Source organism: Gracilinanus agilis, chromosome 4 (assembly GCF_016433145.1).
Source record: "Gracilinanus agilis isolate LMUSP501 chromosome 4, AgileGrace, whole genome shotgun sequence".
NCBI lineage: Eukaryota > Metazoa > Chordata > Mammalia > Didelphimorphia > Didelphidae > Gracilinanus > Gracilinanus agilis.
In genome coordinates this window covers 168,889,176-168,961,264 of record NC_058133.1, presented here as the reverse complement: position 1 = coordinate 168,961,264, position 72,089 = coordinate 168,889,176, and the positions used below count along the sequence as shown (strand labels likewise).

The 72,089-nt window shown below is 38.6% G+C and overlaps 2 protein-coding genes across 2 annotated transcripts in view; one reads left to right on the top strand and one right to left on the bottom strand.

The window, feature by feature from the left end:
- Window positions 1-15,982: 15,982 nt before the first annotated feature.
- SHE (Src homology 2 domain containing E) lies at window positions 15,983-35,719 on the bottom strand. The gene is made up of 6 exons (XM_044672409.1): window positions 35,057-35,719; window positions 32,510-32,636; window positions 23,830-24,159; window positions 21,695-21,851; window positions 19,840-19,959; window positions 15,983-17,573 (listed from the first exon to the last, which is right to left on the bottom strand). Exons 1-6 carry the CDS (start codon window positions 35,717-35,719, stop codon window positions 17,387-17,389), a joined length of 1,584 nt encoding a protein of 527 aa, XP_044528344.1. The 3' UTR covers window positions 15,983-17,386.
- Window positions 35,720-58,553: 22,834 nt separating this feature from the next.
- Window positions 58,554-72,089, top strand: part of TDRD10 (tudor domain containing 10) — a 23,447-nt gene continuing 9,911 nt past the window's right edge. Inside the window, exons 1-3 of the mRNA XM_044673822.1 lie at window positions 58,554-58,631; window positions 68,725-68,795; window positions 71,897-72,053. Coding sequence (XP_044529757.1) covers window positions 58,599-58,631; window positions 68,725-68,795; window positions 71,897-72,053 — 261 coding nt within the window. The 5' untranslated portion in view covers window positions 58,554-58,598. The remainder of the gene's footprint in view (window positions 58,632-68,724; window positions 68,796-71,896; window positions 72,054-72,089) is intronic.

The following is a 72,089-nucleotide window of genomic DNA, read 5'->3' as shown; positions in this document are numbered from 1 at the left end:
AAACACCTCCTTCTAGCTTGGTAAAGATCTGAGCAGAAAGTGCAAATGACAGTTAATTGCCAGTACAACTCCCACAATCCCTCTCTCCTTCTCAGAATCCTCTCCGAGGGCTTGTATCCAAGTTCCCTTCTTTTCTTTTTAAAGCTAATCCCTGAAATTAACTCTGTCCCTTAATTTACTTCCTACACCCCTCAATTTCCATGAATGTATATATTTTATAGTAAATAATATCAATTCATTTATACCCTCCGGAGAGGAAGAGTATCTCTATGCAGATACAAGATTCTAAGCAAACATATCCTTAAGCAAACCCTAAAGAAAATATTAGAAACCATAAAGCAGGGAGTATGAAATGGATCACAGTTTAGAATTTAACAGGTCCTACCAGCTGAATGTGGCTTTAGAGGTCATCTAGTCCAGCCCCTTTGCTCTGTTTGTTTTTGTTTTGTTTTTGTTTTTAATCTTCTGTCTTAGAATCAATACTAAGTATCAAAGAATGGCAAGGACTCAGCAATCGCAATCAGGATTAATCAATTTGCCCAGGGTCACATACCCAGGAAAAATGTCCGAGGTCAAATTTGAACCCAAATCCTCCTGACTCCTGGCCCCATACTCTATCCACTGGGCTACCTAACTGCCTGTCAGCCCCTTTGTTTTACTGATGAAGACTCTCAGGTCCAGAGACATAATAAATAGATACATACATACATACATACATACATAAACAAATAAATAAATAAATAACGATCTAAATAACTAACTACTGAACTACCTAAATAAATGGATAAAGGAAAAAGGAAAGGAAGGAAGGAAGGAAGGAAGGAAGGAAGGAAGGAAGGAAGGAAGGAAGGAAGGAAGGAAGGAAGGAAAAACTTGCCCAGATTCCTTGGCTCCAGAGCCAGCACTCTTTCCCCTATGTTAGGACTTTGCCCCTATGTTAGGACTTGGAGACATGAAAGACCCATGTTAGAATTCTGTTTCTGATGCTTATTAGCTCTGAGACGGTGAACAAGTCACTTAAGCTCTTGGCCTCAGTTTCCCCATCTGTAAAAAGGGCATAATAATTCCTGTAGTACCTACCTCACAAGAGTGGTGAGGATTCAACAAGATTCACACTAGGTAAAAGATTGAAAATGTAATGTGGGGAAACAATTGATCTATTGTATAACTTGGAGCTTATTTTAGTTTATTTTATTAAGCCCTCTCAATACTTAGCACACTGCCAGTTAATGAATGCTGGTTAACAGGAAAAAAATATTCCAGGCACGTGGCTAGATAGGCAAAAACCAGTTAATGGCCAGCCCTCGAGGACCACACGTTCCAGCGCGGAGACCACATGCAGGTAGTTCTGTACATCTGGGACAGTCTGAATGGGAAGTTGTTGTTCCATCTTCATTTTGAAGAGGACTGATGACAACATGGGCTGATGTCTTGACTTGCTTGTGAATTGGCCTTCTATGAGGATTTCACAGTCATGGAAGGTAATTTTGAAAGGAAGGAGGGCTGGGAAGTCTTGAAGGAAGCTGGGAGATGGAGGTGAGGAGGGAGATGGCATTCCAGGCAGGAGAAATGGTCTACCCAAAGACATGATTTGTGCACATGCAGGAGGAATGGCAAGTAGACTGGTAGAACCTGGATCTTAGGAGTCTGGGAAGGGAAGGGAAGTGTTAAGAAGACTGGAAAGTAGGAAGGGAGCCAGCTTCTAATGGGCTTTAAATACCAAAAAAATTACATTTTATTATTATATTATATTTTATATTGATCCTGGAGCTAATAAGGAGCCATTAGAGTTTGCAAATGGGCTGCTAGGTGGTGCAATGGATAAAGGGCATGGAGTCCAGGAGACTTGAGTTCAAATCCAGACTCAGACAATTACTGACTGTGTGACCCTAGGCAAGCCACAAAGTCATTATTAATGATAATATATAATATAATGCATGAATATTACAAACAACATTACTATAATAATAAATATAGTAATATTACAAATAACAGCAATAGGATTATAAATATTACTATTAAAATAATAGTAAAATAAGTATAAATAATATTAATATTACAAATATATAAATAATAGTGCTATTATATATTAATATAATTACAAATATTAATATTACAAATAATGTATAATTATAAATAGTGTGTTATAAATAATAGTAATATAAATAAAATCAAATATATATTTAAATAATATAATAATCCTGTTTGCCTTGCTTTCCTCATCTGTAAAATTGAGCTGGAGAAGGAAATAACATCTACTGCAGTACCTTTGCCAAAAAACCAAAACACAAAAAACCAAATAGAGTCACACAGAATCAGATACCAACAGAATGACTAAACCACCAAAGAGTTTGCTGAAGATGGAGTGATGTGGAGATTATGTTCTTTAGGAAAATCACTTTGACATAGAGCAAAGGAGAGACTTGAGGGAGGCAGAGCAGTTAGGAGCTATTATAGTAGTCTTGGGGGAAGTGATGGTGGTCTGAAATTAGAGGGTAGCTGGGAGTGGAGAAAAGGGGACATAGGAGAAAGAAGTTGGGAATTTAGAAGTGATAATATTTGACTTCCCTCAAGACAGTGCTATCAAGTGTATGGTGCAGACATTATTCTCAGTTTGCAAATAAAGAAACTGAGGCTCAGAGAGATGGCATAACTTCATAATCCCATAAGCTTTAGAGCTAGGAGAAATTTAGAGATCATCTCATCTAGTTGTTCTTGAACTTTTTGGTCTGAGGACCCCATTACACCTTTAAAGATTATGGAAGATCCTCAAGAGCTTTTGTTTATGTATTATATCTGGCTATATTATAAATTAAACATTGTATGTATTATATTAAATATATTACAAATTAAATATAAATTATATTATGATATTAGAAATTAAAATATACATTTAAAATATTCATTCATTAAAATAACAGTAATGAATTCAGTACATGGTGACATAAACATATGTTAATGAAAAATATATATTCTAAAACAAAAAAATGTAATGAGAAAAGTGGCATCATTTTACATATTTGTGCAAATCTTTTTAATGTCCAACTTAGTAGAAGACAGCTGCTTCAACATTCAATCTGTCGCAATATTGTTTTGGTTGAAGTGTGTGTGTGTGTGTGTGTGTGTGTGTGTGTGTGTGTGTGTGTGTGTGTGTGTGAGAGAGAGAGAGAGAGAGAGAGAGAGAGAGAGAGAGAGAGAGAGAGAGAGAGAGACAAATCCAGCATCACAGAAATGGAAAAGGGATGAGTATCTGAACAGGCAAATAATTTCTTAGTATTGTTATGAAAAGAGTTTTGACTCTAGGGACACTCATGCAAAGGTGTCAGTGACTCAAAGGGGTCTGCAAACTATTCTGAGAGCCACTGACTTTATCCAAGTCCTGATTAGAGGAGGAAAGAGATTTGCCTCAGATCACAGAGACAGGCAGTGAGAGCCAAGATTCAATGCAGGTTTTCTCATTCTAAACCTGGGTGCTTTTTCCCCCTACTACCCTGTGCTTGTCTCTGGATCCCAATTACTAAGTAGCAGAGCTGGAATTAAAATATACATTATATGTGGGTGTCTATGTATATATAAATATATATACACATATACATGTATGTATATGTATACACATGTGTGTGTTTTAAAATTTCTATTATTATTGTCATGCAAAACACATTTCCATATTGGTCATTGTTGTAAGACCACACTCATACATATCCAAAACCCCAAAATAAAACCAAAAAATATTCTGATGTGAAAGATGACTCCAACAATTTTTTCTCTGGAGGTGAATAGTGTTCCCCTTCATAAGTCTTTCAGGATTGTCTCAGATCATTACATTGCTGAGAATAGCCAAGTTTTCACAGATAATCATCATCCAGTATTGCTGTTATCGTGTACAATATTCTCCTGGTTCTGCTTATTTCACTCTGCATCAGTTCCTGCAGATCTTTCCAGCTTTTTTTTTTTAAATCATCTTGCTTATCATTCCTTATAGCACAATAGTTCCATCACCAACATGTACCACGATTTGTTCATCCATTCCCCAATGGATGGACATCTCCTTCAATTTCCAATTCTTTGCCACTACAAAAAGAGATGCAATAAATATTTCTATACAAATAGGTCCTTTCCTCTTTTTTATGACCTCTGATATGCAGACCCAGTAGTGATATTATAGGATCAAAGGGTATGCACAGTTTTATAGCCTTTTGGGCATAGTTCCAAATTGCCCTCTAGAATGGTTGGATCAGATCCCAACTGCACCAATAATGCATTTGTGTCCCAATTTTGCTACATCCCAACATTTATCTGTCCAGTTACCTGAATTATCCAATATTTACACTCACACTGGCCAATATGATAGATGTGAGGAGGAAGGTACCTCAGTATTGTTTTAATTTGCATTTCTCTAATCAAGAGTGATTGATGACATTTTTTCATATGATTATTGATGGCTTTGATTTCTTCATTGTAAAATTGCTTGTTCATATCCTTTGACCATTTATTAGTTGAGAATGACCTGTATCCTTCTAAATTTGACTTAGTTCTCTATAAATTTGAAGAATTATACTTTTATTAGAGATATTTTTTATAAAAATATTTTCCTAGTTTGCTGTTTCTCTTTTAATCTTGGTTAGATTTGTTTTGTTTGTACAAAAGCTTATTTGATTTAATAAATCAAAATTATTCATTTTACATTTTATAATGCTATTTTTTGTCTGGTCATAAATTCTTCCCTTCCCCAAAGATCTGCCAGGTAAACTATGTTTCCCCTAATTTACTTATGGTATCACTCTTTATTTTGATATCATATATCCATTTTGACCTTATCTTGGTATATGTGATATACTGGTCTATACCTAGTTTCTGCCATACTTTTTTCCAATTTTCTCAGAAGTCTTTGTTAAACAACTTTATGAGTTCTTATCCCCAAAGTTGGAGTCTTTGGGTTTATCAAACACTAGGTTGTTATGATTATTTACCTCTGATGTGAAAGATGACTCCAACAGTTCTTTCTCAGGAGGCAAATAGCATTGTATTTTTTGTATATTTAATTGTATTTTTGTATATTTAATCTATTTCATTGATCTACTATTCAATTTCTTAGCCAATACCAGATTGTTTTGAGGATTACTGCTTTATAGTTTGGTTTGAGATCTGGTCTGCTATGGCATTTTCCTTCATTTTTTTTTAGTTTCCTTGATATTCTTGACCTTTTGTCCTTTCAGATGAAGTATATGTGGTTTTTAAACCCTCACCTTCCATCTTAGGATCTATACTGTGTTTGGGGTTCCAAGGCAGAAGAGTGGTAAGGGCTGTTAAGTGACTTGCCCAGGATCACACAGCTAGGAAGTATCTGAGACCAGGTTTAAACCCAAGACCTTCCATCTCTAGGCCTGACTCTCTAACTGCTGAACCATCTAGTTGCTTCATCACATTCATTTCTTAAATCTATTTTCCCATTCCTCTACCCAACATGAGCCTTTCCTTGCAACAAAGTTTTAAAAAGAAAGAAAGAAAAAATAGTTCTGCAAAATCAACTGACATAGTGATGGCATATTCAACATGTTGCTACCATACATACCATTCTGCCTCTTTTGGCAGATTTTCTCAAACTTTCTCTGGTGCCATGCTCAGACATCCCAATTACTCAAGGTTTAATTTCTTTTCTTTTTTCTTCATTCCTTCTTTCTAACTCTCCCTTATGGCAGCCATAGTGTACCCTGTTTCCTGACTGTATCAGTTCATGAAGTCTTTCTAGGTTCCTCTGAATTCTTCATATTGATTGTTTCTTATGGTACAGGAATGTTCCTATTACTTCCATGTAACATAATTTACTTAGGCATAACCTGATCATAAAATCACACAGAATCTGAAGAAGAGCCCTCAGTGGCCAACCTACACCCCAAAGGAATTCCCAATACACCAGGCCTGACAAGAGTTCATTTAACCTCCCCCTGTGCAACTTCCAGTGAGGCAGAATCCACCACCATTAAGGAAACTGGTGAATACCTTTATTTCCAATTTTTCACTACTACAAAAAGTATTGCAATAAATAATTTGGTATTTATGGGTCTTTCTTGGGGTATACCCTAGCAGTGATATTTTGGGTTAAAGGATATGGACTTTTTTTTTCTTTAAGCAGGATTGCAAATTGTTTTTCAGGATGGCTGGATCAATATAATTTACTTTAAAAAATTGAAGTCTATCCCACATACCATGTTTTCAAAGTTTGATATGGGCAGAGAGAAATTATAAGTTACAGGCAGAAAAGGTCTAGAATGAGTCACACACCATTTTTGAATGGGGATACAATATGATGCAGAAATGGAGGTGGAGGATAAAAAACATAATCCCCCAAACTGTACCAACTGTGGGTTTTGGAAAATGTTGTCTTTCATGATTATTTCAATTCTGCAAAATATCTGAGATAAATAGAAAAGCTATGATTTGATTTGCTAATAAGTCAAAATTAAGAAAAGTTTTTTTATATTAAAAAAAATCAGGTGCCCACTATATTCAATGTTTGTAAATGAAACCTATTTTGATTTTCTCCTGTTGAGTTGACTGAATTCACCATTAGTATCAATTAAACACCACTATATGTCGAGCGCCAAAGAGATCAGGATGGACAGCCACCCTTTGGCCTTGTGAAAGATTAACATCCAATAGAAATACCCAAGATCCCTTCATCTACTTGCAAACAAATTGAATCCTCCAAAATACTACTTTTAAGTGATATTTTCTCAAATAAAAAATCCTAACCCTTTGGCCAAATATTAAGAGGAAAAAATTAGTGAGCTCTCATACCTCCTTGTGGACAGAATTATTCATGCTTAGTAGAACCGTATCTGGGATTTGATGGATTTACTGAACAAAAGAATAGCTAAAAAAAAAAAGAAGAATTATTTTCCATCTTAAAAAAGGGGGATGGTGGAAAATTCACTTCTTTATAATATGTTATTTAGAATGAATTTTAAGACACTTAAATGCTTATGCCAAGAAAATCTAGAAAAAACTTCTTTATTGAATACTTTCTCTGGAGAAGGAAGGTAAAAGAAAGGCCATTTCAGAGCATGGGAGATTTGAAAGAACAGAAGTGTTAATTAATTAGCTAATTAGCTTTGTTAAAGAATAATTCCTAAGTAGAAATAAGGATTTTAAGCTAGAGAAAGTTTTAAATTTCATCTCGGCTCCTTTAACCAGCAAGAGAATTTTCAGGGGGTCAGGGGCAAAGAATTCCCAGCACCCCCTTGGAAGAGGCAGTTAGGAATACTGGTCACTCTCTAGATTTTCCTTGTTGGGTAAAGGTGTCTAGGGAGTTGGCTCTTTGAAAATTCGGAGACAGCCTGGAAAAACATCTTTGATAGCTGAGAAGAATTGGAGAGGGTTTTCAACAGTGAGAGAAGCTCAGGCTGTTCCTGGAATCACCACGCGGGAGCAGCAGAGAGCAGGAGGATAAGAGCGGCTGTAAAACCCTGTCAGTGAATCTTGGTGCTGAGGACACAGAAAGACTTCTCTTTAATCTGTGAATATTTATTTAAGGAGTTTTATAAATAGATTAGTTTAGTAAGTTAGAAATTATTTTATTAGACAGATAGAATAGTTAAGTTAGCTCTGATTTATCAGGGAAGAAGACGTCTCGTGAGAGACAGATTTGGGCTCTGGGTTTTTAGTGAGATAATCTTAGATTTAGGGTAAATAGATCCATAATCAATATCTATATTTCCTTTTCCTGTCCCTGCTCCTTCTGATAGTTTATTTTTTAAATAATAGTTTGTCTCCTGCTATTGTTATCAACTGTTATCACCTGAAGCTCTCTGTCAGTGATAACTATAACATCAAATCTATATCAACTGATAATCAACTGCAATAATCAAGATCAGGATCAAAATCGATCATAATAGAAGGAAAGCCAGATGCTCTTCTCACAGGTTTGATAATTTCACATTTTTCACAGAAGCATAACATCCTAACTCTGAAGCTGGCCCTGAGGCCAACCCTCTCATTTCACAAGGGAAGAAACTGAGGCTGAGGAAGACTTGTCCAATTTTGGAAAATTAGTGTCCGGGGTGGGATTTGAACCCAGGGTTTTCTGACACCAGAGCCAGTTGGTTACTCCGAAATATAACTTTTGGTTTTCCTTGCTGCAGCTGCTGTTATATTCAAATCCTGAGAAATGTTGGATATCACCTTGATTGACAAGGGAGGCAGTTGGAGAGATTGGAATGTTCCCAGATGCCGTGAGGCAGGGGCAAAGTTGGTTGGCCTGGGAGTATAAATACCCCTAACAGCCACCTGGAGGGGATCTTTGGGTCTTTGAGTTTTTGGTCCTTTGGACTTTGGTCCCTTAGATCTTTAGGTCTCTGAATCTTCCTAGCTCTTTAGGTCTCTGGGTCCCTGGGTGGTGAAGGGAGGCTAGGAGGTCTGAAGAAGCAGAGGGTTGGTATGATCTGAATATTTCCTGAAGGCTGTAAGAGCTAGTACATCACCAAACACGGATAGTGAGAAGCTGAGAGAATAACATCATCAACACAGCTGTATCAACAGCAGTCACTTTCTCTGGTTTGGCAGTGGCCAAGCTGGCCAGAGGGGTTGTGAAGAACAAAAGCTCCAGCTTTACTAAATCAATAGCCTCCAGACCTGAGTGATTATAGATTATAGATATTAGGTTGACAGGGTCTCCAATCCCCAATCCTTATCCTGATTATCATTTCCCTGATTTAGATTATAGATAAAGAGTGTTTAATAAGAACCTTCCTGAGTGGTCTTTATATCATGACGCTTGGGTAGGGAGCAAACGCAGTCAGATAGCAAACATGATCCAAGGCTAATCAGAGCCCAATATTAATAATTTATCCAACCCCAGGTTGGACCTGAAAGGGTTACCCATCCACCTAACTTTTCAGGGTCTTTCCCTGGGCAACTGTTATTGAAAGGGGAAATTAAAAAAACTAGCCAGAGTGATTGGGGTTGGTGTCCTAGGGAGAATATAAAGATACATCCATGTCACTGGTATCTATACCTCCCTAGGACACCTCTCTTTCTTTATAACACTGCCTCTGTCCCCTTTGCCTTTTAGTCATGGTGGCACAGTAGAAAGAGTAGCAGGACCCAAGTTCTAATCCAGCCTCAGACACTTACTGGCCGTGTGACTTAAACCTGTTTGCCTCAGTTTCCTCATTGGTAAAATAACCTGGAGAAGAAAATGGCAAACCACTCTAGTATCTATCTGTTGCCAAGAAAACTCCAAATGGGTTTATGAAGACTGAACTGAAACACGACTGAAACAACTGAATGACAAAATTCCACCTCAAGCAGAAAGTTCCAACAAAGGGAGATAATATTAATTTAAATTTAAATAAATGAACTATGTTATCATCATTCCCCAAAAATTAAGCAAAGGATATGAAGAATTCTCAGAAGAATTGCAAAGTATTGACAACCACATGAAAAATATTCCAGATTATCTAATAGTATGAGAAATACAAATGAGATTTTATACTGCACCCTGCAAATTGTTAAAGACTTAAAAAAATGGTAATAGTTAATAGGAGGGGGTGAAACTAGGTAGTTCCCTTACCTAGAGATGGAGGACCTGGGTTCAAATCTGATCTCAAGACACTTCTTAGCTGTGTGAACCTGGGAAAGTCACTCAATCCTATTGCCTAGTCTTTAGGGAACTGACCTTTAGTATCGATTTTAAGACAAAAAGTAAGAGTTTAAAAAAATGGCTAATTGGGAGGGTCCTAAGAAGATAGGCTCACTGATTCACTGTTGGCAGAGCTGTGAATCAGTACAACCATCTTGTTATATATATATTTTTTAGTTTTTAAATTTTATTTTAAAAATATTTTTCCATGGTTACATGATTCATGTTGTCTGCCTCCCCACTACCAGAGCTGACAAGCAATTCTACTGGGTTATACATGTACTATCACTCAAAATTTATTTTCATATTATTCAATTTTCTAATAATATTTTAAAACCAAAATCCCAAATCGTATACCCATATAAACAAGTAATAAGTCATATGTTTTCTTCTGGATTTCTACTCCCACAGTTCTTTCTCTGGATGTGGATAGCATTCTTTCTCATAAGTCCCTCAGAATTGTCCTGGATCATTGCATTGCTTTTGGTAGCAAAGTCAATCACATTTCATCATCCCACAGTGTTATAGTCTCTGTGTATAATGTTCTGTTCATTTCCACATCAGTTCATGGAGGTCCTTCTAGTTCTTATAGAAATCCATCGATTCATTATTCCTTATAACACAATAGTATTCTATCACCATCATATACCACAATCTGTTCAGCTATTACCCAATTGAGGGACATCCCCTCTTTTTCCTATTTTTTTGCCACCACAAAGAGCTATAAATATTTTTGTACAAACAGAACTTTTTCCATTTTTTTTTATTTCTTTGGGATACAAACCAAGCAGTGCTATGGCTGGATCAAAAGACAGATAGTCTTTTAAAGCCCTTTGGGCATAGTTCCAAATTGTCTTCTAGAATGGTTGAATCAGTTGATAATTTCACCAGCAATGCATTACATGTTCCAGTTTTGCAACATCCCCTCCAACATTTATTATTTTCCTTTTCTGTCATATTGGCCAATCTGCTAGATGTGAGGTGGTACCTCAGAATTGGATTTGCATTTCTCTAATCAGGAGGAATTTAAAACACTTTTTTCATATGGTTATTGATAGTTTTGATTTATTCATCTGAAAACTGCCTATTTATATCCCTTGACCACTTGCCAATTGGAGAATGACTTGATTTCTTGTAAATTTGACTTAGTTCTTTGTATATTTGAGAAATTAGACCTTTGTTAGAGAATTTTGTTATAAAAATTGTTTCCCAGTTTGTTGTTTCCCTTCTAATCTTGGTTGCATTGGTTTTGTTTGTACAAAACCTTTTTTAATTTAATCTAAATTATTAATTTCATATTTTGTAATGTTCTCTATCTCTTGCTTGGTCTTAAATTCTTCCCTTCCCTAGAGATCTGACAGGTATACTCTTCCATGTTCTTTTAATTTATTTATTATTTCACTCTTTATATTTAAGTCACTTGTCCATTTTTAACTTATCTTGGTATAGGGTGTGAGATATTGATCTAAACCTAATTTTTCCCATACTCTTTTCCAATTTTCCCAGCAGTTTTTATCAAATAGTGTGATCTTATCCCAAAAGCTGGGATCCTTGGGTTTATTGAGTAGCTTGCTGAGGTGAATTACCCCTAGTCTATTCCATTGATCCACCCTTCTACCTCTTAGCCAGTACCAGATGGTTTGTTTTTTTTTAACCCTTGTACTTCGGTGTATTGTCTCATAGGTGGAAGATTGGTAAGGGTGGGCAATGGGGGTCAAGTGACTTGCCCAGGGTCACACAGCTGGGAAGTGGCCAAGGCCGGGTTTGAACCTAGGACCTCCTGTCTCTAGGCCTGACTCTCACTTCACTGAGCTACCCAGCTGCCCCCACCAGATGGTTTTGATGATCACTGCTTTGTAGCAGCATGACCATTTTGGAAAGTAATTTGGAATTATGAAAATTAAATACCCTTCGACCCAGAGGTTCCCATACTGTGCTTTTACTGGAAGCCATTGATAAGAAGATAGTTCCCATATTCATCAAATTACTTATGACAGCACTTTTTGTGATAGCAAAGAATTGGGGGAAAATCTGTTAGGGGAATGGCTAAACAAATATCATGAATGTAATGGAATATTACTGAACTGTAAGAAATGACAAAAAGACAATTATGGCTCATTGGTTAAAAGCACTGGTCCTGGAGTCAGGGAGACCCGAGTTCAAATCCCACCTTAGACACTTCCTAGCTCTGTGACCCTGGGCAAGCTACTTAACCTCTGATTGCCAAGGAGGCAGCTAGGTGGCTCAGTGGATAGAGGACTAGGCCTAGAATCAAGAAGACCTGAGTTCAAATCCCACCTTAGACACTTCCCAGCTGCATGACCCTAGGAAAATCACTTAACCTCTGATTGTTTAATGAAAGGATCCCCTGGAGAAGGAAATGGCAAACCACTGCAGGACCCTTGCCCAGAAAACCCCTATGGACTGGAAACAACTGAATGACTAAACAAAAGAAATGATAAATGTATCAAACAGTAGTAAGGAAAAATGGACACAGAGTGGATACAGAGTGAACTTTATCAATATTTTACAATTGTGCCAATATTTTCTTCTTCATTTCCTTTTTTTTGTCTTAAAAAATTCTATTTGAGGGGGCAGCTGGGTGGCTCAGTGGATAGAGAGCCAAGCCTAGAGATAGGAGGCCCTTGGTTCAAATGTGACCTCAGGCATTTCCTACCTATGTGACCCTGAACAAGTCACTTCACCTCCATCATTTAGCCCTTCCGGCTCTTCTACACAGTATTTATTGGTTCCAAGGCAAATGGTAAGGGTTTAAAATAATACTATTTGAACTAGGAGAGGGATACTAATGAAAACTATGATAATCTAAAAAAAGACATCAATAAAAACCAATTAAAAATTAACTGAATGAAATAAGTCCAAGATTATGGTTTGCTTGGCATGATATTTATTTAAGTTACATTTCAGGGTAAACAGTGTTCGGCAGGATGTGTAGCCTATGCTGGCTAGCACAATACATTCAGAAATTATACAAAATATTTCTGCATTATAAATACTTAAAAATGAATAAGATAGGCAGTTGGTTAAAAAACATTCTTCATTAAAATATGTGAGTTAAACCTATATATAGATCAACTGATATTTTAAAATGTCAGAGTTCTCCTTACCAAAACAGCCCAACAATGAAGAATTCTGGCAAAGTGAGACGCAGGCCCCAACACTGGGGATGGGATTGTCACTAGCACTTTCATTTGAAATAGAACTCCCAAAGCCAAGCCACGGCAACCTAAACAAGGAGGAGCCCCTAGTGGGGTCGCCATCCGGGCTTATTCCGATGTCAGTCTCCTTTTAGAGGGAGGGCAGGAATTCTAGGTGGCGGCAGCAGTCGGCACCCAGCCTAGGCTTTCTCCAATGGGGAGGGTTTCAGTCTTTCATTAGGAAGCGAAGAAGGGGATGAATAGCACTTTGTAGGACAGCCATCCAGAAGGAGGCCGACAGGCCCATTTCCCACTGCAGTTTGCTCTCCTTTCCATGAGATGGTAGTATTAGCCTAGCTCTTGCTCTTTCTAACGTTAGAGGCTCCAGAGAAAATGCAGGCCTGCTTTCTCCAATAAGTTAGCCTGTAGAGCCAATGACACTACGGATGGATGAAGCCCTAACAGCTGAACCATTAGCAGCTAGGGGAATGGTTGGGAATAATCAAGGAATGGGGTCCCTGAGATAGGGTGATATTAAAAAAAAAAAAAAAAACCAAAACAAAAAACAACTGTGATGTGGCGATCCCTGTTTTCTGACCAAAAATGGAGACACAGGGCTCTGACAAAGGCTATTACTTTTGCTCAGTCTCATTAAAAGTATATTTTTTTTTCTCGAAGTTGGAAGAGTTTCAGGAAATCTGTGTCACAGCAGCTACAGGAAATCAGAAGGTAAATTAAATGACAAGATGCTGAACAAGGAAATAACAGTGTCTGAAATTTAGTTAAAGGCCCAAAGTACCCTGCGAGGATGGTGAAAAGTAGAAACTAAAAAACATTCTTAATTAGAATGAGGGGAAAAAAGGCCATCCTTTTTGCTGACAGAAAGCACCTCAAGGAACAGAGTGAACTATCTCTCTTAAGAAGATAGCTAGTTAGGGGGCAGCTGGGTGGCCCAGTGGATTGAAAGCCAGGCCTAGAGATTCAAATCTGACCTCAGACATTTCCAACCTGTGGGACCCTGGGAAAGACACTTAATTAACCTCCATTGTCTAGCTCTTCCACCTTAGAACCAATACACAGTATTGATTCTTAAGATGGAAGGTAAGGTTTCTTTTAAAAAGGTGGCTGGTGAATACATAAAATTTTTTTTTTCAAAAAATAAACACAAAAGACCTAACTTTACAGCCTCATAATTAGTCCTCTGAAACTCTAAAACTCAACAAAACCCCCCTTAAGCCCTCGATCCTCAAATAAGACAGATTTTTTTCAACATAGACAGCTAATAGTACATTAAATAGAATCAAACCAGAAAGGTTTATCTCCTTGTTAAAAATGAAAAGTAATTTGGTAATTGCTTCCAGATTGCAGGCCTTTCTCTCCACCCAGTAAACAACCTGCAGCTTGGGAAAGTGTAAGAATTTTAACAGTTCTTTTCCAGAAATCTTATTCTAAAGAAACATTTTAAAAGTGTTAGAAAAAAAAGGCCCTCAAAAGGAAGGTGCCCTGAGGGAGTAGACATTTTGTTTTGATTGTTTAGCCATATTAAAACAATTTTTTTTTTAACCCTTACCTTCTGCCTTAGAATCAATACTGTTGGGCAGCAGAAGAGCAATAAGGGCTAGGCAATGGGGGTTAAGTGATAGCTTGGAAGTGCCTGAGGCCAGATTTTATTTTATATTTTTTTATAACACTTCCCTTCCATCTTAGAATCAATACTGTGTATTATTTCCAAGGCAGAAGAGGGTAAGGGCTAGGCAATGGGGGGGTTAAGTGACTTGCCCAGGGTCACACAGCAAGGAATTATCTGGGGCCATATTTGAACCCAGGACCTCATGACTCAATCCACTGAACCACCCAGCTGCTCCCCCTATTAACTTTCTCCAAGATTCTCTATCCTAATTTCGGGCTCACTAACTCTGCCAGGGTTCTTGGACATTCACCCTTTAAAAACAATTGGCCCAAGCATTGGAGCAGAAGCTTTCCATTAGGATGGGAGGAGGGGTTTGAGGAGGAAAAATGGAGGGGGTGGGGAACTGGTTAAGGGGAACTCGGTAACCTGGGAAAGACACCCCCAGAAGGACTAAGGAAGAAGAGCAACATCAAACAGAATTAGTGGTTATTATATGCAAATCCTAGAGGCTGTGGGGGGTCAAGAAATGGCCGGAAAGCCGGGTTTTTATTCCAGTTCTGGGCTTTTCCTTGCCATTTCGCCGCTCACTAGAAGTCGCCATCTCAGAAGCAACCTCAGTTTCCTCCGCACAAGATGAGCAAGTTTGTCTGGTGATCTCTCCAGCCCCCTCCTAGTGCTAAAACCCTCCGCAGAAAGGAACGCTCCCATCTCTCGAGAACAGCCCTGGAGAGATCCTTTCCCCTATTGGAAATAAATTGAATTCGCATGAATAAATTCTCCCAAGATGCTTGCTGTCGGGACAAATGGACGGCTCAACGCCCCCCCCTCCCCCTTCCCGGCTCCCAATGGCGCTCGCGAGCTTTTGCAGGGCAGCTTAACGAGGAAGCCATTAGGTGACACCCCGCTGGGCCTAATTGTTTCTCCAACATATGGTACTTTGTGTCACCACCCCAGCTGCGAGTTCTCAGGCTTTTGTCACAATCTTAAGAGAAGCTTAGCCCCCATCCCCCAATTTACTCCATTTTGGGGTTCGTCCCCATCTTCCCGAGGCGTCTCCTCTCGGCCCAGTCCTCTCCGTGGAAGAGCCTCACTGATTTTCCAGGCTGGCTTTTTAGAAATGAGCGTCGTGATTGCCGTAGGCAGCACAATGAATAAAAGTCCCCCAAACGCACAACGCAGGGACTAGAGAAGTGCTTAACGGAATACCTGATTCACGGAGCATCGTCTGTACCTGAAAGGGTCACTTCAGGATTCATCACAGGAGCTGGCTGGGCCAAGTTTTTAAGTCAACTTTGGGAACTGTTTTAGCATTTGCTAAAATTTGGATATTCCATTAGATGCCATTTATGGAATAACTGCAGAATGAGTTTCTGGATACAATGGAAAATAATGTAATGGTGGCCTGTGGGGGTCTTAAAAACGAGCCACCTTTGGAAGGTTCTAACCTATGCTTAAAAAAAGAGGTTATAAGATTAGGTTCATAAATGAGTATTATCAATTTCAGAATTTGAAAACCAAAGGCCACACACACATAGAGCCCCTTTGGCCAAAATTCTTTATATGGAATGTGAACAATAGAAAAACCGATAACTGCTGGCTGCAGAGATATTCCTACCTCAGAATGAATACAAAGTAATATTTTTTCTGGCTTTTCAAACAGACGAAAAAAAAAATCCCCAAGCCATAAAAATTAACTTTTCATTGGATCTTTTCATAGGCATCTAGACCATTTTTAGGAATAAACTGTAAACCCCAGAATACAGAAACAGCTGCTCAGCTTTAATTATAGAGCCTTTTACCATAATATTATTCTTCTCACAGTAAGTCTGTTATCCCCATGTTTTTCTCACAGTAAATAAATTGGCAATATAAGTTTAGGGCTTATTATAAAGATAACACAAAAGCCTTATTTAAGAGCATAAGAAATAAAATTTATAGAAAACCTGTTATGAGGTTAAAAACACACACACGTGCACGCACAACCAAAATTATTTTAAAATACCATAGCAGACGGACTACAATTCAGCTTGGGAGAGGCAAACAACAACAAAATCTCAAAGCAATCATACAGTGAAGTCCCCCAGTACTACTTTTATAAAGCAAATCTAGTCAGATTATCCCAAATCACAAAGATCCCATAGCAATAGGGGCAAAAACTCACAAATGAACCATTCAAAAAATAGTAAATGACTACTTAAAAACATTAAAAAAAATTTTCCCTATCAATAATAAGGCCTTTGCTGCTTATGTTATTCTACAATTTCAAAACAATACCGAACAATGTTTAATGATGAGCAATTAAGACTGGGGTGATTCTCACCTTTCTTCAGTTATATGCACATGTGATAGATACCAGGTTTAAAAACACACTCCTGAACAAACACTATGGCTAGTAGAAGGTAGAGGGAGAAGTTTGTCCCTCTGATTGTTAAAAAAGCCTATTGTCAAACCTTCAAGTTTAGAATTTTCCTTGAATTACAACCGAACAGAAAAACTTCCTTTGAGGACCCTTTTCCGGGGTTATCAGCCAATTCCCATTTTGCATTGTTTCTTCATTCCCAAAGGTCCATCCGGTGATGTGTACGCTCAAGTGCCCTGTCCTTTCCTGGCACAGAAGGACAACACAAAAAAAGTGATGTTTTGGAGAGAGGGTACCCTTTGGTTATCAGCGGGCACCTTTCTTTGGCTATGGCTGGCACCCAGCACCTAGTGTTGCCTTTTGCTTTGTGCTGAGGTCTTTGCTTATCCTTCAGTGAAGGAGAAAGTGGGTGCTGAGGATTGGATTTGGGACAAATAATTTATTCTTTTTAAAAATGAAAACTTTCACTCCCCTGAAAATTCTTGTAGAAAGTAGATACCGATAATTGAGGAAAAAGTCCAGCCCATCCTGGGCCAGGTTTGTGCCGCTGCAGTCTGGTTGGGGAGGCCAGGGGACTTCTGCTTTCCCTGTGGAGAATGTCAGTGTAGCCTGCTGTGGACAGGGTACAGGAGGGTCATGTGTTCGGCCCCCTTAAAAGGTAGCTTCTCATTGGAATAGTAGTGCACCACCTCTGGGATGCTGTCAAACACTGCGCTGGGCTGATTTAGGGTGTACTTGTTGTCTTTAGTCTGGGCCACGATAATGTGAACACATCCTTGACTGGTCCTGTAACAAGACACAAGCCAGATGAAGAGAGACAAATGAGTGGGGTTCCGAGGAATCCTCGCACCATGGTCAGGGCCATAACCATTCCATCTCTTGGCCTTCCCACTATTGTTCTCTCATAAACAGAAATCCTCCAGACAAAATCCTGGAGGCCTCCCAACCCCCCTGCTCAATTTGCTTCATCATTGAGAACTGTGTCTTTGGAACACAAAATGTCATCCAAAGCCTTAAAAAAAATTATCAATCTTATCCCGTCATTAATGTTACCAGTCTGCTTAAAACCCTTGGACTTGGGTTTTTTAAAAAAAAGTCCACCCTGTTTCCTTCAACAACAACAAAAAAATAAAGTATGAATCCAAATGGATTTTTTTTTCCACGTCTGGAAAGGCCATTCCTTGTTTTAAGTAAGTTTGTTTTGCTCAGATACAGCCTGTTGGCTCAGACAATGCGAGTTGGCAAAGAAAGCTCGAGCTAACCCAGAAAGCGCCCGTTTCAGGAGCAGAGCAGGGCTATTCCTGGCATTGTATATTTGTTGGCCATTTCAGCCTTCTGAGCAATATTGCTTGGACACCCAGACCCTTTTTCCCCCCTCCAGTCTGATTGTTTCAGCTACAGGGGCTCTGCTTCCTCAGGAAGGAAATGCAGTTAGTCCTGCCGACAATGATCCTTCAATATAGCGCCACCGAACTAGCCTTGGAGACAGCCCTGCCAGGGAACACCCAGACTCCATCGGGGCTGCGAGGCATAAACACGTCTTTGTGTACAGTCAGGGGCAGCGCAGAGCCAGAGGCTGGCCATCTTTTCCTCTCCTCTCCACTGTAAGACACTCGCAGCAAAGCTCCCCGCAGCCCCGCAGCAGCCAGGGCAGAATTCTCAAAGGCCAGAGAACAAAACGCACAAGGCAGACTGAAAGAGGACACAATGGATCTTTATGACAAATGAGAGCTTATTCTAATTCCGTAATCATCCCCAATGGAGAGACACAAGGCGGGTCTGAAAAATCCTCCCTAATAAATGGATTATTATTGAACCATCAATTATGGAGATGGAATTTAGAGAAACATGAGGAAATGTGTAGGAGAGAAGCAAACCGCCTAAGAACTATAACAAAACAGATGTGACCATTAAAAGAAGACTGGCCTTCTAAGGAACTGGAAGAACAGTCCCAGAAAATAGACCCTGAAACATCCATCTCTCCTCTGCCTCAGCAGAGCGGCTACAGAAACAGAAGGGTGCATGCGTTGTCAGACAGATACACTCCCTATACTCTTATCTTATTTGTTTTTGGTAAAAAAGGAAGGATCAAGTAAGGAGGTGGGAAGAGAAAGATAGTATATTCAGAAAAGACTGATATTAAAAACAATGGGCATCAATAAAACATTTTAAAATTAATCATTTAAAATTAAAATTAATAATAAACAGATGGAGAAGGGAACACAGAATTTATCAAAACCTTTTCAACAACCGTTCTTGACTGGTTGAGAGAAAGTAAACAAGCCAATTCTACTTTCTTAACATTATTCCCACAGAGAAGTCATTTAGCTATCTTCTATTTTCTCATGGGCAAGTCACTTGCACTGCAAGGCAAGTTCTTTACTGTCAAGGTATTCTTTGAATCAAACCACTCTATGATTTTCAAAGGTCTATCATGGCCATTTTAATGGGCCTTTATTCTTAATTTTTTCTGGTTAAGTTCCTCCTCTCTCCATCTCCAATATGTGGTCTTAAGAGTTTATTAAATAGTTTAGTCCTAGTATTGCACAAACCCAGGATTTAAAGAGTTTGAATATCCAGGTTCAAAATCTTGCCTCTTCCTTCTGTGTCTTTGGGCAAGTGCCTTTCCCTCTATGGGCCCACGTTCCCTCATCTGTATGGTGAGGGGGTGCTCTTGATAACCTATAAGGTTCCTTCAAGCTCACCTTTCAAAAAGAAATGCTTCTTTTTAATTCTGTTATTTACATATATACTTATGGTACCTTCCACCAAATCCCTTCTTTAGATTCTCATTTCCTCTCTCATCAGTTTGTCGGGGCGCATGGATACTTTACTATTTATTTTTTAAAATTCTTACCTTCCATCTTAGAATTAATACTGTATATTGGTTCTAAGGCAGAAGAGTGGTAAGAGCTAGGCAATGGCGGTTAAGTGACTTGTCCAGGGTCACACAGCTGGGAAGTGGCTGAGGCCGGGTTTGAACCTAGGACCTCCTGTCTCTAAGCCTGACTCTCAATCCACTGAGCCACCCAGCTGCCCGCTGGATACTTACTTTAGAGCAATGGAGTATCTGCTGTTCCCAGACTCACTGTTGCGCACCAGGTAACTGGCTTCTTTGCAGGGCTGTAGCCGACTCTCTGCCTCCGCCCGGGTGATGGATCCATGATACCAACTATAGTGAGGAGGGAGGGAAAGTTGTGTTAAAACTCCAGGTCTAGAGAATGGGAAATTCACTCTTGGCCAACTCAATGCATTTTGGTGTCTTTCGTGTTTTATACTAGAGCCTACTTTCTATTTTTAGCTATACTAAAAGGCGATTAGGATAATTCTGTCAGAATGGTGAGTTCAGATTCTGTTGGAAAAATACAATTTTCACTCTCTATTATATGTTTAAGGTTCAAGTCAAATGAGCAAAATCCGTGTACGATTCCCCACCTCAATACAGAGAATTCACGATAGCCACATCAACAATACAAGGCTCATTATGTACAGGTAACCTGTAAAGAATAACCCAAGTGGCCCTGAAGCAGACTGAAGAGAGAGCCATCCCTAAATTCTCTGGTCTCAAGGCTTGGACCCCTTTGTCCTTTTTTATTATGGAGGGCCAAAAAGAGCTTTTTGCATGTGAGTGCTATCTCCTGCTACTGACCACGTTAGAAAGGAAAATGGATACATTTAAAATATTTTGTTGTTAATTCACTTTCACTTAAAAATTGAACAATAAATCTGTTGTGTGTTCATATGTATAACATTTTTATAAAAATATTTTTCTAAACAACAACAACAACAACAAAACAGTGAAAAGAGAGGCATTGTTTTACATATATTTGCAAATCTCTGAGGCCTGGTTTAATAAAAGACAGCTAGATTCTCATATTTGCCTCTGTTGATAATAGTTAAAATGTATATGGCCCTTCTGTTATGGACATTGTGCTAAATATAATACTGTTATCATCTCCATGTTAGGGCTATTATAATCTCCATTTTGGGAAACTGAGGTAAACAGATATTAACTGAATTGTCTGATGCCACATGGCTAATAAATGTCTGAGGGTAGATTTAAACTTGGGTTTTCTTGACTCCAGGACTAATTCTCTGTCAGGTGAGTCATCTAGCTACCCCCAAATATATGATTTTGGTTGACATATGAAGACAATCCAGCCTCACATAGATATGCAATTGGAAAAGAGAAGAGAATTTTAGTAGGCAAATAATGTCTTAGTATAGCATTATTTTTAAAGCCCTTCCTGAGACAGAAGAGCGGTAAGGGCTAGGCAATGGTGACTTGCCCAGGGTTATACAATGAGAAAACGTCTTCGAGCAAAGTCTAAAACTATATATTGCATAGAATGTGACCTGCCTTGGTAAGAAGGAAGTTCCCCAAACTAATGAAATAATGGGCCCAGTTTCTATCTTGATAGGGGAATAACACTTTCCCTCCAAGTTTATTATTTTTGCAAGAGATAGCCTGCTATTGTGGAAAGAATGCTAGACTTGGCATCATTGGACCCCAGCTCTGCTACCTGTGGCCTGTGTGCCCACTGGCAAGTCTTAAGCTCTCTGGCCTCAGCTGCCTCAGTTTCCTCATCTGTAAAATCAAAGAGATAGGTTAGATGGCTCCTGAGGACCTTCTAAGCTCTAGACCTATGATCCTATGAATGTTCTTCATCAGTCCCAGAGGTGATCAAAGAAAGGGTCAGAGGGACAGCTAGATGGCTTGGTGGATAGAGCACCAGGCCTGGAGTCCGGATCAAATCTGACCTCAGACACTTCCTACATGTGTGATCTTGGGCAAGTTGCTTAAGCCCAATTGTCCAGCCCTTACTGCTCTTCTGTCTTAGAATCGATATTGATTCTAAAGCGGGAGGTTAGGGTTTAAAAAAAGAAGAAGAAAGGGTCAGACTTACGGCTGCTTTTCTAGGCAGATGGCTGGGTCCACTTTCTCCCCCTCACTGTGATCAGAAAGTGCTGGTTTCAGCATCTTCTGGGTCCAGCTCTTCTGCCTGTGGTGGTGCCGCACCGTTTCTTCCTTGATGGAAGCTCTCTCCGATCCCTCAAACTGGACTGGAAAGAAGGCTCCATTTAATATCAGACTTGTCATTGCAGTGGTCTTTGTAAAGTTCAAAGAAAAAAATTCCTTTCCTGACTCAGCTCAGGAAAGAGGTATTTTTTTCTTTCAACACAAACAGCAGAGAGCAGAAATTATGTTGGTGTATTTGAGCACTCTGAAATCTAGTTTAATATCTGATTCCACTGAGCAGCTAAGTGGCTCAGTGGAAAGAGAGCCAGGCCTGGAGATGAGAGATCTTGAGTTCAAAACTGGCCTCAGACACTTCCTAGCTGTGTGACCTTGAGCAAGTCACTTAATTCCTATTGCCCAGTCCTTACTGCTCTTCAGTCTTATAACTGATACCTAGAACCAATTCTAAGACAGAAGAGTTAAAAAAAAATAAAACAAAAATATATTAGAGAGAAATGCAATGCTCACTTAGTTCTTAAATGACTATTTTGTACATATTCCATTTTATTTAATATTTAGACTAGAATATTTATAGGATTTTTTTTTATAAAATCTGTTTGTGGATTATCTCCAAATCTGATCTGGAAACACATACAAAAGTCCCACACAGGCCTCAGTTTCCTCATCTGTAAAATGAAAAAATTAGGCCAAATAATTTCTAGGGTCCATTCCAACTCTAGAGCTAAGCAATCTTGTGTGTAATCCAGAGGTTGAACAGCAAAGAAAAACAAATAACTAAGACAGACTCAAATCCTCTGATTCTAAACATCTAATTAGGTATCATTTAAAGAAGAAATAAATGTATGCAAATAGAGACAAACGTAAAGGAGAACAATTTTAGATCATTTCCCTAAACCACTAAGGAAAAATAAAATTAAAATCTCATTCTTTAAAATCTGGTGCCTACAATGGAGATATCAAGTTGGCTGAAGAGCCAAGGTGCATTTTTCTCTTTGACCAGACAAGCTAAGTTGGACCCTTTTCTCTTCTGTCTCCTCTCTCTGAGGATCTCATCAGCTGCCATAGGTTCGAGTAACATCTCTAAAAAGATGACTCTCATATCAGGATTTCTATACTCAATCTTTCTCTTATGCTCAAGTCCTATATTACCAATGGAATGTCCACTAGATATCTCAAGCAATATATCCAAAATGAAACTTGTCTTTTCCCCCAAATCCTCTTAACTTTCTTATTTCTGTTGAGGGCAATACTATCCTTCCAATAAATCAGGTTCACTACCCAGAGCTATTCTTTACTCTTTACTCTCCCCACCCCATCCAATCAGTCATAAAGAATTGTTGATTCTACCTCCACATCCATCCCTTCTTTCCTCTAATATGGCCACCACCTCAGTTCAGACCACCCTCCTAACTGATCTTTCTGCCTCCAGTCTCTTCCCTCTCCAGTTCATCCTCTGCCCTCACACCAAACTGATATTCCTAAAATGTAGAGTGGACCACATCACTCCTTGGCTTGGGAAATTTCTCTCACCTCTGTGAGAAAGTTAAAAACCCCTGTTTGTCTTTTAAAGCTCTTCCCAATCTGTCCTCAGTCTATAGTATAGATGTACATGCCCAATACTCTCTCCTTCATGCACTCAATGTTCCCTGGACCCAACAGTCCATCTCCTGTTTCCAGGTACTCCTTCCTTACCTTTCCCTTAAAGAATCCCTAGCTTGCATCAAAGGTTAGCTCGCAGCCCAGCTTCTATGGAAAAACTGTTCTAGCCTCCCTTGTTTTTGTTGCTCCTCCCTCTAAATGACCATTTATTTCTTTAAATATATGTTGCATTCAATCTTCTGTGCACATTCTATTTTCTCAACACAAAGCTCCTTGAAAGCAGGGGCTGCTTAGTCTTTGCCTCCTCGATGCCTAACACTCTGGCTGGCAAATAGGCATTTAATAAAGGCTTGTTTGATGAATGCTGACTAAGGTATTACTAAATAAAGAGCAAGTCTGGACATTTTAGGCAACAAGGGATTTGAGTGTAACGGTATCAGCCTTTCAGTGATTTCCTCTTACCTGACAATGCTTTCACTATCTGCTCCTTTTTCCATTCCCATGGCTGTTCATACTCTGCTGCTGGCCGCTCATCATTTTCGGGAAGCCTGCTGTCTGGGGCACGCATCTTCCTCTCTTGTAAAGTGCCCATCTGTATGTCTGGTTTGGGTCCTCCTTCTCCAGGTTCATAAGGAGTATCATACAGTTGAGGGGGTTTGCCCAGGAGGTCTTTGGAACTCCGTCTTTTAGCCAAAGTCTCTGATTTAATGCCATTTTCCCCTGACTCACAGGGGCTGTCAAGCAGTTGAATAGCCTTCACCAAGGGGTCTTTAGAACCTCTTCGCCTTATCTCTGAAAGGTGTACATATATGGGTTATATATAATATGGTTTAACATAATTATCATATTAATTTTGTCATGCACAAGATATAATAATATAAAATACAAAAATATAAATATAGTATGCTAATATATTTACTACATGATTTAATAAATAAAATGAATGATAATTAAACATACAATATTAAATATTAATCCATATGTAGCATATGGATGAATGAAAACCTGCCCATAGCACCACAGTTCCCAGGAAGGGGGCATGCTATTATTATAAGATTCATGAAACTTAATCACCTTTCTGTCTTATCTACCTAGTCAAGGCTGGCATGTAAGTTAGGAGTTAGGTTTCAATAGCTCTGATTTTCTTCCAGTAGCACCAAGAGTGACAACAACCATGGAAGCAAGACAGGGAAAGTGTCTACTCCTTCCTTCCTCTATTTGCTATATAAATCCTATGACTTATAAACATTAGACATTAAATCTGGAAAAGATCACAGAAATCTACAGATATCAAAGCAAGGCCCAGTATGTAGTAATGTAGCCAAATGAAGGAACAGCTCCAGGGCACACTGCCACATACCTACTCTAAACCAGGGAGTCTGATCTGGCTCCAGTTTAGCCTTAAACTGTCTGCTCCATGTTAGAGAACAAAATGAGACAAGCCAGATGTAAAAGAGCCAGTGTGTAGGAAACTGCAAACAGCAGGAAGAATTCATTTCTGTGGGATAGAAAAGATGTCTTCTAATCATGGAGGATAACCAGAGGGAGGAAAGTCTTTTGTAAAGAATGCATATGATGGGATGACTGGGGAAGAAGATTTATGACTTAAATTTTAGGGCCATAAACAATGCAGCATCCTAGGAGAGAACAGAAGAGAAATAAAATGAGATTAAAGGGGGGGAATGTTATTCAAACATGGGAACAGAAAATTCAACCTATAATCTGTTTACATTGCAGGAAGGATGGCCTAGATCCATACCAACATCCATATCCAGCTTTTAACTATGCCACTCGAGTCCTCACGTACTCTCTGACCCAGCTACTCCTAGGCTCTGGAGCTGGCACCTTCTTCACCTTTAATTCACCATCTGTTCTGATCAAGGTTAGGAAAAAACCAAAAACATCTTTCCTTTTAGCTTGGTTAAGACAAGATGGTGGTTTGTTTTTTTCCTAGAGGAACTTAATTATTAATTAATTTTTAAACATTAAAAAAAGAAAATAATTGATTAATAAGGAATTAAAAGAAAAGGAAAGTGAACACAAACACAAGTGAACAAGAAAGAATAGGTTAATAGAGTACAAATTTAAATTCATTCTCAAAGTCCATCCACATTATATTGGTTGGCAGGCTCTGCTCTTCCTTGTCTCACTTCAACTCTATCTCTACTGAACCAAGAACAGGAGTTTGTCTATATCTAAAGTCAGGAGAAATATACTTGGATAGATAAGGACAAAAATTGTCTTATATGGAGCAATTCTATAGGTGTTCAACATTTCATACTTGTAAACTATTGCTGAGTTGATGGTCCTTTAAGTGCACCTGGATTGCATAACCTAAGGGTCTATATTAGATGTCTTTCTTCTTTTTTAGTAAAAATGTCTACAGTTTTGGGAGAGAGGAGTGGAAATAACAAAGAGCTGTGTATTTGGTCTGATGATTAAATCACAGTATTTGAGAGTTGGAAGGGACCTCAGTGGCCATCTAGTCTACCCCATAAACAAAAGGAAGGGAAAGAAAAGCACTCCTTCCTTGGAAAGTCCTTGGATTGGGTAAAAGATATGCAAAGTATTATTAGGTCTTTAAACAATGTTTAATTAGGAAAAAAGCAGGATTTATACATGGGGTCCCTCCACCCCCTCAAGCTCAATGACTTCAGAGTTCATTCCAGCACCTGGCAGTCCTAAACCTGAGGCGCCATAGTAACAGAAACAATCACATGGTTGCAAAGGGATCCTTCCTGTAGGCAGAATAGCTCCTGACGTGCAGAGCTGGCTCCGAGAGGAAACAAGACTGAGAAGGAGGAAATGGAGAAAGGAAGCTACACCCAGGCTGTCCGATACAAGCCATTTACCATGGCAGACAACAGAAAGCAGTTAACTAACTGCAGATAAACAGTCATTTGCAGAAAAGGGCTGAAACCAAGAGCTGACCTTGTAACAATTAAAATGTGCTGCTGGATGAAGCAAGATATGAAATGTGCTAAAAAAATTTCCCTTCTCAATAACTATTCTAGTTTTGTAGACTGTACTCCACACATATTTACATTTTTGATAACTGGAAGAATACTTTTTCCTCCCCTAATTTAAGCGATGTAGTTTTTGTCTACAACTCCCTCTAATATGAGGTTCTTTAATAACTAAGGATTCTTCGATAGACAAATTGGGCCCTATTTTTACTGTGTAATGTAAATTTAAGAGTTTTATTCAATTGCTCAGGTTATAAAAGTTGAAAAAATTCAAAACATCATACCTCAAGCCAACTTCCACCATTTAAAAAAATTATGCTTTTGTGCATAATATGGTATTGTATGTTGAGAAGGAGAAGGTTTTTGTAAAGGAGCCCTGACCACTATATTAATATGAGCTAAGTGTTTCTTATATCACTCTATTCAAAGACACAGGGACACAAGCAACTTCTACATTTTCATATTTGGAATAAATCTTCAGACATATTGAAACCACATTAGGAATTTTCTTTTCAAACAGAAAAGTCTAAGTTTTTGCCTGTAAGTGGAACAAAAATCAGAATGCTGAGTTCTAAACCCTAAAATTTGAGGTTCATAAGGGAAATGGTGAAAAATCTAAAGAAACATGACTGAATATCTAAATGATGAGATGCTTAAAAAAACCTGAATGTTTAAATTAAAAGAAAAATTAAATTAAAAACAAAAAAACATCATCCTGGATGTTCTGAGAAATCCTTATGTTGGAGGGAAGTTGGGATCAGATGACCTCTAAAGTCTTTTTTAAGCAATACTAATTTGGCAGCTCTGGACTAGCAACAAAATGTTAAATGCTCACAATCTTTATTGTATATCTTCTGCTGAGGAAAATGGTTTATGTTTTACTCCTCCATTCATAAAGTGTCTTCTAAAGGAAGTACATACTCCTGTCTGCTTTCAAAATTCCAGAGAAGGATATGAGTTGGTAAATTCAAAATTTAATGACTTAAATATAGGAAATGAAATCATGAATAAATAAGGTGAACACAGAATAGTATACCTGTCAGATCTGTGGGAAAGGAATGAATTTAAAACCACGCGATAGAGAACATTACAAAATGTAAAATGAATGATTTTTATTACATCAAATTAAAAAGGTTTTGTACAAACAAAACCAATGTAACCAAATTTAGAAGGAAAGCAAAAAACTGGGGAAAAAATCTTTATAACAAAAACTCTCTGACAAAGGTTCAATTTCCCAAATATATAAAGAACTAAGTCAAATTTACAAAAAAATCAAGTCATTCCCCAATTGACAAATGAATAGGCAGTTCTCAGATGAAGAAATCAAATGAACAATAATCACATGAAAAAGTGTTCTAAATCTCTCCTGATTAGAGAAATGCAAATAAAAACAACTCTGAGGTACCACCTTGTACCTACAAGATTGGCCTACCAAAGGAAAGTAATAAATGTTGGTAAAATTGGGACACTAATACATTGCTGGTGGAGTTGTGAACTGGTCCAATCATTCTGGAGGGCAATTTGGAATTATGCCCAAAGGGCTTTAAAAGACTGTCTGCCCTTTGATCCAGCCATACCACTGTTTGGTTTGTACTCCAAAGAGATAATAAGTAAAAATACTTGTACAAAAATATTTATAGCTGCTCTCTTTGTGGTGGCAAAAAATTAGAAAATGAGGGGATGCCCTTCGATTGGGGAATGGCTGAACAAATTGTGGTATCTGTTGGTGATGGAATACTATTGTGCTCAAAGGAATAATGAACTGGAGGAATTCCATGTGAACTGGAATGAACTCCAGGAATTGATGCAGAGTGAAAGGAGCAGAACCAGGAGAACATTGTACACAGAGACTGATACACTGTGGCACAATCAAATGTAATAGACTTTTCTGCTAGCAGCGATGCAATGAATGACCCAGTGCAATCCAGAGGAACTTATGATAAAGAACACTAGCCACATCCAGAGAAAGAAATGTGGGAGCAGAAATGAGGAAGAAAAACATATGATTGATCATGTAGTTTGACAGGGATATGATTGAGGTTTTGGCTTTAAAAGATCACTCTACTGCAAATATGATTAATATGGAAATAGGTATTGAGTGATAATACATGTATAACCCAGTAGAACTGCTTGTCAGCTCTGGGAGGGGGGAGGGAAAAGGGGTGGGAAAAATCATGAATCATGTAACCATGGAAAAATATTCTAAATAAATAAATTATTTTTTAAAAAAAGGATATAAGTTCCAGTCTCAGCTTTGCTATTAAGTCATTACTTAACCCAGGTCAAGAAATGCCTCCTCTGGCTGCCCCATTCCCATGCCTCAGTTTCTTTCTTACCATGTGGGGATGAAGAAAGATTATAGGATCACAGATTTGGAATTGCAAGGAATCTCAAGAGTCTAACCTTGTCATGATGTAGGAAAAGGAAAGTGCTTTCATATGAGATATCATAACTAAAAAGCAGATTTATACTCTTTCAGGAAAAGGGACCAGGGAGTTTGGTAGTAATTTAGAAGAAACCCAACCAAGGTAGTTGTCTTCCCTCCCCATGAAATATGCTATTTTATTTTTTTAAATTGTGTTTTTTTAAAAAAAATCAACACTTAAATAACTCTATAGTACCTTTAAACCATAACTGAGCAGAACAAAAAAAAAAAAAAAAAAAGAAAGGAAAAAACCCAGCAGCAAATCTTTTATTTCCAGCTTCTGTTTAGCTCACTTCCTGTTATTCTGTCCAGCTGTGTAGCCCCATGGGTAAGATAAGGCATTTACACTATGCTGATACAGAAAGGGATGTATATGTATTGGGTATCAAACTAAAACCCAATTACTAGGGACCAAGGGCTTTTAAAAGGCTAAAAAGAAAGTATACAGATTGTTGGTTCATTATAGACTGCTGAAAATGAGGTAGATGAAGTTTTGGATTTTAAACAAAATTCAGATATTAAGTGCTGACTATATAGAAGATACTTGAAATAAGGAATCTGCCTTACTCCCACCCCATCTCTAGCTTCATGTTTACATATTAATAAGGGTAATAAATGGTAATAAATGTACATATAAACAAATATAGAAGGAAGAATCTGATAAGTACACAAAAGAAGGGTTCATTCAAAGTGCACGGGACAAATGTGAGGAGAAAGAGATTGCTTTTAGCTGGGGAAATGGGAAAATGGTGAAGAAGAAACACAGGGAGGCTTCCTGGAGGAGCTGGAACTTGAAGGAAGATAGACTTTTAATAAAAAACAAAGGTGTGGAAGGAGTCCATTCAAAGCACGGAGGCAGGAAATTAACAGTTTCCCTAGAATGTGAGATAGGTGGAGAATAGTACAATAAAACAAGACTTAGAAGGGCAGATTGAAGTTGACTGTGGAGGGCCCTGAATACCAGGAGAACCAGTTTGCATTTTATCCTACAGGAAAGGAGGAACTACTGATTGTTTTATTTTAAACAGCAAATTTCACAGACACGCTTTTCATTTAGCAGGATCAACTGATCTGTAACTTCCTTTGCAAGCCTACGACATTAAGAATACAACATTCATAAGAAAAATACAAATCAACTTCATGGGTATGTTTTTCACAACCACTTAAAAGGAATCCATGAGACAAAATGATTTATGCCATCTAAAGAGGAAGAGAGTAAAAAATATGAAAACAAAAGGAGAATGGAAGTTCAAAACAGGAATTCAGAATAGATTCTTGGGGGAAACTCCTTTTTTGAAATTTTACATTCCTTTTGTTTTAATTTATCCTTTTTATTCCTCTCCTCCAACCACCTAATTTTTATTTTTTACTGTGACTCAGTTCATTTTTCACTTCCTTTCATTCAAGAGTTTCACCAGGGGTCACAGTCCAGTGACCCTTAGGGTCAAAGCCTGGCCAGGGTACACCCTCCCTGAATCCAATTCCTTATCTCCCTCCAGCAGAGCAGCAGGAAACAGAAGCACTGCCTTCCTGTTCTAGTTCATTTTCATTTCTGAAGCCTGCCCTGACTGTATCAAAGTGCTGAAGTTATCCTTGTGTTCCACTATTCTGAGACTCTGCTTATGTTCCTGTAGCTTGACAGTTTTTCAATTTGTTTTAAAAACAGTAGAAACAAAGTCTTTAATGTTTGACCAATTATTCCTTTCCCAGGAATGAAACTCATGACATACAAGGGGGGGAAAACCAAACCCAAAAAACTCCCTTGAGTCAGCACTCATATACTTGATGTGTGTGTATCTTAGGTCACAAAGTTTAAATAAAAGGTAGTAAATAAAATTAACTGAAAAAATAATGTTTTTTAAATTTGATCTATAAAAGCATGAAAGTAAGGACACATGAATATTTTTAAAGTCAGAAAGATATAAAATAAATGTAATTAAGACAGGAAAGTCTGGTACCAAAATGATAGCATGATTCTGCTGACTTAAAAGTTCTAGAAATAAATCTTTAACTACAGATACTGGGAGCAGTTAGGTGCCTCAATGGATAGACCCTGGGCATGTTACTTAAATCCAGCTGCCAAACCTTAACTGCTCTTCTGCCTTGGAACTGATACTTAGTATCAGGTATAGATAGAAGATAAGGATTTAAAAAAATTAGATACTGTATAGTAAAATGAATTTAAGCCACACATTACATATAAGATACAGCAATTTCAGGCATATCATGTCTAAGTAGTTTCAAGGTATTCTTTAAAACAATGCATTGTTTCCTTAATGCACACTTGTGACTCTTATTGATATCCAAGAGTTTGGCTAGGGAAATAAGGGATTCAGGAAATATATAGTAACCTTAGCTGTGATGATACCCTTTTCACTCATTTTAACTCACAGTAGTGGTCTTGTCCAGAGGCCTGAGTGAACTGAATGGAAAGAGAATGACCTTAGAAAGTACTTTCAACTCTGGTAATTATTTGATCCTACAGAACCTGAACACAAAAGGAAGTTAAGAAGATGTTTCTGTTCTAATCTTAAAAAAGAAGCAATGTCCAAGTTTAAGCCCCCTATGTTCTGCCTTTCCTCTGTGATTATCTCCAATTAATCTTATATATGTCTTATTTGTATAAAGTTATTTGTATGTTGTTTTCCCCCACTAGATAGTGAGCTCCCTGAGGGCAGGGTCTGTTTTTGGTTTTCTCTGCATCCCTAGTACTTAGCACAGTTCCTGGCACATGGAGCATTAATAAATACCTGCTGTTGACTTAAGTCTTGCCTTGGTTGACCAGGGCTGATGCAAACTATTTAAAATATAGCATCTAAATTTTAAGGTAATTTATTTCTGGAACTCTGAAGTCAGCTAGATCATGCCATCTTTTGGTCCCAAATTTTCCTATTCTTCACATTTGGTATTATAAATGTTTTCAGAGCATAAAAATTATCCATATGTCCTTGCTTTCACAGGTCAAATCAGAAACAATATTTGGAATAGTAGGGTCTGTTCTGTATGCCATGTTGTTAAGGAGGACTCTAATAAGCTGGAGAGCATCCAGAGAAGACTAGCCAGAACGGTGAACTCATTTCACATGAGGATCTATTTAAAGAACTGAGGATGTTTTAGACTTGAGAAGACTTGAGGGTGGTAGGGGGTGGGGGTGGGGAGTGAAACATGATAGCAATCTTCAAGTATGTTAAAGGCTGTCATGGGGAAGAGGGATAAGGTTTTTTTCTGCTGAGGCTCAGAGAGCAGGACTATGGGTAATGGGCAGAAGTTTCAAAAGAGGCAAATTCAATCTAGTGTTAGGAAAAAGTAGCAATTAAAACTAAGAAAGTGGAATAGATTGCCTGAGGAGGTAGTGAGCTCTCCCTCACTGGAGGTCTTCCAACAATGCCAGGCTGTTCTTCTATCTATTTTGGATTTAGTTAAGTCACTTCATTTCTTCCTTGATACCTACTCTAAAAGAACTTGAGAGAGTAGGTATTAGAGACAGGAATATTGCTCATGATGACACTTATAAGCTCTAAAACTGAGGAGATTCCCTGAACCAGTGCAGATCAGCAATTATCCTCCCCTTCAGACTTGGAAGTGCCTGAGCTCCTGGGAGGTTAACTTGGCCAGTATCAGAGAGCAACTATACATATATGTCACATTCTTAACTCTCTACCTACTCTACCAAGCTGCTTCTTGCTTGAAAGGGTGAAATGTATAAAGTAATAGGTTTGTGTCCATATTTAACCAGCAATTGGTCACAAACCTGTTATCATCTGCTGTGCATCATATGGTTCCATGTAGCCATCATTCTCCCCGACTCTTTCAGCATCCCTTTGGCCCTTTGTACGCTTGGCGTCATAGGGATCAGCATAGTCTTCTAAAATGATCACCTGTAAAAAGAAGAATTAAGGATTCTAAAGCACTTAAGTATTAATCATACCCAAATGGTTATTGTCTGTAGCATTCACGAGATTGTCATCCATGTATAAATGATTGTAGGTGAAGTGGCTAGGCTTTGGTATGGATGAAAACTACCATACAGTCCCTAACATTAGTGAGAAGTATAATTGAGTACTTTTTCTTTTAAACACTTATCTTCTGTCCTAGTAACAATTTCTAAGACACAAGGGCTAGCCAAATGGGGTTAACTGACTTACCAAGGATCACACAGCTAGGAAGCATCTGAGACCAGATTTGAACTCTGGTCCTCCTGATTATAGGCCAGGTGCTCTATCCCCTGATCCACCTAGCTGCCCCTAGTATGCTTTTTCTAATAATAGATTTAGCATAGTGCACACAGTTGGCATTTAATAAATGCTAGTTGACAGATGGTGAAGTTGCATGAGTCCATCCACTCTTGCATGTTCTCTCCACTCTGCTACAAAAAGCGCATGGTCTGGGGCCTTAGAATTGAGATGGGGGAAATCTGAAACCTTAAAAGCACATGGGCATGATGATTAACCCCATGACTTTGGCCTCCTTAATTAACTGAGCTTACCAAGCATAATCTATCAAAAATCAAATCCTTACTGAATGCCTCCCAGACAATTCTACACTGCTAGTTTGCTCTGGGCAACACAAAATCATTATAAGACAAGATCTCTGTTCTCAAGGAATTTAAAATAAAGTTAGGAGCAGAACTAAAACAGGAAACAGAATTAGATACTATCATGTGGTGCTACTGGTAGGATGAGTTTAGAGAAGGGACACATCAGCCTGAGAAGACTTCATGAAGAAAGAAGGGCTTGAATTGTGTGGATTTTCATCCCACTGTGTAACTCTGAGAAGCAGAAAGGGAGAATGGAGAACTTTAGGGGTGAGGATATTTCCCTACAGGAATGAAAGGATCAAAGGCAAAGAAGAGGAAATGAGCAAGACCTCAGCATTTCCATGTGAAGAATGAAAATGCTTTTCAGTCATATTGCTTCATTCAACAAGTCTTTATCAACAGTCAATTAAATTACACATGTAGATTTGTGGTAGGCAAACCAGAGATATATAATACTCCCCTCCAACCCATAAATCTCTTCCCCTATGCAGCCAGTGTATGCTATAAAGGGAAAGATTGCTAATACAATATTTGAATTATTTTCTCTCTCACTTTCACTGCTCCATAATCCTGGACAGCACCCAGAGACTAAACTGTAATAAGGACCAGAAAATACCCTTGCTCTTCCTAATCTTAACTTCCTTAAGGTGTTTCAAAAACCCAGAGGACCTAGAAGCAGTCCTGGATGGAGGACAGCAGTGCTGGAAGGCATGGGTTTAAATCCTGCCTCAGGTATTTATTAGGGAGGTAGGTCTCAATAACTCCTTTCAATTCTAAATCCATTTGATCTATGCCCTTTTCCAAACAACAAATGCAAAGAATAAAGGAGATTCCAATACCAGCAAATCAAGTGGGGCTGGTCCTTAATTTTATTAAAACTTTGCCTAGAAACTCCCCAAACAAAATAATGAGATTAATACAATACCCTTCAGACAGCAGACAAGTCTTGCAAAATAGCAGTCCTTTAAAAACAGTGGTTTAAACTACCACAAAATGATAATACTACAAGGCTGGGTGAAACATTTTAACTGTAAGAACAAGGTAATGTCTCAAATGATCCAAATTTACCTCTTAGAAAGGTCCAGCTTTTTATCTTTCCTTGACCATTAGATTTTTTTTTTCAAGTAAGGGTTCAACTCCTAAAAGTGACATATGTATGAGATTATGGGGGAACAAGAATACCCCAGAAATGATCCAAGCCTGTATGGTTTAAGTATTACAAGCTCCTACTATCAACCAATTAAGCCGCACAACCAAAAGGCATAATGGCTGTGCCATTATTTAATTGTTTAACATTGGGGGGTCGATTTGATGGGGAAAAAGCTTGGCTTTATGAGTAAAAGTAATGAGGTGGAATAAAAGTTGGCTTGATGTGGGGAAAAGTTGGTTTTACAGGGAAAGGTTTTCTTTATAGGGAAATGGGTTATCTTGATGGGAGGAAGGTTGGCGTGATGGAGGAAGAACAGAAGGGTTGGTTTGATAGCTTTAAGAGTTGGATTGATAGAAAAAGGACTGATTTGTTGCGGGGGGAGGGGAGGTTGACTTGATAGGAGGTAAGAGTTGGTTTGAGGATGGAGAAAGATTGGTTTGATGAGTTAGGGTTGCCTTGATGGGGAAAAGGTTGAGCTGTTGTTTTTTGTGGGGGTAGGTGGGAAGAAGGTTGGTCTGATGAGAGGGTTAGTTTAATGGGGGGGGGGTGTTGATTTACTGTAGGAAGGCAAAGGATAATTTAATGGAGGGAGGGGGAAACCATCTCCTTACCGTGTCTTGCTGCTTGACCCCCTTGCCCTTGTCCAGTTCGGGTCCCAGGGAGGAGGGGGAGGAGGAAGTGCTGGAGCTGGAGCTAGAGCTGGAGGTGGAACTGGAGAAGTTTTTCCCGTTCTTCTCCTGGGTGTCCACCTTGATGAGCCGATTGATGTAGGTGCTGCAGCCAGTGCTCTTGACCGAGCCGCGGGGCTGCTCCTCCTCTGGGGCCGCTGCGACGGCTGTGGCGCGGGAGTTCTTGCGGCTCTTGCCAGCAGCTGCCTGGAGCATCCCTTGGATGCTGTCGCGGGACAGCCGGCTGTCCTTGGTTGGGCCGCCCGCTCCGGCCGCCTTGCAGCTGCCCAGCTCGGCGGCCGAGTTCTTGCGGCTCTTGCCGGACGGCGGGGGCAGCCCAGGGCCGCCGGCTTCGGAGTTCTTACGGAGTTTGCTGGCCAGGCCGCCCCCTCCTCCTGTCCCTCCTCCCCCACCGCCGCCTCCTCCGCTGCCCGGCTTAGCCCGCTCCGACACCGTTTTCAGTGTCAGCGGGAACTCCTTGAACCACTTGGCTGCCATGGGGGGCGCCCGGCCCGTGAGCGTCGTGGCCCCTCCGGAGCCCGAGCCGGCGAGCAAGGAGGCGAAGCCCAGACACCGAGAGACGCCCGGCGCCGGCGCCACACACATTCCCCGGGGCGGCGATGCGGCGGGGGGTCGCGAGCCCGGCGAGGCCGGTCCCGGGGGAGAAGGGGGCAGGGGGCGCGAGCGGCTTTCCCCCGACGGGAGGTTTGCCGCCTCTCGGCCGGTCGTCGGACAGTGCAGAAAACGCTGTCCCGGGGCTCGAGGCGGGGCCGGGCGACGCTGTCCCCCGGGCTCCCTTTCCTGCAGCCCGCGGCCTCGAGGTTCCTCCGCTCCCGTCCCCGCCCCCGCGCTCCTGCTGTTCTAGGAAGCCCTGGGACCAGACGGGACGGTCCTGGATCACTGTATCCTCGAGAACCGCCCCCGACGCTGACGCTCGTTTGTCCTGGAGTCGGGGAGGGTGACAGCAGCAGACCGACTAACAGATAGACAGCGCCAGGGAAAACCTTCCTACATCTCCAAGAGCCTTCTCCTGTGCCCAACCCTTCCACTCCCCGAAGATTAGGCACCTCCCCTATTTGGCAGATTCCCGCCCAGGTCGCGTGCTGGGACGGAGGGGGCGGGGCCCAAAGGGGTGTGGTCTGGGCATGTCCTCATGACCGCTCCCTTCCCTCGTGCGCCCTCAGCCCCAGTTCGAAGCAAGCTCGAGGCTCAAGGCACGAGGCAAGGCTCGAGCCAATGGGTGGGGGAGGGGAGGGGTAATGCTCCCCTCAACCTTGGGGGAAGAAGGCGAAGAAAGAGGCTGAGTTACTGAGAGTCCTATTCTCTCAAATCAGGCCCAACCCACCTTGAGGGCTGTAACTATCTCTCCTAATAAAGGGTTAGTGGTAAGAGTTCTGGGCTTTGGGGTCAGGAAGACCAGGCTTCCAATACTGATAAACATAGTAACTGTGTGACTGCGGGCAAATCTGAACGTCAGTTTTCTCGTCTGTCTGGTGGGACTAATAATTCCTTGGTTAAATGCCCCACGAGGTGGGGTTGGTGCGAGTTTGTAAGAGAACATTTTGCAAACATTAAGACGTTAATAATAGCTAAAGGGCAACCGGTTTGTATTACCTGCAGGTTCCCCCTTCCACTGCCACCCCCCCAATTCTTCTAGTTACTGAGTTGCGCCTGCCCTGCCCATACTCCCCGGCATCCTCCATCGGACATGCGCAGTACCCATCATCCCCCGGACCGCCTCCGCTCTCCCTCGCGTTCTGCCCCACGGAGTCGCTCGAGGCAGAGGTAGGTGGAGGGTGGAAGAAAGGGCACCCCTTTTCTCTCACTTCATCTCACAGCCAGATCCTTGCTTTGCATGTCCTAGGGAGGCCTATAAAGCGTAAGTGGGTGCTAGGGGACTGAGAAGTCCGGCGAGTGAGGCTATTTTGGCTATATGACGCCCCCCCCCAACTACTTCCCTTTCCCCTCCCCCACCCTCATTCATCTCCCTAGACTGAGACATGTCCAGTCAAGTCAGTCAGCTCATATTTTTATTGAAGCACCTACTGTGTGCCAAGCACCGTGCTAAGCTGTGAGGATACAAAGAAAAGAGAATAACATGGTCCCTGCCCCCTACCCCAGGCTATGTGTGTGTGTGGCCTGTCGGGGCTGGGGGTGGGGGTGGGGGGCATCAGCAGATGATTCACTCCATAGAGACAAGACTGGGAAAGGCTTCTTCCAGAAGCTGAAGTGGGAAACGAGGAACCAAACACGTTATGGGGTGAGGGGGCTGAGACCTTGTGGGGCAGCCTTTGGTTTTGTTCTCCCCTGGGGAGAGTAGTTGGAGTCAGGAGTCCAGGTGGTTCCCAGCCCCATTATCATCTTGTAATCCTTTCTCTCAAGTGCTATAGAATAGTAACCAAGTCCAACACTTGCATGCAAACAAAGTTTAGCTGTGTTTAAGTCGAATTGAAATTGGGAACATTCCTCCAGTGGAAAGTGGAAACTGGTTTTGTTGCCTGGCTGACAAAATTGGGGAGCTGAATGTGCTGGAGAAGTTGGTAGAGGGGAGGATGGAGAGCCGTTTTGTTTTGTGGCCTGAGCCTATTATTTTGTTGGTACTATGGAATTTTTGATGAGAAATTTCTTTGTACTAATGGAGGTCGAAAACTATTCCATTACATCGTTAGTGAATTTCCTGGGCCACTGAGAGGTTGAGTAACCCGGCTGGTAGCTAACATCCAGTATGTGTTATGTTGGAAGATTTGAACTCTGGTTTTCCTAACTGAGAGCTGCTCTCCATGCCCTAGGCCATGCTTTTGTTGGAGAAGATAACAAAGGACAGCACAGAACTAGTGTGACAGAAGAGAATGGCTAAAGCCATTTGGATTCTGTGCGAGGCACTGACCATTAATGGACTTTGTAAACTTAGACTCATCATTGAACCTCCCTCAGCCTCTTGGCATCTGTAAGAGGATGATAACACCTAAGGGACCTCATCTGTTTATTGTGAGGGTGAAGTGTGATAATTCCTGTGAAAACATTCTGTAAAGCCTGCCCCATAAAGTTGTAAGATGATATCGGATCTATTTGGGATCATTGTTGTGATTACTTTCTTGCAGAGGTAATCAAGAAATTACACATATGAAGTATGACAATAAAATAATATACCCCACAAGTCACAATCTATCTCTTTATAATTATATCTTGTACCATCATTTAAAGTACTGGGCTTAGAATCTGGAAGAACCTGTCTTGCCTCATACTAGCTGTGTGACTATGAATGAGTCACTTACCTTCTCTAAGGCTCAACTTTCTTATCTGTAAAATGGAGATAATAATGCCATAGTACCTATCTCACACAACTATCCTCAGGTTTTACATGTTGATATGTAAAAAATACTTTGCAAACTCCAAAGCATTGTATTAATGCCATTGTTGTTAATAGGTGCCATATACTTATATAATGACCCTTGAATTCATGCAGGACTTTCATTCTGCAAATTTATTTGTCTTTCTAACAGCCTTTGGGAAGCATGGGAAAACTGTCTCCATGATCCAGATGGAGAAGCTGAACCACAATAATTTGTATAAGGTCACAGAGTCAGAGGTGAAGCTGGGATGAGGCTACTCTTATGGTTCTTATGATTAGACTTAACTTGATTTTATCTGTATCTCTATCTATCTATCTATCTATCTATCTATCTATCTATCTATCTATCTATCTATCATATCTCTTTTTCTCCAGTTTAAATTGTCCCTTCCATAGAAACTATGGATATTGTTAACTGTATCTTTTAAAAGGAATAGAATTGGGGGCAGCAGGGTAGTTCAGTGGATTGAGAGTCAGGCCTAGAGACGGGAGGTTCTAGGTTCAAAGCTGGCCTCAGACTGTGTGACCCTGGGCAAGTCACTTGACCCCCATTGCCCACCCTTACTACTCTTCCACCTAGGAGCCAATACACAGGAGTTAAGGGTTTATAAAAAATGAGGACCAAAAAACCCAAGAAAAATAAAGTTTAAAAAGTATGCTTTATTTTATAAAGCATAAAAAGTATGGTTTATTTTATAAATTGAGGTTGAAGTTCAGAACTAATTGATTAATAAGAGAGTATAATTTGCTTGATCACATAGTTTGATGGGGAAATTAGGGATGCAGATTCTAAATGATCACTATTGCAGATATTAATAATATGGAAATAGGTTTTGAATAATGGCACATGTAAAACCCAGTGGAATTGCTCATTGGCTACGGGAGGGAGGAGAGGAGGGAAAGAACATGAATCATGTAACCATGGAAAAATATTCAAAAATAAATAAATGAATTTTTAAAAGGGAGAGTATACATTGCAATTAATTTATGAGAAGCTATCAGAATCCCATGATTTTCTTTAGAACCCAAGATGAGAAGTAATATGGTAATGAATGAAGTAGCAAGGTAAGAGCGAAGTGGAAGTTTACAGTGACTGTCAGATGGTACATGCATGTGACACCTACACATGAGAATAACTGTCTAAAACCTTGCTACATAGGTTATAACTCCCTTTCATTTTTGTCAGAAAAATAATATCACTTGGTAAATTTAAAACTTTTTCTATACATAACCTCATTAGATCTTCACAATAATCCACTAAGACAGAACAGGTGGTATTAATCTTACAGATAAGGAAATAGAAAAGCTTAGATTCCTCCAAGTTCATAAGACTAATTAATAAATGTCAGAGCCAATACTAGTATCTATATCTTCTGATTGCACTGCATAGTACCATGTTGTTTTTCATTACATGGATTAATAATCCTTCAATTATTTCTGAATTTTTGAACATTTTATTTTTTCTCAATTATATGTAAAAGAATTTTAAGATTTTACTTTTTTTATTTTTTAAGTTTTTATTTTGAATATTTTCCCATAGTTACATATTTCATGTTCTTTCCCTCTCTCCCAAGCCCCTCTAACCACCCCCCCCCCTTGGCCAATGTGAAATTCCACTGGATTTTACATGTATCAATGTAAACCTAATTCCATATTATTGAGAGTTGGACTAGAGTTATCGTTTAGTGTCTTCATCCCTAATAATATCCCCATCAGCCCATGTGTTCAAGCAGTTGTTTTTCTTCTGTGTTTTTATTCCCACAGTTCTTCATCTGAATGTGGCTAGTTTTCTTTCTCATAAGTCCCTCAGCATTGCTCTGGATCCTTGCATTGCTGCTAGTAGAGCAGTCCGTTATGTTTGATTGTGCCACAGTGTATCAGTCTCTGTGTACAATGTTCTCCTGGATCTGCTCCTTTCACTCTGCATCAATTTCTGGAGGTCATTCCAATTCACATGGAATTCCTCCAGTTCTTTATTCCTTTGAGCACAATAGTATTCCATCACCAACAGATACCACAATTTGTTCAGCCATTCCCCAATCGAAGGACATTTTCTCATTTTCCAATTTTTTGCTACCACAAAGAGCGTGGTTATAAATATTTTTGTAAAAGTCTTTTTCTTTATTATCTCTTTGGGGTATAAACCAAGCAGTGCTATGGCTGGATCAAAAGGCAGATAGTCTTTTAAAGCCCTTTGAACATAGTTCCAAATTGCCACCCAGAATGTTGGATCAATTCACAACTCCACCAGCAATGCATTAATGTCCCAATTTTGCCACATCCCCTCCAACATTCATTACTCTCCCCTGTTGTCATTTTAGCCAATGTGTTAGGTGTGAGGTGATACCTCAGAGTTGTTTTGATTTGCATTTCTCTAATTATTAGAGATTTAGAGCACTTTCTCATGTGCTTATTGATAGTTTTGATTTCTTTATCTGAAAATTGCCAATTCATGTCCCTTGCCCATTTATTGATTGGGGGATGGCTTGATTTTTTTGTAAAATTGATTTAGCTCCTTATATATTTGAGTAATTAGACCTTTGTCTGAGTTTTTTGTTATAAAGATTTTTTCCCAATTTGTTACTTCCCTTCTAATTTTGGTAGCATTGATTTTGTCTGTACAAAACCTTTTTAGTTTAATATAGTCAAAATTATTTATTTTACATTTTGTGATTTTTTCTAACTCTTGCTTGGTTTTAAAATCTTTCCTTTCCCATAGATCTGACAAGTATACTATTCTGTGCTCACCTAATTTACTTATAGTTTCCTTCTTTATATTCAAGTCATTCACCCATTCTGAGTTTATCATGGTATAGGGTGTGAGATATTGATCCAGGCCCAATCTCTCCTATATTGTTTTAGAATTTTAAGATTTTTTTTAAACCCTTACCTTCCCGTCTTGGAGTCAATACTGTGTATTTGCTCCAAGGCAGAAGAGTGGTAAGGGTAGTCAATGGGGGTCAAGTGACTTGCCCAAAGGCACACAGTTGGGAAGTGTCTGAGGTCAGATTTGAATCTGGGACCTCCCATCTCTAGGCCTGGCTCTGCCCCCTAGAATCTTAAGATTTTAAAAAAATGTTAAATTCCAAATTCTCTCTCCTCCCTACTCCTTGAGAAGACAAATTATTTGATATAGATTACACACGTATAGTCATGGAAAACATTTTCATATTAGCCATGTTGCAAAAAATGAGGTCCTAGGGGCATCTGGATAGCTCAATGGATTGAGAGCCAGGAGGTCCTAGGTTCAAATCCGGCCTCAGACACTTCCCAGCTGTGTGATCCTGGGCAAGTCACTTGACCCCCATTGCCCACCCTTACTACTCTTCCACCTAGGAGCCAATACACAGGAGTTAAGGGTTTATAAAAAATGAGGACCAAAAAACCCAAGAAAAATAAAGTTTAAAAAGTATGCTTCAATTTGCATTGATACTACTATCAGTTTTTTTACTACAGGTGGATAGTATTTTTCATCATAGGTCCTTTGAAATCGTCTTGGAACATTGTATTGCTGAGAATAGCTGAATCATTCACAGTTGATCATTCTGCAATATTGCTGTTACTGTGTTCTGCTTCCTTCATTTTGTATCAGTTCTTGTCTTAACAGGATTTTCTGAAATCACCCTGCTCATCATTTCTTATGGAACAATAGTATTTCATTTCAATCATATACATATTCAACCATTCTTCAATTGATGAGCATTCCTTCAATTTCCTATTCTTTGCTGCCACAGAAAGAGCTGCTTTAAGTACTTTTGTATAAATAAGTCCTCTTCTTTGACCTCTTTGGGATATAGACCTAGTTACTGGTATTGCTAGGTCAAAGGATATGCACAGTTTTATAGCACTTTGCATATAGTTCCAAATTGCTCTCCAGAATGGTTGGATCAGTTCACAATTCCACCAACAGTGCAGTAGTGTTCCGATTTTTTCCACATCTCCTCTGACATTAATCATTTTCCTTTTCTGTTATGTTAGCCTATCTGAAAGATGTAAGTTGGTACCTCAGTTGTTTCAATTTGCATTTCTATAATCAATAGTTATTTGGAGCATTTTTCATATGTCTATAGATAGTTTTAATTTCTTCATCTGAAAACTGCCTGTTAATATCCTTTAACTATCCATCAATTGGAGAATGATTCATGTCTTTATAAATTTGACTCCGTGCAATTTCCAACCTTCCTTCTGTTCTTGGCTGCATTGATTTTGTTTGTACAAAAACTTTAATGTAATCAAAACTGTTTACATCTCATAATGCACTCTATCCCTTGTTTGGCCATAAATTCTTCCCTTATCCATAGCTTTCACAGGTAAAATTTTCCATGCTTCCCTAATTTACTTTATTTTTGAACTCCTAAATAATTATTTTTGAACTCTTTATATTTTTCCTTTTTGTTAAAGACTTTTTAATTGTCTTCAGCTATTTTCTCACAAATCCTTACAAATAGTAACTTTCCATTGTGTGTGATGATGATAAATTATGTATGTATTCATATCTAATACTGGCTGATTTTTGCTTTGCAGGTGATCCCTTCAAAAAGAATTAAAGAACTGCAAACATGTAAGTTTTTCTCATCACTGCCACCATCCCTCAAGCTAGGTACTAAAAGTAAAAGTTAGAAAAATATGTCTAAAATGTGGGTGTGACATTTTAGAAAAATATTGACAAACTTCAGTACACCAGTGAGGTGAAGAAGCTAGAAACCATGATATATAGTACATGAGGCAAAGTTGAAGGAATTAGAACTGTTTAGTTATTGAAAAGAAGACTTGGGAAGTAACGATGCTGCCTTCATATAGTTGAATGGTGGTATATGGGAAAAGGGGTGGATTTAATTCTTTGATGCTCTGAAGAAGAAAACTAGTGACCACTGTTAGAAGGTTCAACAAACTAGTGACCACTGTTAGAAGGTTCAACTAAATGTAAATGAGCTATTGAATAATTAGAGTTTCTCCAAGATGGAATGAACTGCCTTGAGAGGTACCAAGTCTTTCATCACTGGAAGAGATTAGCTGTAAGTAGGGGAAGAAAGGAGGGAGAATCGATCATATCACCGATTAGTAAATTGTCCCTAGCCCAGGAGATGTCACCACAGAAAAATAATAGTCGGTTAATAAACAATAAGATAGTAGGTTTTAAATGAAATGTCTAATCTTTGCTACCCATAAATGAAATATAAAGAAATCAGAATTTAGAGAAGAAACTTATGAAGGACTGCTGCTTCCTTATCCATTACAAGGTATGAAGAAGTTCTTTAGTTCAGTGTGATAGGATTATGAAATTATATGGAGGCTAACCATTCACTGGCCACTGGATCAGCCATAATCCTATTGAGCCTTTTAAAAGCAAAACATACTCTCTAGAGGAAGAATCTAGGGGACCATATCTGGCCTGTTCACTGTTTTTGAAGGGCCCTGGCTAAAAATAGTTTTTACATTTTTTTTTACCTCTTGCCTTCTTTTTTGGAATCAGTATTATGTATTGGTTCCAAAGCAGAAGGGCAGTAAGAGCTAGGCAATTAGCTACTTACAACTAATCCCTTCCAGTGATGTAAGACTTGGTACCTCTCAAGGCAATTCATTCCATTTTGGAGAAAGTAATTATTCAATAGCTCATTTACATTTAGTCAGACCTTCTAACAGTGGTCACTAGTTTTCTTCTTCAGAGCATCAAAGAATAAATCCACCCCTTTTCCATATACCATTCAACTATGTGAAGGCAACAGGGTCACTATATTTTAAAATACAATGAAACTTTATTTTAAGATGAAGAAATAATTATTAGTTCCTGGACTGTAGAACCAACATAGAGAGTCATCTATAATTTAGTTACACCTGCTCTAGAGAATCACAGTCAAGGCAGGAGAAGGACCTGAGAAATGTTACCACAGGCACTAGAAATGAGAGCCACGTATGAAACTAAAACACTAGCCTTGCCAGGTAATAGTTCTTACCTTTCGGGTGGATAAGGGATTTCTTTTTTCTTCTCCTCCCAAACATCTTTGGCATCATGCAATAGATCTATTTGCCCTGTAGACATTATATCCAGTAGGAAGGTGGCCCAGTTAAAAGTGGAGGCTCAGTGGGTAGCTAGGTGGCACAGTGAATAGAGTTTTGGGCCTGGAACCAGGAAGACTCATCTTCCTGAGTTCAAATCTGGCCTCATACACTTACTAGCTTGATGACTGGGCAAGTCACTTAAACTTGTTTGCCTCAATTTTCTCAACTCTAAAATGAGCTGGAGAAGGAAATGGAAAACCATGCCAGTCAAAAAGAGAAAAAAAAAGAGTGGAGGCTTAGGCTGCTCCAAAAAGTGTGACCTCTGCTAGCATAAAAGAGTGCTGATCCTGGCCATCAGGAATTGAGCTGCAGACAGGAACTGGCCCAGGAGGAAGTCTAGCTGAGGAATCTGTGCATCGAGGTTATCAAGCCCAGAGGGTGGGGAATATTTTTAAATTATTTTATATTATTATTTTTGTGCGATGTCATTTCAGTAAATGCCTTTGCTTCCAACTAATTATATTTACTGGTTGACTAATAAAGGTGTGAACACTGGTAGGGGTCTTTTGAGCTCTGTCTCATAATTTTAGGCATTCTGACACATTTAATACCTTGAAAGCTAAGGTAGTCACTTTCCTTGGGGAGCTAACTTTTAGTGTGAGTTAGAAGTACCCAAGAGGCAGTGTTGCATAAATGATGTTGGCCAGGGTAGTTTTTAAATTAGTTTAGTGTGGTTACCTCTTCCCTTAAGGAGTGTGGATATGATCACTTGTGCCTTTTGAAAAGATTGAGGATATGTTCCAATTGGTTTTCAGTGAATACCTCCAATGTGATTGGCTAGCTAGGACTTTTTGAAGGGGACATCTCTTTCCTAAGGCTTATACAAGTGAGGCTATAAACCTGCTTAGCCTTTTTTTGTGGGAAGAGGGAGGCTCCTTTTCATTTTTCCTTAGTTATAGGACAGACCTAAGTATACGACAGAATAGACCTATGTTCTGGGGGAAAAGAAACCATATAGATATCCCCCAGAAAGGATTTGTGCTGACTTTGGGGCCAAAACACCCAAGAGTTAAATGTTTACTCACAGTTTCCTGAGCCCAGGGAGATTGGAGACATGACATTCATAGCTTAAGAGATGCCATTAGCTGGGACAATGATAGAGTTCTTGTAGTTACATGGCAGAAACATTTATAGTGTTTGCCCATACAGACCTAGAGGGAATTCATGGACAATGTTTCTGATTTCCCATTTACCGTTTGTTGGGGATGGAAAAAAGGGGCAAGGTTTTTATTGTTTAAGCAGCATTATTGAGGAATTTAAACATCTAGCCACAGAAGGGAGACTTCCTGGGCAGCATCAACTTGGGGGATTGCCCCAGGAGTTAGTTCTAAGTTAAGAAGTAAAAGATCAGACCTTCTAGAAAAGAGAACAGTATTTGCTGAGTAATATCCCTCATGGAAGATTATCTCACCTTCATGACCTCTGAGCTTGGAGGAGCAATTACTTGGGAATCAAGAGATTGACACTTTGTCATTCCCAGCTATTACAGTGGGCTAGTTGGAGAGTCCCTTCCTTTGAGGGAACTGCTTCTGCAAAGCTAGCAACCCTGTTACGTTTGCCTCCCATATGGTGTCTAAATCACAGTGGGCATTATGAGTCAGGATTGTATAAGACCCTTTCTTTGTGTGTGGTGATAATTTCACTGGAATGAATCTTGTCTCTAATGACATTTCTTTCTGAAGATAACAATGTCAGTAGTTTATTCTCTATATCTATGGACTCCTTTGAGTCCTTCATATATTTGCATTTTCTGTAGAATAACATAAGGTTATCCCCTGTGTATATGCAGTTGTTATTTTGAGTACTTGTTTGAGATCTGAGGACCCTATAAACCCAATTGTAGGACTTTAGAGCTGAAGTATGTTTATATTAACTCAATATGAGGGCAATAATTCAAAAAGAAAAGTAATTACTTTGGGCCAGTTACAGGATCAGGTCCACTCTGTGTGGACTCAAAATCTTGGAGAGGCCCCTGGACCACAGATTAATTTTTCTTTTTTCTTTTTTTTGGATGAATTCAGTTCAACAAGGATTTATTAAGTGCTTTCTACTTCCTAGGCATTCTGCTAAGTATACAAAGACAAAAACTAAAGAATTCTTGCCCCTTGGAAACTTATATTCAGCAGGGTCAGGGGGCAAAGGACAGGAAAGAGCATCATGGAGAAGTCAGTGCAGAATATATACAAAATAATTTCTTGGGATGGGGGAGAGGAAGCACTGAAAAACTAGAGGAATCAGAAAAACTCTCTTGTAGGATGGAGCACTTGTGCTGAGGATGGATTACTGTGTATAGGCACCAGGAAGTAGGCCAGTTTGGGTTAGAACACACTATGTGATAGGTAATAATAGCCTGGAGAGAGAGACTGGAGACAAATGAGAAAGGGCTTTATCTGCCAAACAGAAGAGTTTATATTTTATCCTAGAGCAAGGACATTTAACTTTTTTTTTCGTATTATAGACCCTTTTGATTGTCTGTTGAAACCTTTGGACCCTTTATCAAAATGATGTTTTAAATTCATGAAATAAAATTTATCAAAACATTATAAAAAGTTTATATGTCTCCTATTTAAAAACCCTATTTAAAACCTATTTAAAACCCTAATCAATAGAGGCAATAGATAGCTACTGAAATCTTGAGTAAGGAAGTGACACGGTTAATTTGGCAGCTGAGGGAAAGATGAGTGGAGAGAGGGAGGAGCCAAAAAGAGATCATTTAGAAAGTTATGGGGCAGAACCAAGATAGTAGCAAAGCCTGAAGCAGCACAGTAAGCTTGCCCACAAAACTCTAAACAGACATTGAAAATGCACTAGACCAAATCTTGATTTGGGCAAATAAAGAAAAAGTCATGAGAGTTACTACACCCTCAACCCCACTCCAATTTGGTGGAGGAAAATAGAGAAGTCTGTGGATACCAGGAACAGGATATGCTCAGGAGATCATTGGGTGGAACATTCTAGGGAGAGACTGTTCACCAGGGTAGATGGATATCTCAGACCCATACTGAGCTACTGTGGTGGGGACAGGTACAGAATGGCAGTTCTGTGCCCTAGTACCTAATTTCAAGTCACAGGTTCTGAGCAGGCTGAGGAAGAGATCTTTACCTCAACCAAAGAGAAATAGGTTCAGAAGCAAGCAGCAGCTGAATTGCTCAATTTCTGGATGTAGAACAGGATCTCATTTCTAGCTTCTAGCTCAGTCTAAAGTCTAGGCTTCGGGGCAAGAATCTTAGAACAAAGGAGAACCTGCAGTTTTGTACCTCTGAGGCAAAGCAGAGCTGGCTGAGAGTCCATCAGTAAGCTACTGCTGTGCAAACTCAAACCGAGGCCAGTAATTTGCAGTTACCAGTAAGACAGTCATCAGACTTTGCCCTGAATCATATCACTTTGGGAGGGCTGAAATTGTCCCTGAGGTTCTGGAGCAAGAAAACACTCTGTATAACCAGAAAAAAGCAACAGGATCAGACCAGTCCTTTCCTCCAGAAGTGCACAGAATCCTAGCTTTTAGAGCCCCAGACTTCGTCTAAAGTCAGTAAGTAGGCAAAAAGAATGAGCAAACAAAAAAGAATCCCACTTTTAAAAGTTATTATGGTGACAGATGCTTGACAAATCTGGAAGAAGAGAATGACTTTAAGACATTTATAAGCCAAACCTCAAAGGAAAGCCACAACTTAGTCACACATTCAACTAGAATTTCAGGAAGAAATGAAGCAAGTTTTTTTTTTTTTAATTTAAAATGTTTTGTTAATGAAGTGAGAATGCTCAAGGAAAAAACTGGGAAAGAAATAAAAGCTATGGGAAAAAGATATGTAAAAAGAATGAACAGTTTGGCATGAGAGTTACAGAACTTTGCTCAGGCAACAAATGACTCGAAAACAGTTTGGCACGAGAGGTACAGAACTTTGCTCAGGCAACAAATGACTTGAAAATAAGAATTGGCCAAATAGAAGCCAATGGTGCTATGAAACAAAAATAAATATTAAAGTCAAAAGCCTGAAGAAAAGAAAATATAAAGTTTCATAGCAAAATCCACTAACTGAAAAATAGATGAAGGAGAAAAATTTTAAGATTTATCACACTGATCAACTGTGAAGGACTAAACCAGTGGTTCCTAAATTTTTTTGGCCTACCGCCCCCTTTCCAGAAAAAAATATTACTTAGCACCCCCTGTCACATATCATCACTGCCCCCTTACAGTTATTCACTGCCCCCAAATGTACCTGTGACCATCACCTCCCTCCTGGATCGATGCAGCACCCACCAGGGGGTGGTGGTGCCACTTTGGGAATCACTGGACTAAACCATTATCAGCAAATGAAGTCTTCAAGATAACCACAAGAGACTCATGATGAAAATGCTCTCCATAGGCAAAGAAAGAATAGAGTCTTAAGTGCAGACCAAAGTATGCCATCTTCCATTTTTACTTCCTTCATGAGCTTTTTATTTTATGTGTGATATGTGTGTTCTATCACAACATGAGTAATATGGAAATATGCATTGCATGAAAGTATGATACCTTTATCAGACTGTTTACTGCCTGGGGATGTAAGGAAGGAGAAAATTTGAATTATAAAATGTCAGAAAGCAGTTGTCAAAAATTGTTTCTACATGTAACTGAAAAAATGTTAAAACAAAAGGAAAACAGAAAAATAATAAAACATAGATTTTTGAACATAAAGTATCAGACTACCTGAATTCCTTGACCAAAACAAGAACCTAGACATATTTCAAGAAATTTCAAAAATAAATAAATCTTTAAAAAAACTTCCCATATCTCTTAGAAGCAGAGGACAAAGTGAAAATAAAATCCACTGGTCAACTCATGAAAGTAACTCCACAGTGAAAACTTCTGGGAATATTATAGACAGGATCCAGAGTTTCTAGATCAAAGAAAAATACTTCAGGCAGCCAGAAAGAAAGAATTGAAGTACTAAGGAGCCATAGTCAGGAACTCACATGATGGATTTGAGCTACTACTATAAAGGCAGAGAGCCTGGAATACCATGTTCCAGAAGGTAGAGAATATAAATATCCAGCCAAACTGAATATAATCATGTAGGAGGAGAAATATTCTTTTAATAAGAGTTCTTCCAAGCATTCAGAAAAAAAACTGAACTGAATAGAAACTTTGAGGTTCAAAGGTAAGGGTTTAAAAAAACCCTGACATAATTTGTCATTTCCTTTTTTCAGTGTATTACAGCAAATAGATTAAGTGACTTGTCTAGGGTCACACAGTAAATGTTTAAGGCTGGTTTTCCACACAGGTCTTCCTGAATCCAGACCCAGTGCTTTATCCACTGACCCATCTAGCTGTCTCCTATGCATATGCACAGTTGAGTACAAAGATATATTTCACTCAGTAAGGAAATAGGGTGGTAAGGGAAGAAATGATAATTAGAGGGAGGGTAGATTAAAGGAGAGCTCAGTCCTAAGCAAAATAAACTCAAAAGGATGCACAAAAATATTTATAACTTTTTTTTGAAACAGCAAAGAATCGAAATCTGTGGGATTAGCAAATTGAGGAATGGCAGAACAAGTTATTTATAAATGTGGTGAAATACTACTGTGTTCTAAGAAATGATGAAAGGGATGGTCTCAAAGTTAAACATATGAACTGATGTAGAGTAAAGTGAACAGGATCAGAACAATTTATACAAAGACAATAATATGGTAAAAACAAACACTTTTCAGAGAATTAGGAATTCTGTCCAGTATAATGATTGTAATTCCAGAGAACTAATACTAAAACATGCTACTTACTTCCTAATAGAGACATGAAGGACTCAAGGTGAAGCATTAGACATTTTTGTTGTGGTTATAGCCAATGTGGAAATTAGTTTTGCTTCACTATATAAGTCCTTCCCCAACTCCCTTGATTGGAGGAGACCCTTGAAAACTTCAGAGGGCCAGATGATTTGTATTTTTCATTGGCAATTCAAGTGACAACCTCTTGGATTTTGGAGGTCAGAGCTTTTTCTCACATTACTGTCCTACAAAAGTCCTTAATCAGATGACAAGTATTTGCATTGGGTGCCAAGGACATATTGGATTCAAAGAAGAGCTGCACCATAATGAAGAGGCATTTCTTGAGTACCCTGTAAAGGAAAGAAGTGGACTTCTAAGAACATGAAGCTACAAATCCTTTTCCATGTGTGTCTCTAAATTTCATCCCACTTTACCTGGGCTCTGTGTCCTGGTGAGAGAATATGTATGACATAGATTTGGGAGAGTATTTGTACTAATTGTTCTCACTCTACCATCTTAGTAAATACTTCTTTTGAAAAGCTAATTGGCCAACTAATTGATTTCAACTGACAGTCTTATTAGGAAGCACATTGATGGGGAAATCATGGGGTATAATATTGGAAAACCATCCCCCAACTCCTCAGACCTAATCCTAGAGCCCTGAGGGGAACATGGTAGCCTACCTGGTGTGTTAGTGAAAGTGGGGGGTTGAGGTAGTCTCCCTAGAGCATATATGTGTGCTCTGTCTCTATCTCTTCCTCCCCTTTCACTTTCTCCATTGTCTCCTCTCTCCCCTCCTGTTTCTCTCTTTTTCTCTGTTTCCCTCCCTCTCTTTTTCCCTTTTCCTGCCTCTCCCCTTCTATCCCCCACACAATATAGTTTTAGAAGTATATGTCAACTTTGGGGCACAATCACTTCATTAATTTGTTATAAAGTTATAACTTTGTGAATGTGTGTAGGGAGGGTGCCACATGGTAGTATCTTAACTAAATTTTATGCCAGAACATGTTACAGTGAAAAGGGTGCTGAATTAGGAATCACAAGAGCTGAATTTGAGTCTGTCCTCTGGGCAAGTAATCTAATCGCTTTTGGCCTTCAGTATCCTTGTCTGTAAAATGAGGAGGTTAGACTGGATGACCTCTAAGGCCCCTTCCAACTCTAGCTCTGTGATCAATATAGTAATAGCATTTGAAGCAGAGAACTTCTCTTAAGATTTCCAGGTTACTGTATGATAAGTTTTATACAAAGAAAATCATAAGGGAGAGAATGCTATTTCAGATTTGATGTCTTTGTTATGGTTATGGCAGGTCTGTGAGCAGTGGTGAACACCGAACCTTTACTAAATACCCCAAGAAGAATGGAAAGTCAGATCAGCATAAAACCTTAGGTAAGCAGGGCCTCATAGGGCATGTAAAAATGAACAGATCACTTAAGTGTTACTATGACTGGCTAATATGACTGATATATGTAACTCTCTTGTTCCATGTGTGTCTTTATGAAAATATGGGGAAGAAGCTGTAAGGGTATTTTGGTATATCTGTTTTATATAATTATGTGTGTATATGTAAATATGTACTTTACATATTTTCCTTTTTCTTGAAAAGTATCAAAATGTTATCACTGAGTAATGTCTTTTGACTCAAGCATAAATCAGATTTAAGTGAAGATTTAAGAGTTTCACAAAACTATTAAAGCTTAAAACTGGTGTTTGTGTTTGATTGTGGAAGTGAAACAGAAAGAAAGGACAATAGCAAAGGGAGAATTGTTCATTTGGTTAGGAGGAAAATAGTAGTTCATGCTACTTACTACAGACAGAATCAGCTTCTCCCCCAACTCTGCTTTTTTCAAAATGTGTTCCTGCAAATTAATTTTATTGTTTTGTCTAGTTCTATAAAATATTCCTTTAGTAATTTGATTATTATTATAGCACTAAATCTGTAAACTAACAGTATTGGCACAAATTATGAACAGTGAATGTTTCTCCATTTTTTGTCTTCCTCTATTTCTGCAGAGTATTTTGTAGTTGTATTTGTATATTGAGTATGTCTTAGTATGTTAACTCATATCATTTTGAAGCTTTTTTGAATGGACTTTCTCTTATGTCTTATATTATTCTCTTATGTCTTATATTAGGTTTTTGTTAGTTTTATGTAGAAATGCAGATGACTTCTGTGAATTTCTTTCATATATTCTTTTACTTTACTGAAATCTGAATCATCTCAATTAGTTTCTTCCCTGATTTTCTGGGATTTTCTAAATATATCATATTGTTATCTGAAAATGGATATAATTCTGTTTCCTCTTTGCTAATATCTCTATTTTAACTTTGTTCTTATTGCTATAGCTAGCATTTCTAAAAGTTAAATAATAATGGGGAGAAGAAAAAATTGTATTTACCCCAGTTTAGTTACTCATTCCTGGTGTTAAAATATATGCTTTTGATCATGTGAAAGAAGAGTATTTCCATGCCTATGGATTTTAGGAGTTAAAAAATTATATATACATATATATTTTTTAAAATAAATTTCCACATAAGTTTCCCAAAGTTATATGATCCATATTATCTCCCTCCTTTCTTCCCTCTTTACTCCTGGAGCTGACAAGCAATTCAGTCTGGGTTATATATGTTTTATCATGCAAAACATTTCTATATTATTCATTTTTGTAAGTAAATAATCTTATAGAACCCAAACCCCAAAACATATACCCAAATAAACAAGTGATAAATCATATGCTGATTTTAGGGTTTTTAAATACAAATGAGTATTGTATTTTGTCAAGTTTTTTGCATCTATTAAAATAATTATTATGATTTTGTTTGTTGTGATTATCAATTTTTTTAATTTTGAGCCATACTTGTGTCTCTGGAATAATACTAATTTGGCCATGTTGAATTCACAGTGGTTTGGATATAGTGCTGGTCACTTTGAAATGATTTTGTTTTAACTCATTTTTGCATCAATATTTATTAATGAAAATTTTCTTTCTCTGTTTTATCTCTTACTGGTTTACGTATTAGAAATATATTTATTTTAAATAAAGAGTTTGCTACAGTGACTTCTCTGTTACAGATTATTTTTGTGACATAGCTATTAATTGTCCTTTTAAATGTTTGATTGAATTCTGTTGTAAATCCATCTGGCCCACAGATTCTTTTTTATTCATAGTTTATTCATGCCGTTTGCTTTTCTTTCCCTTTTTCTTTTTTTGATATTGATTTGTTTATTGACATTTCAAAAATCGGCACTTGATTTTGACTATCAGTTCTATTAGAACAGTGATTGAATTTGTGATTTCATTATTGTAGGGAATTCTTTGATGAGGGAACTGTCTCTATAAATACAGGTCAGCATCTTTTCTACAATTTATAGGCTTAGAAAATAAAAGTTACCTTCCTTGGGTTATATTGCTAATATATTCTACACACTAGATCTGAACCCAGTTCTTCTGATTCCAGGGTCAGGTCTTTGTCTTCTCTGCTACCCTTGCTGCTTGTCAATTCTATACTTTTTTGTTTTTCTGTTTTCTCTTCTAATTATGATTTATTATTTTGTACTTTGTTTTTAGAGTTGCCAATTTGCTCATTTTCTAACCTTATCATTAACTTGATAATTGTTTTCTATTTCATTTAATATAATTTTTGAGAGAAAGTTTCCTCTGAGATCTGCATGAGTTAGGTCTTTTAAGTTTTGGAATATTCTCATTGTTATTGTCTTTAACATAATTATTGTTTTTAAGATCTGTTCTTTGACCCATTTAGCCACCACTTAGATAAGTAGCTTTTACTCATATTGTCTTTATCAATATTTTTGTTGTATTATACTCTGCAAAAGGATAGTTGTTTTGTCTTTTTACATTTGTTTATGATTCCTTTATGCCCTAGGGCAGATTCATTCTTATAAAAGTGCTGTGGGATGGTGAGAAATATGTATTCTTCCATTCAAAATTTTCTACAAATCAGTCACATCTATTTTTTCCAACAATCTATTGAGCTCTGTTTTTAAAAGAATATTCATCAGTTTATATCAAATTTTCTTTTTTAATATCTTTCTCTGAATTGAAGAAATTCAATAGAAACATAAAACAGCCTACTGTTATTATAGTGTTATTATCAGTAAATTCTTTTCCATCTTTTTTTTTTTTTAACATATAGTTCTACCAGTTTTTTAGATTACATGGCCAGGATCACCTTCTAGTTAAATAACCAAGTCAGGATTCAAATCTAGATCTTCCTGCCTCCAAATCTATTTTTCTACCCAACTATTTCACCTTCCCTCAAATCCATACAGTTGGTGATGGCATGATGAAGAGGAGAGTGTGGATCTGAGAGGAAATTAAGACTTAGAGGAGAAGTAGACAAGAAAGAGGCTTTTCATTTCTACCATTTAATCTCAGTTTCTTCTCTTATAAAAGGAAGTAGTTGGACTCAGTGACTTCTAAGGTTTCTTTCAGTTCTAAATCCATGATCCTATGATTTACTAATGAGGAAATGATATTTTTTTTGTTTCTAAAATAAACTCATTTTTTTTACCTTTTGGTTTTTCCTGATTTTAATCCATATCTTTTGCTGCTTAGATTTTTTTTATCTTGTTGATTATTCCTCTGCCTTCCAATGTCTGTCTACCAATGTATGAGGGTTTTAAAAATAAATAGAGCTAACAGACTTTTCTACCCTACATCATAGCTTTATCTAACTCTAGCCACATGAAAAACATTTCATTTCTTAGTTTTTCATTGCTCTCTGAAAGTGTTCAACCTGTAGACCAGTGATTCCCAAAATGGGTGATACCGCCCCCTGGTGGGTGCTGCAGCGATCTAGAGGTGAGGTGATGGCCACTGGTGCATTTATCTTTCCAATTAATTGCTATTAAAATTTTTAAAAAGTTAATTTCCAGGGAGCTAAATAATATTTTTTCTGGAAAGGGGGTAGACCAAAAAAGTTTGGGAACCACAGCTGTAGACTAATAGAAAAAAGTCAGAAGAATGTGATCCGAATTGTACAAGGACAATAAATTGCAGAGACTAAATGCAAATTTAACAGAAAAGGAAAATATATGTAGATAAAAGGATTTAATAAAGTCACAAATTTAATTAGAACCCTAAAAGTGAGTGGATTAAATTTCTTTTGATGGGCATCCAGTTTTTTGCTTTGATGCTTAGGTTTAACTTTGCAAAATACATTTTTTTTGGTGCTAACCAATCATCTTTTATTTTTGTAATATTATATTCAGATTTTTCTTGTGATATCTTCTATACACTGAGTAATGAAGCCTGTATCACTATGATTATCTTTGAAATATGAAAGGTTTTTCAAATAAAGGTTGTTATTATTTTGTAGTTTGGCTACAGTTTTTATTGGAATTTCTTTTGATGTTACATAGATTGCTTCAATCTTTCTTTTATTCTTAGCTTCCACTCTTTCTTGGCAGTAATGTTCCAAGATAATGTATTTTCCTTTTCTTAATCATAGTTTTTTCCCTGGGAGTTCCATAGTTCTCAGATTATTTTTTCACATCCTCTCTTCAAATTCCATTCTCTTTTTTAAATGTTTTTGTGTTCATCTAGTTTTTCTTGTCTTTTGGTTTTATTCAGTCAATTTTCCTTCAGACTCTTTATTTTTGTGGTCTGCAAAATTCTTTTTTTCAGAGAATCTATTGTTTTGTAGAGAATAATAGTCTAAATTCCTTACCCTCATTCTTTTTTATTTCTTCCTTAATATCATCATTTATTTCTTTTATTGCTCTTCCTATTTATGTAGGAGGTTTTTAGAGTTCTCATTTCAGAGTGATTTTCAAAATTTATTGTAATGTATTTATTCACTTTCATAGTTTGGCCTATTTCTTTAGTTGTACTTGTTCATTGAAATAATTCTTTTCAGTTGTTTACTTCTCTTCCTCTATCAGCTTTTATCAGTTACTCTGCTAATGTTTTATATTATTTTTAAAATAAATGTTTTAAAGCACATTAATAAATGTGCTTTTAAATTTTAAGTTTTATTTTTTTACATTTTACATCAATTTTACATTAATTACATGAAAAAAAATTCTTTTTTTTTAAGTTTGAGCCAAATTCTCACCTTCCTTTCCACCCCTTTCCCCTGCCCAAGATGGAAAGCAATCTGATATATTTTTCACATGTGTAATAATATAAAACATCTTTCCAAAGTAGTTATTTTGTGAAAGAGAGCTCTAACAAAATAAAAGAGAAGAAATAAAGTGAAATATGGTATGTCTCAGTCTGCATTCAGAGTCTATCAGTTCTTTCTTTGAAGGCAAATGACAGTTTTCATCATGGGTACTTGAGGGTTTTCTTGGATTACTCCATTGCCAAGAATAGCTAAGTTATTCATAAATGTTTATCATATAGTATTGCCATTAATGCGTACATTGTTTTCCTGGTTCTGCTCACTTCACTTTGCATCAGTTCATGTAGGTCTTTCCAGATTTTTCTTAAATCATCCTTCTCATAATTTCTTATAGCACAGTAGTATTCCATTACAATTATATGCCACAACTTGCTCTGTCATTCCCCAAAAGATGAACATGCCATCAGTTTCTAATTCTTTGCTACTACAAAAAGAGCTGCTATAAATATTTTTAGACAAACTGGTCCTTTCCCTCGTTTTAAATCTCTTTGGGATTCAGATCTACTATTGTTGGATTGTATATATGCACATTTTAAAAAGCCATTTCGGTATAGTTCCAAATCATTCTTCAGAATGGTTGGATCAGTTCACAATTGCTCTAGCAGTGTATTAGTGTTTCAATTTTCCCACATCCTTTCAGGATTTATTATTTTCCTTTTCTTAGCCAATCTGATAGGTGTGAGGTGGTACCTTAGAGTTGTTTTAATTTGTAATAAATATGCTTTAAAAAGTAATACTTTCTCTCTGAGGGATCTAGGACTTTTGTGCCTTCCTTCCCATCCTGGTCTGTTTTCTCTTTCATAGGAAATCTGAAGGGAGTGAATGACACTTTAGGAGCACTACCACAGAAAAATTTTGGGATGTCTTTATGGTCGTACCAGTTCTCTTAACTTTCTTTCCCATTCCCACTGTTCTCAGTTCCACTCTTTTCCTTCCTTTTGTTTTGTTGTATAGGGCCAGTTCTCAATTAGGATGGAATTTCTGAGAATTTATGGAAGAAGGTACCCTGGATATTTGTGAGGAGTAACTTTAGAAAAACCTTTATGTTTGTTTCTTTTCCACCTTCCACTCTTTCTGCTGCATTCCCGTCTTCACTTGTACAGAATTAGTATTAAATAATTGTAACCAGTTCCTCATTTCTGACCCCTTCTCCACACTATGCTCCACCTGGCTCTACAGTTCCTCCTTTTCTCCCCTTAGTGCCTGTCTGACTCATAGGCGGCTCTCTGCCCAAGGAGTCCATGTTTCCCTCCCCCTCTCAGCTTAAGAGCTGGGGCTGGAGTAGTGGCTGCAGTATCAGAAACAATAGAAATGGTCTTCAATGTTTTGTTTTGTTTTAAATGTTTTTGTAACAGTTACCTCATGGTAGTTTCTTCTAGCTTTTTTCTTCCTGTCATTGTTGTATTTGTTCCACACATGGGTATTTTATAGTTTATTTGGGGTGGTTGAAGGGGGAGTTGCTCCCTATATTACCTCCTGCCATCTTCTTAGAATTTCTCCTCCCCATTTATTTTCAACAGAGAAGCTCATTCATCAAAGATTCTTAAGCCTTCTTTAATCCTTTTGGATGCACAACAGTGATACATTAAAATGGAGTGACAGTCTTCTGTATTTTTTCCTTTTAGGACACAGGAAGAAAGAATCAGAGGTGTATGTTGGAAATCTTCCATTGGACACCAAGGAGGTATCACTCCCCACTTCTTGAAATTTTCCTTGCCTTTTCCTTTCCTGGGTAAACTTATTTTTTAATCATCTTTTTAGAGGTTTACATATGCAAGTCAAAACAGTTTTATCCCATATATTTGGGAAGATAAGTTTGAGAGGATTTGAATGATAGAAAAACCCCTACCATATTCAGTTGTTTATTCTCTAAATATATAGAGAGGAGGGTCTATGTGACAAATAATCCAAAATCCATTTTTCTTTGATTTTTGGTATCTATTCAGCACCATGAAGGAAATTTAATCAACTTAAACTTTTTAAAGTGCCACCGTTCCTGGCTTCCTAGGTAAGGTGAACTGGGAGTTAGTCATACACTAAGGCCACGTTACTTATGGGACTTTAATGATAACCTACTAAAATATTCATTTTCTTGAAAGTAAGGACTGTTTCCTCTTATCTTTCTTTATCTCTCTAGGGCCTGCTTTAGTGCTTGGGCACATGTGTATTGATCTTAGTAGTCAACGATGGAAGAATGGCAGGCATGCAACAGTTATTGGGTATACAAGAAGATATAATTGCATGCTAAACTGTAGTGCTGGGGGCATCTGGGTAGCTCAGTGGATTGAGAGCCAGGCCTAGAGATGGGAGGCCCTGGGTTCAAATGTGACCTCAGGCACTTCCCAGCTATGTGACCCTGGGCAAGTCACTTAACCCCCATTGCCTAGCCCATATAACTCTTCTGCCTTGGAGGCAATACACAGTACTATATACAATATATATAACATACAATATACACAGTATTGTATATGGTAAGGGTTTACAAAAAAATAATAAAATAAAAAATAAACTGTGTAGTGCTATAAATTCTGAGAAAAGAGATCCTTTTGTCCTTTTGGTAAATGATAGAATAGTCAGAGGAATGTTTCATGAAGAAGGTAGGACATGAAGGATGGATAGTATTTGAATCAGTATAACAAGGGAACTTAGAAGATCAAAGGCATAAAAATAGGAATACATAGGAAATATTCATGGAACAGTGAGGGAATCAACCTAACCAAAGCAGATGGTTTGTATTAGGATAATTTTGATGAAGTAAGGTTACACACATATCCCAATTTAAGATAGATCTTTGGCGAAGCATAGATGTGGTAGGGGTAGGAAACACAAGGAAGTAACATGATGAAAGTAGAATTTAAGAAAGATTAGTCTAGTGATTACTATGTGGGACATAGTCTCATGGCAAGAAATCAGAGTCAGAAAGGTTTGGTGTGGAGATTATCTAAAGTGATGGCAAGAGTACTCAATGGGGGGAAAATGGGGGCAAACTAAGGAAAATCTGTAAAAATTGGAACTTACAGAATACAAAAGATGAAGAGGAATAAGGAATCGGATGGCTTTTAAGGTTTCAAGACTAAGTGATTGAGAATAGTGGGGAAATAGAGGAAAGAAACTGTTTCGGGGGAGATTTTTAGTTTGAGGCAATGCTTAAATAGAAATAAAGAACTAGAACTTGGGTAAGAATAATAGACTAGAGATACAGATTTGAGAGAAGTGATTGTTAAAGTCGTGAGAATGAACAAGCTCTTTTAGTGGGCAAAATAGAGTAAAAGGTGAACAGAGGGCTTAGGATTGATTTGTGAAATACCATTTTTTCCAATCATTCAGTGAACATTTATTGAACATCTGCAGAATGCAAGCCACTGTGTAGGTTGCAAAAAAAATGAAATGCAGACTCTTCCCAGATTATTTTTATAGAATAAAATAGGATGTAAATAGATAAATAGGGCAACATATGGTAAGTACTAAGTGATATAGGCAGCAAGTGCTACAGGAATTGAGGAGGGAGAAATACTCTTTTTCCTGTTGGGATATTTGTGTCCTTTGCTTTTGAGTTTGCTGTCAAATTTTAAACTGTGGTACTAATATTTGAGCTCAGCTTTGAAGAAGCTAAGCTTCTGTGCCAAGATGGTTCAGTGATCTTACCAAGGTAAGAATACTCTCTCCAGTGATTATATATCTTTGCAACTATTGTCCATGATTTCCAACAAATCCTATACAAAGGGTATATCTAATATGTTGAGATACTCTTCCAGATCTCTTGACACCATTACGTGGTTCCCAACAGAGTATGCAGGCTCTCTTTCTATTGCTCATTCTGGCTATATAACACGTCTGCCTCTTCTAGTTGTGCCTTTCTAATGATATTCCGATGCTTTTCCTGCATAATTTTTCCATTAATAATGTATTGCCACCTACCTAGACCACTCCTCGTTTACCCATTTCTGTTCAGAGAGCCACCATTCAATGAGGTCTGCAGCCTGAATCATCCTTGAACCATACTCTCACTCATCCTATAATCAGTTTCAAAATCTTATGAACTTTACAATATCTCTTGCATCTATTTCCTCACTACTTAGATGGCCACCATCCTAATTCAGGACCTCTTCACTTCTCTCACACATGAACTATTATAGTAACCTCCTTTTTGGTCAACCTGCCTCAAGTATCTCCTTTTCCAATTCATTTTTCCTACTTTACTTGAGGTAAAGTACAGGTGACAGTCACTGAAAGAGAGGATATAGATTTAAATCTAAGTTCTGCCACTTATTGCTAGTGTGACTAAGTTGGTTAGGCTCTCTGGCTTTCTGTTTCCTCATCTGTAAAATGAGAGGGACTGTGATTTCTGAGATTCCTCTCAGCTCCAGATCTGTGATCTTATCATGTTCTGCTCAAGAAAATATAACGATTTTCTATGAATTCTTCAATCAAATACACTCTTCAGTTTAATATTGAAAGCCCTTCACAACCTATCTCCAGTCTACCTTTCTAAACTTATTGTCCCCTTTACAACACTGATGGTCGAGCCAAATAAGCCTTTATAGGTTCCCTCATCCATGACATTCCATCTCCTGTTGCTGTTCCTTTGCATCAGCTGCCTGCTGTGCCTAGAATACACCCTCACTTCACCTCTACCTCTTAGAAGCTCAGCTACCATCTTTTAAATGAAGCCATTCCTCATTCTCATATCTTTCCTTAAGCCTAGAGTATCTGGTATTTATTTTCTGTATACTATAGATGTATTCATATTGTGTCTCCCTATAGACTATAAGCTTCTTAAGGGCTCTCCAGGGGGCAGCTGGGTGGCTCAGTAGATTGAGAGCAGGGCCTAGAGATGGGAGATCCTGGGTTCAAATCTGGCCTCAGACACTTCCTAGCCGTGTGACCCTGGGCAAGTCACTTGGTGCCCATTGCCTAGCCCTCACTGCTCTTCTGCCTTGGAACCAATATACAGTATTGACTCCAAGACAGAAGGTAAGGGAGAGAGGGGAGTGTCTCAAAGGTCTGCTGGACAAGAAAAGGTGATTGAGGGCACATGGTAAGGAGAAGATTGAAGGAATATGAGTGCGCTCTTGAAGAATTTTAAAAGTAGTCACTGTTGAAGGTCTTCAGATGGATGCTGTTTGACTGCTTCTTTGGGAGATTTCCTGCTTCAGTTGTGGAAAAGGTTGTATGACTTCTGATGTATCTTCTAGTTCTGAGATTCTGTAACTGGATCTGCTCCTACTAGCAGCATCCAATAGTTTAGCCATGGCCTGTGTTAGTGACAGTATAAGTGAGGTGGGGGGTGGGGAAGGGAGGGCACGATTAGCAGCTTTCGTGCTTCAGGAGCTAAGCCTCTCCGAGTTGAAAATCAGCTTGATTCTATTTTATTTAGGACATGGCAGATCTTTGGAAATATCAAGTTCTTTGTAATATTGTTGTAGGAATTGATCAAGGCTGTTTCATCATCAATATGAACTTATCTAGAGGTGAATTTTTTTGTGGGACACTTTTGGGTATGAGATATTGATCAGGGGATAGCCTGAATCAGTTCACTGAGTCTACAGAGAGACTGATCTTTCTAGGGAACCTTTTGAAAGAATCTCTTATGGAGAGTGTAGACATGCCCATTAACACCTTGTTGAGAAGAATAAAGACATGTACTCTTAGATCTCAGTGACTGAGCCTGCCCCCAAGATGAATTTGTTAATTCAAAGCCACCCCTGGGGCCCCCCTAGAAGGTAGATTTTATCAAGAGGTTTTACCCAAGATAATAGGTTGGGTAAGACTCTTCTTAATATTAAGAGCCAGCAACAACCCTTTGCTTAAGAGGAGTCAAGACCACGTTTGTCTTTCTTTTCACCTTTTCTCTCTTCTCTTTCTACCAAGAACTTTAAACTATAAGAATATGTGAATGTGTCTGTGACAGCTGCTGGAGGGTAGAAGCAATATGTGCTTGTCCATAGAGGCAGAGAAGGGCATTCTTGTACCTAAAGTTTTTGGACAGCATTGACTTCTCTTTTTCTTGTCAGACTGGGTCAGTTAACAGATTGGAATAGATTTTTTCTAACCTAAGAGATGGTAGCTGTTGGCTTAAAGTAGAGCATAAAAGGTCCTTGAGAGGCACATGGTAGAGACAGGGAGGGAAGTTCCTAGGCAATGTTATAACCCACACTCCTTCCTAGTTAGCAAAGAAACATTTCTTAGGTAACATAATTCTAGAATCTGCCTTATATTCATGGAAAGGATGTTTCTTGGGTAGCACCGGCCTCAAGGATTGCCTTGAAAACTATACTAATCATGTGAGTGAACAAGCATTTTTTATACTGTCTATACACTGGGACTGAGCCCCATTAAGGTTAGAAGTGACTGTGACAACTAGAATTGAATATCTGTAAATTTGATAAGCATGCCACCTTTGATTGATAAAAATTTAAACAGTATAAGGCCAAAAATAGATCTCTGGGCTACTCCCCTGGAGACCTCCTGCCAAGTTTAAATTAAACCATTATTCTAGTAACGTTTACTCTTTGAGTCCATCCATTTAATCAGCTTCAAATCCATCAAACAGTATTATAATTTAGCCCATATCCCTCATGTTTTCTACAATACTATGAGATACTTATTAAATGCTTTGTTAAAATCTAGGTTCACCATCTCTATAGCATTTCCTTGAACCTACCAATTTAATAATGCTGTCAAAAAAGGAAATGAAGTTAGTCTGTCATGACCTGTCATTGAAAAAGCTGTGCTGGCTCTTTGTAATCACTTCTTCCTTTGCTCAATGTTCATTAATCATCTCTTTAATCATCCATTCTAGAATTTTCTCAGAAATAAAGGATAAGCTCAGTGGCCTGTAGTTTCTTTTCTCCTTAGTTTCTTTCTTTCTTTCTTTTTAGAAAATGTATATTTACCCTTCTTTAGTCCTGCAGTACTGCTTACATTTCCAGAATATTTTAAATGTCTTTGACAGTGACTTAATCACACCTACTAGTTATTTCAGTATCCATGTCTGTATGCTGTGACTTCTATTCATCAAATGGGAAGGAGGTGGTCTCTTTCAGATCTCTTTGCAAGTAACAACTCCCTGTTAACCATTTGTTCTGTTATTTCCCGTACAAAGGTCATTCTCCTTGGCAGGAAATAAAACAGAAGCATGTTGAGAGAACTGATCACTCTCTTCCCCCTGTCCCTGAAAGCAGCAGTCCTCCCTCCCTTCTTTGATCCTTTTATTTCTCTCACTATACTAAAAATCCTTTTTGTTGTTCTTGGCTTTCCTTGCCAGCTTCAGCCCTTTCTGAGCTTTAGCACTCCTGACACTGTTTAGAAGACCATGCCATGCTCTTATATTCTTTATTACTTGCCCTTGCTGCCATCTTCTGTATATGTCTTTAAAAAATACCCTTACCTTCTATCTTAGAATTGATACTAAATATTGTTTCCAAGGCAGAAGAATGATATGGGTTAGGTAATTGGGATTAAGTAACTTGCTCAGAATCACACAGCTAGGAAGTGGCTAAAGCCAGATTTGAGCCCAGGACTTCTGTCTTGAGACCTGGCTCTCTATCAACTGAGCCATTTAGCTGACCCTGTATGTGTCTTTTTTTTTTTTTTTTAAAGTTGGTTGGTGAATTCCCTGTGCATCTACATGGATCTCTTCAGATAACTTAATTTTTTCTTATTTGAATTGTTTTCCTTTGTATCTTAAAATGTTCATTTCTAGGATGATGTTAACTATAGAATTTTAGTTCCTGGGATCCTATTTTTTTTCCTAGACTCTTTTAAAGTTCTCTAAAATTTTAGGGGGCCTAACTGTCAGGCTTTCATCTCTCCCATTACCAACTTAGGAAGGGAGTGGTCACTTCTCTGCAAGGTTCCTATCTTTTAACTCCTAGCAGCCAGTTCCTTTTGGTTTTATAAATCTGATCTTATATAAAAATTTCCCCTTGTTTATTCTTCCTCATTTTGAAGGATGAAATCTTTTCTTGACTTTAGGTCCAATGGTTCAGATACGTAGCTTGATATTACCTCTTTCTGTTGTAGGTGGTCCAAGGTAGAGTGTGATGATAAAAATTGTTTTTTTTTCTCTCTCTATTGATCTTCACTCAGATAATCTCCATCATGCTTCCTGTCTCTGGTTTCTGGATTTTTTTCCATATGCATACAGATTCTCCAATGCTACTCCTCTCCCCCATTATTTATCTTGTGTTTTTTTTTTCAAATAAGGCATCATTAGGAAGCATATTCTAGTAATGGATTTTGTTGAATTTCATTCCGAATCTCAATAATAGATCAAATTTACTGCCTTGCATTAGAATCTCTAATTCCTCTTGCTTGTTGCCTAAATGTTTGCCATTTGTGTACAGACATTTTTGAGGCCATGAGTTTTTACTCCTGGCTTCTTTTTGGATTTTGTCTCTTCTGAACTTATAGGTATCTTAACTACTATTCTTCCTTCTTTGTAAGTTATTCTCAGTGGTTTATGGTTTGCTGGTTAATAATAGACATTTTTAGCTCCCTCCCCTGACTCATCTTTTTTTAAAGGTTTGATATTAGATGTATTGGGATTATGAGATACTATTTAAATATATTCTTACCATTGTTTATTAGATATACCCCATCCCTGCCTCAGTGTCTGTTATCCATATATTAGCTATGATCTGGAAATTCTGACTTCATTCTCAGACATTATTCTCTTGGCCACCTGAGTATTTACCAAATTGTTTTTTCTGCTTCTGTATTCTTTTACTTTAGTTGGTTACAGTGAGGGAAACAGAGGTTTTTGCCTCTGTGATCTGTGGTTTTATCCTCCAGACTTCATAACCTTTGAGAATCTATCTTAGGTAAACTGTATCATTTGTGCCTATGTGAATCACCAGAAGTGAGGAGTAGTCATTTGTCTTGGGAGGTTCTGTTAGGTTGTTTCTACATATTCCCAGAAGACAACAGATCCTTTTGCTGTTATCATATCAGCAAATTGCTGTCCTAATACTTCTGAGTCAGGGAGTTACCAACTCTTTTTCTTCTAATAATAATTACTCAATTGATCAGCTTATCTGATAACTTCCATGGTTCAACTCCATCATTCCTTGGAGGACAAACAGGTATTTCTTCCTCAGCTCATCCAGTGCCCTCCTTTTCAAAATGAGTCTCAAATCTCTGAGGGACTCCAAGATTTAGGGGTTGTACAGGTGTTATAATATCCCCTATGCATATATTAGCAGAGTCTAAACTGCAGGATAGCACTGAGTGAGGAGAGTGGTATGTGGAACTAAATGTGTTCTTGTGGAAAGAGAAATTCTTTAGAGTGTTCCACTGGTGTATAGGGGAAATTGCCTTGCTGTCAACTCCCAGGTTCAATGCCATTGTAAGGGAAATCCATCCCACATGGTGGTGTTATATATGGAGCGTTTTAGGACCTTGTGGAAAAGTGGCCTGTACCAGAGTGGAAGGATAATTGCAACTGATAAATTTTCTATGGGTGAAATAAGGACTGTCCAATACTCAATATTTGCATTGTTTACATCAAATCCTTATGTGGAATGTGGGGGACCCTGTTACCCACATCTGTGGAGCTCTAGACAAGAACTGGAGTCTTGAGGTTTCCCAAAATAAACTTTTGAATTGGGATATAACAAGTCAAGCAAAGAAGATATTTTGGAATCACAACCCTCAACCTTAGGATTAGGCTCAGTTTCCATAAACTTAGGACTGTGGACCCTGGGTTATAGTTTACAGTGGTATGTAAAGCTCAAAATCTTATGAATTGACCAATTGTGATTTCACTTAGTTTTGATGGAATTAAGTGGCATTCTTTACCTAAAGATGGACTTAATTTTTTTCCCTAGTGTCCAAAACATTTGGTTCAGAAATTTTGTGACTTTTTCCAAACACTTAAATAGCAATAGAATAATATTAATAATAATTTAATAGATAAAAGTTTAACAATAATGACTTTTTCATGGCCATATCGCTATAATAAAATATATGCTTTATATAAAGTAAATGCTTTAAAAAATGTTTTTGCTATGTGTGGACCCAACACTACCCTCACCAGCCCCAATTTAGTAAATGCTTTTTTTTTAAAACCCTTGTACTTCGGTGTATTGTCTCATAGGTGGAAGAGTGGTAAGGGTGGGCAATGGGGGTCAAGTGACTTGCCCAGGGTCACACAGCTGGGAAGTGGCTGAGGCTGGGTTTGAACCTAGGACCTCCTGTCTCTAGGCCTGACTCACTCCACTGAGCTACCCAGCTGCCCCAGTAAATGCTTTTTTTAAAAGAAATTGACAGTGGACTAGAAGTGAGTGAGTGGTGAGGTAGGAAGAGAGATAGGATGATATACTATAAAGAGGTTAAAATTTTGGAATTTTTTAAGACTTCGGAAGGAATATGTATGGATTACAAAATGTTTTTGGATCTATAGTAACACTTAGGTATTATTTCCCCAAAATAATTTCTAATAACTATATATAAGAAAGATTTTTAAACTAAAGCAATCCAAAGAAAAACATATACTACTTATCACGTGTTTATATGGGTATGTGATTTGGGGTTTAGGCTTTAAAAGATTGCTCTGTAGCAAAAATGAATAATATGGAAATAGATATCAAGTGATAGCATTTGTACAACCCAATGGAATTGCTTGTTGGCTCAGGGAGGGAGGAGGGAAGAGGGCAGGGAAAGAAAATGAATCATGGAAACATGGGAAAATATTTAAAAATAAAAATAAACTAAAGCAATCCAGTTTTCAAAATACTAAGTTCAAGGTATTAGCTTGGCTTTGGAGATATAAGATGAAAACTAAAATACTCTATGCCATCAAAGAGTTTGCAAATTGTATAGGGATTAAAAAAGTAATGAGGTGGCATTTATACAAAATGTCCCAAGAGCCTAAGATTTTGTGCCCTGTTTAGTGTTTTAAAGCCTGCAAAGTCTCTCCTCTGTGTTCCCTTCTCTTTTCTGGCACTGCCATCACCACCCAATAGACCCTCACAACAGCTTTCTGATTGCTGTCTCTACTTCGGTCCATCCCCAACTTAGCTACAAAAGTGATTTTCTAAAGGTCAGCTCAAACACCTCCCCCCTCCAATAAACTTGACTTCAGTGGCTCCCTACCACCTCTAGGATCAGATAGAAAATCCTCTGTTGACTTTTAAAACCCTTCATAACCTGGTTCCTTCTTATATTTTAATCACCTCTACATACTTTATGCTTCAGTAGCACTGGTGTCCTTGGTGTTCCTAGTCCAAGATACTCAATCTCCTGATGAATTCAAAGGGCACTGGCTGTCCTCTCTGCCAGGAATACTCTCCTTCCTCATCTCCACCTCTAGGTTTCCTTCAGTTCTCAGCTAAAATCCCACCTTCTGCAGGAAACTTTTCAATTTACCCCAAATGTATGTGCAGAACTATGTGCATATTGTCTCCTCCTTCAAGGACAATTAACTCCTTGAGACTGGGAACTGGCTTCCCCTTTCTTTGTATCCCCAGTGCTTAGCTCAATGCTTAGCATTAACTTAGCTTTTTTTTTTTTTAAACCCTTACTTTCTGTTTTAGAATCAATACCAAGTTCCAAGGCAAGGCAATGGGAGTTAAGTGATTTGTCCAGGATCACACAGTTAGAAAGTGTCTAAGAGTAGATGTGAACCCAGAATGCCATGTGCAGACTTAGCTCTCTATCCACTAAGCTACCTAGCTGCCCCTTGACTTGACCCAAGGAGCTTATATTCTGTCAGCAAAAAACAGACACATTTAAGTAAATATAAAATATATACAAAATAAATACAAGGTGACTTTTGTGGGGAAGAAGTCCTAGCAGCAAAGGAGATCAGAAGACTGGCCTCCTTCTAGCTCAGTGATTCCCAAAGTGGGCACCACCGCCCCCTGGTGGGTGCTGCAGCAATCCAGGGGGCCGGTGATGGCCACAGGTGCATTGATCTTTCCTATTAATTGCTATTAAAATTTAAAAAAAAAATTAATTTCCAGGGGGCTAAGTAATATCTTTTCTGGAAAGGGGGTGGTAGGCCAAAAAAGTTTGGGAACCACTAGAATCTAGCTGAACATCCAGGTCCTTCAGTCAGCACTCACATACCACAGACTTGAGGCCCTTTGCTGTCATAAACTGCTTCTTGAAAAGGAGAAGTTCCTTTAAGTAGTAGATTAACTTCTTCCTATGTACCTGTTGCCTAGTGAGAGGACATACATAGCCTAGGGTGCCTGGTGTATTTCAGTTTAAGATTAAAAATTGAGAAGTAATGTTGTTTTCTTCTTTCTCTCCTTTTCCTCTCCCAACCTCTCTCCCTCTTTTTCCCCTTTTCCTAATTCTCCTTAGGAGGACATTTTATCCCTTCTGAAGGATTTTGGTCCACTCCGTGTCCAGAAAGTCCAAAATGGCTGCAAATGGTAGAGTGGCTTTTCCTTTTGACTTTTGGGGGAAATACTTCTTACCTTTGTCTAATTTGTTTAATTTGTTGATATGTTATGCGGGCAAAGAAACAACATCAAAAGGCTCCACAGTGCAGGGCTCTCTTTTACCCTCCTCTTTGGAAATACATTCAATTTTGGAAATGCTTTTTATCTATAACTCTGTTTATTCCACAAACATTTAAGTTCCTACTGTGTGCTGCACACTGATATACAGTAGGGTTGGAGAGATAAGACAGTTCCTTTTATCAAAGAATTTACAGTTTGGAAGTGGTGATAAAATAGGCAGGTGGATACAACTTAGAACTGAGAAAGTGAAAAACAAGAATGAAAAAAACACCAGGAGATCCAATAGAAAGACTTGAAATCCTTCTGATTCCTGTTGGGGAAGGAGCATTTGAGTTAGGCCAGTGGGTCGTCTTGCAAAATGGGGAAAGGAGGGCAGCTCTCCAATCAAGTGGAAGTGAAGAAAGGCATAGGACAGTGGGGGTTATGGAATGGGAGGTGGGAATAGGGTGTGCTTAAGAATGACCATTCACTCCATTCAGACTATACGATCTTCTTGAAGATCAGAATCAAGAGTTCGGACTTTTTTCTCAGTAGGTATAATAGAGAGCTATTAAGTTTTTGAAGCAGTTTGACCTGTTTTTGTTTGTTTGTTTCTTAAATTATGATTTGGCAGCAATGTAGAAAAGGTATAGAGAGCAGAGAAGGTCTAGAGTTAGGGAAATGCATCTTTTTTAAAAGACCTTTAAGCTAGAAGATTTCTAGAAGAGGCCAAAACAGATAAAGAAAGGAGTAGAGAACATGTTATTTGAGGCTATTTAGCCCAGAAAAGACTTAGTAGAGAACATGATCGTTGTCTTAAATTTTTTGAAGAGTATTCACTCAGATGAGTGATAAAACTTTTTCTACTTGTGTCCAAAGACAGAAGTAGGAATGATGGGCGGAAACTGCAAAAAGGCAAATACATCCCTCATGTAAGGAGAAACTTACAATTAGAGTTGTCCACAAGTAGAATTGGCTGCCTGGGGAAGTAGTGGGTTGTATTGGAAAAAGATTTCCTCAAGAAGAGAGGAATCTACCACCTGTTACTGTCGAGGGGAGTTTTGTTCAAGCACAGGTTGTATTAGGTGGTGCTGAAATCCCTTCTGTGATTCTGATAGAAAAAGACCCCAGAGAAATTGGGAAAGCTAGAAGGGATCTTCAAAATAATCTAATCCAATCTGCCTATTTCATTTCATTTCACTGACGAGGAAAGTGAAAATGAGGTAAAAGTCACAGAAAAAGGAGTCATCCTTTACCAGAAAGACAAATAAATTTCCTCAGAGGTGGAGAGTGGAGGGAAGGATCAAGGGCAAAAGAAGACAGAAGTTTTAAAATAAGGAGGGGAGCTGAGGGAGCTCATCTCATGCATTCTCAGGAAAGTGGGGGTTAAGTCATCTTGTTATGTGAGTAGGTAGATGGGGGTAATTGAAAGGTGAAAAGGTTTAGAATGGACACTATGGGTATGGTTCTGCATCTAGCCCTGCTTAGGACCCTGGACCAGGAAATCACAAAGCTTGGTTCTGTTTCTGGCTGTGTCCTTGACCCACAATAACCCTTGCAGACACTATGGCTTAGTGACTTGTTATCTATAGAATGAGGAAAATGCACACTCCTTACTTTCCTGGAGTGCTAACAATGGTAAAACATAGTGATGAAGAAGATGCTTGGACATTTTTAGCATACTGGTGCTGTAGACATTTAGAAGAGGGGTAATGTTCACACACACACACACACTTTCTTTCTCTCTCTCTCTCTCTCTGTTTGTGTATGTGTTTTCTTCCCATGAGGCCCAATCTTGGCATAATTAAACTGAACTAGGAAAGCATTAGAATGGAGCACAAAATGGAAGGTTATTGAGTTTTTAATCCATCCTCTCATTTCTGAAATGAACTCCCCTAACCCATCTGTCTACTGAAGTCCCTCCCTTCTAGGGCCAAGCCTTCCCTGACCAGACTACCTACCCCAGGAGGTGAAAGTTCTTCCTCCTTTCTTATTTTAGATTTCTCAAAGCACTTTGCCTAGATCTCTCTGTTAACATATATAGGAAATTTCAGTCATCCCTGTTATTTGTATATGTTTGCCTCCATTAGATAGGAAGTTCCTTTCTTGTATACTTATTTGTTGAAGATGAGGATGATACAGGGTGTCCCAAAAGTCTTAGAGATGTTTTAAGCTTTGACTATTAAAGCTTTAAACTGCAACAAGACTTCTGGGATAATCTTGTATTTGCCTCTAGCCTAGCATTCATATAGAGCTGGGCAGGGATCCACTAAGATCTATAAAATGGGGGTGGGGTTGGACTCAGCTCTCTAGAGCCTTGAAGGTCCCTTCTAATTCTAGGCCTGTGCTACAGTGAAGTGGTGGAGAAGCTTGAGCCTCATCATGAGGCAGTTTATACAATAAAAAAGGCACTGGTGGGGCAGCTGGGTAGCTCAGTGGATTGAGAGCCAGGCCTAGAGACGGGAGGTCCTAGGTTCAAATCTGGCCTCAGACACTTCCCAGCTGTGTGACCTGGGCAAGTCACTTGACCCCCATTGCCCACCCTTACCATTCTTCCACCTACCAGCCAATACACAGAAGTTAAAGGTTTAAAAAAAAAAGGCACTGGATTGGAGCACAAGAGTTGGGTTCAAATCTTGGACCTGCTGTTTATTCCTTATAAGTCCTTATAAGACCTTGGGCAGGCCTCTTGACTTCTTTGGGTCTCAGTTTCATCTCCCAAAATAAGGGAGCTAGAATTAACCACTAGCATCTCTTCCAGAGCCCAATCTATGATCCTATGAACCATAGAGCACCAGATCCTTTTTGTGGGAACATTTCTCCAAATACTTCCCAAAGCCAAGGAGAAACCTTTGTATTAGGTGCCAGTTTAGCTCTTATCCCTCCCCCAGGGCAGGTAAAGAAGTTGCCCTCTGTGTGACTGCCTGGCCATCAGTGTTCTCTGTCCTCACAGAGCAGCTCATGCACTGGACATTGAATTGTTCTGAAGGGCTGACCTGTGATGAGATGGGGCCTCTCTCTTCCCCTCTTAGCTTTGCCTTTGTTGACCTGGCCTCTGTAGAGAATGTGCACCTTGCAGTCAAGCAGCTGAATGGACAGATGTTTCATAACCGGAAGTTGTACCTGAACTCAAACAACAGGATCCCGAAGCAGAACTCGGACTCCACAAAGGGCAACACAGAGTTACCGGTAAAGTCTCCTCTTCTTCCTCTAGCCCCTCTGGAG

What these genes read in the sequence shown, in the direction of transcription:
- SHE (XM_044672409.1), bottom strand. Translation starts at nt 35,719, where the DNA reads ATGTGTGTGGCGCCGGCGCCGGGCGTCTCTCGGTGTCTGGGCTTCGCC. An exon ending in GGGTCAAGCAGCAAGACACG is followed by an intron (nt 32,637 to 35,056) that starts GTAAGGAGATGG and finishes TTCTTTTTACAG; the next exon opens with GTGATCATTTTAGAAGACTA. An exon ending in AGATACTCCATTGCTCTAAA is followed by an intron (nt 17,574 to 19,839) that starts GTAAGTATCCAG and finishes GTCTTGTTACAG; the next exon opens with GACCAGTCAAGGATGTGTTC.